Here is a 72089-nt window from a genome sequence, read left to right as displayed (position 1 = left end):
AAATTATTCATTGACAATTATTTGCTTGGTTCTACAGGATAGCTGCAGAAACAGGGCTTTCAGACGAAAACAGAAAATAAATCAATCCAAACCAGTTCCTATTTGCACATAGACACAGACAGAACAGCATCTTCTTACTTCTAATGCTCAGAACACTGGCTTGCTGGCTTGTCCAATCCTCCAGTGAAACCTTTATTAAAGTTGGCAACCCATCATGAGAAATAAAGATTTATTGTGGTGTCCTTTCCCTAGAGGGAGAGAGATTAGCGTTGAGAAAACAGCAACTTGGATCTTGGGTTTTTGTTTTCTTTAAATCTTTGAAGGATCCTACGGCCTCTGAGTGGCACTGATATCACAGGGAGCTGCCGTCCGTCCAAAAAGGGATCGGTGCTACGATCATCAAACACCAACCTAGCCAATGGAGATGGAAGTCATCTCTTTAGTGCCTCCCTCTGTCTGACCCAGGTGTGACACTGACAGATTCTAGATGGGACTGGGACTGACTTCCTCCTATCATTAGAGGAGGGCGATTCATAGCAGGGACTCTGAAAGGCAGTGGGATTTTTACAGTGTTGCCAACTCTCACGATTTTGTCATGAATCTCATGATAGTTATTGTTTTCCTTAAAGCCCCAGCTTCTGGAGTCAAGAGGATGTGTAATGATTTCAGCTTTCATTCTTACTTTTTCTTTAAGTTTGTAGCCCGCGTGGATGTGGAGAAAGCTTCAAACTGTGACCCCAATGCAGAAGGCAAATAAAAAGAACACCAAAGCTATTATTTTTATATAATCTTATGATTTTTCGGTGAGTTCTGACTCATGATTTTTGCATATTTGGGATGAGTAATACTAAAGCGCCGCATGGCCATAGAATTCTCTTTTGCTTTGTCTCTCATGTGCCCAGAGCTCCCCATCTTCCCTGCCTTTGGGAACCCCAAGCATTGCTGTCCCAGACAATAAATCAGAGGTGAGTACATTCACCTTCATCTCAGTTCTGTGCATCATTCACAGCTGTTTGTTTAGCAGCGCAGTGCTTCTGCCTCCTGTACCAAGCAATGCATCCATATGCAGCTGCTGCTGTGTGGTGAACATTCATTCCTTTAGGGGGTACCAGAAGCAACAGCAGCAGAAGCAATAGGAATTTAGGGAGGCATCTGCTCTTCCTTAACGAGAGAACACAGAGGGTGCAGATTCACTGCTCAAGCTGCCAAAATCCCACCCCACCTCCTTGCAGCAGGGCTATAGTTGGTCCATTACACTCATGTCCTTCTGTGGTCACATAAGGAGGGAAAGGGGGCAAAGATTTGACCTTAATTAAGGAGGACATAAGCAGCTGGGACAAGTGAGACACAGAAACCCTTTGGCAAATGGTCCCCTGTTCTTTGCAAGTAACTCACATGAGACCTGAAAAACTCACTACACCAAACACATCTTACAGCATATTTATCCATAAAGGTATCTGCAGAAAGTTCATAATTTGTCAAGATTCATAAGCATTGCTAGATGTATGTACAGGTAATATTTGAGGAATAATGTATGTATATTAAAAGTATGCTTTGTGGAGGTGAAGTAGAAATTAGTCATCCAGAGATCATGTGGCTCTGTAATGGCCCATTTGGGCAAGGGGGAGTTGTCCTGTCCTGTTTGGCCAGTGATGCAATACTAGGCTCAATTTCTTAGCCCTGCACAATCCTATGACTTGCAATTGAAGTCAATTGCATTAGAGGCAACAACAAACAATCAAAACTACTTAATGGTAAAAAAGAAACTTTATAACTAGCCAAGGGCTTGCCTGTCTGTGAAAAGTCTGTTTTCAGTATAACCCAGAGGAGGGAGCAGTTCTCTGTAGCCATGCGCTGAGGAAAACCCCTGGAGAAGTGGGGTGCTATCAGAAACATTTGAATCCTGGGTCTTGAGAAACCAGCAAGCTCTGGAATAGAGTGAACTTTGAGGGGGACAGAAAATCTATTTTATTAGACAGGAAAGGTAACTATTGATAAGTCTGGGAACAGGTTCACCCTTTATGATTTTGCTTTGTATTGCAACCATTTGTTCCCACAACTTTCCCTTGTTTCTGGTTACATCTTTATTCTTTCTTAAATTAACCTACTTTTGTTTTATCATAGGTGCTCACAAGTGCTGTGCGTTATACACCAGTGGTGGCTTCAGGTAAAATTGATAAACTGGGGTATGCTGCTCCTTTGGGTGCAGAGGATCTGGGATATCTGTGAGTGCCCAGTGTCAGTGGCTGGATATCACAGAGGAACTCGGGGGGCGGGGGGCACTCCTTGTTAACCTGCAAGACAAAGTCAGGGCTGTTGTAGCCCAGAGAAGAACGCCTAGGGAGCTGACCTCCAGCTACCACAAGAGAGACTCCTGCTTGCTGAGGAGGGGGGTAACGAGGTGCCCCACGCCTTGGGTGCCCCGAGAACCGGCACAACTAGTAACAGTGCCCCACCAGAATTCCTGGCATCGTGCTGTCACTCTCCTCCTCTCCAGTGGGTAGCAGACCCTCTCCTTGCCATCTAGGGGAGTGTCACTGCAGCAGCTCCTGCTACAGCAGAAACTAAACTAATGTACTAATGAAACTTTATCTGCGGCTGCCAGCATTTGTGTGTATCTGTTTTATGTCCTTTTATGGTACCAAAATTCAATACGAATGGCACCTTTTATAGTTTCCCAGCTTTATGAAATGCCATAAATCAGGCAGCTACTACAACAGCTCAGACAGCACGTTACACTCGCACAGGAAAGGTTGAAGTTAATCAGATTGTTGGAGTCATGCACATGCCTCATCCCTATAAATCTCGGATCAGGTTCAAAGCCCCTTGCTGATGAGTTTTTCCACTTTGAAAAGCCTTTGGCCCATCTCACCTCTGCCTCCTCGCAAAAGCCCTCCCCCACCCCAGACCTCAGTCCGATCTCAGGCATCAGAAACAGTTATGATGAAAGTTGAGCCTTGGTTTCCTTGCTGCTGAATCAGCACAGATTGCAGGGGGTCTGAGCACTGACTTGGGGATAGCGCGTTCCAGCTGACTGATCACACCCACTCCTAGTTACCTGCGGAGGCCTTACAGTGGAGCTATCGTTCCGCTCTCCCCATATTGCTAGTATAATGTTTGCTAAGAGCTGAGCTACCGTGTAACTAACTGATACAGCGCATATCAGTAGCAGCATGACTGGTTTGGAATCGAGAGCTCAACCAAGACAGGTTTTGTGTTTCCTGCGGTGGGTCAGGCTTTCAGAGGGCTTCCAAAAATGTGCCCACCGTGGCCAAAATTTTCCATAGTCACCCCTGATTTGGGGTGTCCAACTAGAAACAGCTAAGACCTGATTTCTAGAAGTGCTCAGCACCCAGAATATCAAAAGAAGTCAATGTGGGGAGAGGAAGGGAACAGATGGAGGCATTCAGCACCTCTGAAAATCAGGGTCTTGCACTTTGGGCTGGACCCCCAGGATCTGAGGCAACCAAAGTGTTGTAGTCACTTTGAAAAAAATGGTCTGCATGCCTGAAGGCACAGTAGTCTGCAGGAACAAAACCCTGGGCAATTCTGCATCCCCCAGGCCTGTTTGCCATAAATACAGGGGCTTCCCCCACCACAAATTTTCACTGAATTTTTGTGGCGGAAAAAATATCTGAAAATGCTGACACAGTTCGGTTCAATATTTTCAAAATGAAAATTTTTGTTCCGAAACATTTTTTGTTCAGAAATTTCCTTCAATTTTTTATGAAGAAACAGTTAAAAGAAATGTACAATGTTCAAAATCAAAATGAAATGTTTTGTCTGGGTCAAACAAAATGTCAGGTTTGACCTGAAACATTTTTTTTCACCTTTTCAATTTGTTGAAATTTGTTTTTAAATGGGTTCATTTTGACCCAGTATGATTTCCCCCCAATTTTTCAGAATTGCCAGTGAACCAGAAAAATCCCTTATTCATGCTACTTTGCTCCCAGCACCCATGAATGAGAACACCACAGTGTGAAATATTTCCTTAACCACATTATCGCTGGGGAATGATTTATGGTTTACCTGAGAAGATGCATCCACCTTTTCTTTGAAAGCATCCCATTGAGAAATGCTCTGTGCTTTCATGTGATTATCTCACAGAGCAGAGTCAAATCCCACAATAAAAACCTACAGGCAGAGTGATGTGCTAAACTACATCCCAACTACAATCCAACCAGGAAGTCTAGTGGAAACCATCTATTACTGTGACCATGAACCTTCATCACAGCTTTCTCTGTATTCCCATATTAATAAAGTAGCAGCTACACAGAGCTGAGTGCTGGACATGTTCCTGCTCCCCTACTTAGCTCTTAAAAGACATTTGTTTCCATAAAGGCCTCTCATTGAACACTACTGTGTTCTTTCCCAGCGTTTGTAGGACAATAACAAATGTCTGGCATCCGTTAAGAAGAATTATGCATGTTCTAAATGGCCCATAATTCTTGGAATAGCAACAGGTTGCAGGGGATGTGCAATGAATAGAACATTTCAGAGACAGGGACGTTTGATTTTTTAAAACATTTTTTGCCCATTATTCAGCGAAAAATCTCTCATGCCAGAACAGCAACTAATTCCAGAAAATGTACAAACAGCGAGATCTACCCATGGCAGCCTTCTTGGGACATACTGGGGCGTGCTGGGCAATAGGGAAGGAATTATCTGTGCCAGGCACTGAGGCTGTGATTAGAGTAGGAGCACAGCAAATGGCACATGGAAGTCAAGGAATACATCCCCCCACCTTTGAGTTGAAGCAACATCGTGGTGTGCATCCTTCCACTTTCCCGATGCTGAAAAAGAAGACATAGTTCTGTCTAAAGTCAATTCAAAATGCCTTCCTGGCATGACCCCTTCTCCCAACACTGTAGTTGAAGTGAAGATTGGCAAATGTTGGGGATGCTTTTTGCAAACCAGCTGTCGTTTTGGGAATGGCATGTGGAAAGATTGTTTCTCACAAATAAATGCATCCAGTTTTGTCCCGTCTCTAGTTCAGACTTCCCGCTAAATATCTCTGGGCGGTGCTATTAACGTGGACCTTTCAGAAGGGGACAAACATATCCCTCGTTGGAGACGAGGGACGGAAAATATTTCTAGTTCCTGTGGCATCCGTCTTTCCACGTATGGGCACCCAGAACACAAGCAACTAAGGATCCCACCATGATTCTTTTTTACCAACAGAATCTCCTCAGCAGACTAGGGCCACTAGCTGGTCAAAAGCTTTTCACTGATTTTTTGTTATGACAAATGTTTTTTTCATACAATAAGAACAGTTCCATATTGTTCTACATTTTTCATTGGGCTTTTTTTGTCTTCCTCCCCACCCTTTTTGCTTTTCCCTCACTCCTCATTTTCAGTGGGGAAAACACTAGGAACCCCACCAAAAAAACCAGAAAACTTTGTATTATTGGGGGGCGAGGAATCTTCTTTTGAAATACTTCACTGGGAAATATTTTGCCCGGCCCCAGGACGTACTGTCTCTGAGAAGTGGCAGAATACTTGGAAGAATGGTTTTTCTGCCGTAGAAGCGCTATTCCTACCAGAAACACAGCATCTTGGAGGTAGAGCCTTCAACTTTAACCTCTCAGAAGAGAGGTCTCCGTATGCTGTGGTATTCAAATATGTTAAGGGCGGTTGTAAAGATGAACATGATCAATTGTTCTCCAAGTCCACTGAAGGTAGGACTAGAAGCAATGGGCTTAATCGGCAGCAAGGGAGATTTATGTTAGCTATTAGGAAAGACTTTTTAACTATAAGGGTCGTTAAGCTCTGGAACAGGCTTGGAGAGGAGATTGTGGAATTCTCATCATTGGAGGTTTTTATGAGTAGGTGGGACAAAACTATCTGTCAGGGATGGTTTAGGTGTACTTGGCCCTGCCTCAGCACAGGGGGCTGGATTTCATATCTTCTTCAGGTCTCTTCCAGCCCTACATGTCTATGATTCTATTCATGCTCACCTTACCTCTGCTTTCACTAATAACTGCCACCTCCATTCTGAACACTTATTTTTTTTCGAAGATGATAAATTTTGGTCTTTCAAAAAAACATATGGCTCTGTAGCCTACTGAGAGGGATGTTCCATGCATCACAGGAATGGCAGCATTTTGCATTATACATAATCAAGAACTGTTATGCTGATGATATACTGTACAACACCAACTCCAAGCACTGTCGCTCTCGTGATCTATTTTAGTGTGGGAACAGACCTGTGCTAAAATAATTCAGCATGAATTAGTGCGGTATGTTTCCAGCATGGCAGAGCTAGGATGATACAGAGAGCGAGCCCATGCTTTATGGAATTTGAGCAGCTACAAGTATTCGAAAGGAAAAATGAAACATGACCCTCAGATTTTAAATCTCTACACAACGGCAGTGAAGGTCCTTTGGAAACTTCCAGAAAGGAAAGCTCTCTGAGGGATGTAGGGCGAATATCAGAGGCAGAGGACTCATTTGGATCTCACAGAGACAGCCTACCTTGTGCGGGACAGTTACTGACCCTCACGCTGCTGAGTCTAGCTCAGTGTGGCTAGTCTGGTAGTTAAAGCTGCTACTCAGAACACTGCCTATGCCATTAGCACTGGTATGTTCCCTATTATTTTATGAGGTTCAAGGTTTTCAAGTGATGTTGAAATCACGTTCAAGGGCATGTTGGGTAAAACACCAAGGTTGGGACAGAAGCCAGGTAGCCCTCTGAAAATAAAGAATTAGGAACTTGCAGGTCTCCGGAAATGAGCTCTAGGAAATGAAGTGGACCACACAGATTCTCTGGGGTCAAGATGTACTTTGGTAACGTTGCCAGAAACAAGTCCTGGATGACACAGGGAAGGTGGAAGGGTGGCACTGAAGTCACTAGCATTGCTGCGTGGAATCATGATTATCTGGCTTTTATTAAAATTTAAATTATGGAATTGAAGAGTTCAGCACTACCCATAAAAGTTGCTCTTGAATGTTTTACTTATCAACAAATGAGTTAATTTAAAAAAAAAGTTTTGTTCTGTATAATCTGCTTTGTATCTTTCAAAGGAAGGGAGAGAAGGTGCAGTGCTTACAGTAAGAAACTGGAAATCAGGACTCCTGGGTTCTATCCCTGACCCTGTTATTGCAGACTCTCTGTGCCATCTTGGGCAAATTGCTGTGCCTTTCTATCTGCACTTATAAAATGAGATGCCTGGTTATACTCACAGCAAACCACTCTGGAGTCTCTCACAACGAAAGTCGTTTATTCAAACTCTTGATGAGAACTGGCTGAAAGGTTGTGACTGTTCGTTGACAATGTTCAGATCTTTGATCAGCTCTACTCTTAGCAGGGTCTTCTGTGTCCTACCTACAGTCACCAGCTTCCTCACTGAGCATCCCCTGCTCCCACTGGGTTGCTAGGGTTGGGATTTTCTGAAGCATCTAAGCAACGCGGGAGCATTTTTTTTTTTTTTGACAATCCCACTCTGAATGCCTCCCCTTTCCTTCCTCGTCTCTCCCTTCCTTTCCCATCCTATGCACCTCTCTCCACTTTTGTCCTTCAGCCCTGCTCAGGTAAAATTCCCCTGGTTTCACTGGGAATGTTACACCTTGAATCTCTGCAAAAGAAATGGGCCACAGCCATTGGTCTGTAGTTTGACCATTGTTATATCAATGTGTCTAGGGCCTGGTCTACACTAAAAAGTTAGGTTGACCCAACAATGTCACTTAGGAGTGTGAAAAATCCCTCCCTGGAGCGACATAATTAAGCCGACCTAACCCCTGGTGTAGACAGAACTAGGTCAATGGAAGAATTCTGTCAACCTAGTTCCCGCCTCTTGGGGAGGAGGATTAGCTACACTGATGGCAGAACCCCACCTGTGGAGGTAGGTAATGTCTACACTGAAGCAGTACGGTGGTGCAGCTGCAGTTATGTTACTGTAGCATTTCAAGTGTAGATGAGCTCTAAGCCCTGCATCCTGCAAACCCTTGCTTTTGTGATGCTTCCTTGTTCATAAGGGTCTTAACAAGAAAAATGTTTGCAGGGCCAGGCCCCGCATTTGTGGTATGAAAGACTCTCTTTGCAAACCACTTCTGGGTGAATATATTCCTTCGTGATAGTGAAATATTATAAGCAATCCTTTTTGCAGCAACAATGCTAAAACAATACTAATGTATAAGAGATGAGGGGGCGAGGAAAATGAAATATGTAAGAGAAGGGAGTTGGATATTAAACTGGTTTGTTATTTATTTTTAGGGAGAAAAAGTTAAACCGTGGCCTCAGAAAACAAGTAAGTGTCGTACATTGTAAGCAAAGGGCTTTCAGCAAAAGCCCACTATTATATTATTATTCATGTACATGTTTCCTAAGAGGAGTGAGTATTTGTAATGCATATTTCAACTTAGGCTAGAAAACTTCCATCATTATCATTTCAATTAAAATTGCTCTTTGAAGCAGTTTGTCTTCAGGCTCAGCCACATGAATCTTTGCTTTCATGAACATGTGAAAATTGAAAAATAAAGATGACCCTATTTTATCCAATGCTGTTTTTTCTCTTTGAGCCCTGTGTGGTTTTTATTGCATGGCTCTTGTCAGTGAATGTTGGAAGTATTCTCCTTGGAAATGGATCACAGGATGAAAGGTCAAGTCCTGACATGGATTAAAAACTAGCTAAGAGAAGAGGAGAAATTTAACATAGAAATGGACCATTTCCAGAGTGCAAAGCAGCTAATATCTGGGATGCAGGACGGGTCAGCTGCATTTCATAACAACTTGGAAGAGGGGTGAATAGTGAGTTCTCATGAAATAAGAACAGATCAAAACCTCCCTTCAAACAGGTGATAGAACCTCATTTAGCTTCTTTTCCCTACTCTAGAGTATTTAATTTTCACTCTTCTCCACACTTCTTGGTTCTGGCCAGAATGGAAGTGGAAAATCCTGAAAATCTTTGAGTGAGCCTGTTCTTTCCAGCCTAGTTCTCCAGACCTAGCAGGGTCTGGTTGTTTTGATAAAAGATCTGACTTGGGTGACTATACGGAACAAATGTCTAAACTCTCTGACTTCATCAGGGCTTTTGATAAATGTCACTTTCCACAGGACCCTCTCACTTGGATATTGCCAGCGACTGGCAGGCATGCTTGTTTCCAAATTCTCAAAAACGGTCACTGATTTTTAGTGGCTGCTTTGTGTCTCAGCTTGAGGCACCTACAGCATCTGCAGAGGGACACCCAGAAACTGAGGTTCCCCAAAACCAGGCTAATTTTTGCAAATTACAACTAGCTGTCCCTGTGTGGTAAGGAAGTAAAGTGTATCTGCCAATCTTGTGCAGTACGGGGAACATATACTTCCAAGATGGAGTCCTCATTTAATTAATGTGAATCAGGTCTCTAAGGCCCTTACAAATCTCAGCCCCGTCTTACAGCAGCAAATTGCATTATCATAACTGAATGAGTGGGGCTGTCTATATCATCTAGGCATGGAAGCTCTTGACATGTGTCAGATGGGTTTGAGCCACAAACTTTGAATCTGGATCCAGATTGCAGCTACTAGGAGTATGGTTCAGTTTAGTTTGGGTCTCGCTTCCATTGCAGACAATGGCACAGCTCCCATGGATTTCAGAGAGAACAGGATTAGGCCCTTATTCATGACACAGAAGGTAGCGGTTGATTTGCATCTAAGTGAATACATTGGGTAAGTATGTGTTCCTTGGAGCCCTTCAAAGAGATTGGAATAAAAATGCATTATTCAATATGTATGTATTTGTAAGGGTTTTGGCATAAATATATATTTTAGGTGATGCAGAGAGACAATGGAAATCTGTTTTATTAAAATGGGACGTGACACTGCATAGGCTTTAGGCAGGTGAGAGAAATCACATCTATTGCCATGAATAAAACAAACCTAATGTCCTGCCTAAGCTTTGATTCCTCATGCCGTTTCTGAGCGAGCCCCAGAAGCCCGGTGGTATATCCATGCTGTGAATAACCCACCGTTCCAGGCTGGATAGACAGACTCAGAATAACATGGCATTACGATTTTGTACCTAGAGAGTTCCAAGAGCAGGCATTCCCATTGGCTTGGAAGAGCTTTGATCATGCACTCACAAGGTCCCATTCACTGTGAGTTTTCTCCTTGTCCATCCTTCTGATTTTACACCAAAGCTTAAAAAGGCCCTGAACGACTGTTTTCACTTGCTGGTAACTGCATCCAGGGTATAGCTAGCAAAGGTGATCATGAATCCACCCCAAAGCCCTCGGAGAAACCCAGGAAGGTGGAAATTATAAGGCATAGCACATCTCCTCTCCACCTATCATGCAGATGAGTTCCTTCACCTTCTCCAGCTTCACTCTCAGCTGCTCAGACTACTCAGAATTTATTAAAAAGCAAAAATTTTGCATCTGTAAATTGTTTTTTATGGACACCTTAACCTTCTGTAAACAGCCCAGAGAAAGAGAACAAGTTAATCAACATGCTTTGCTCATGCAGGAGAAAATCTGATAGTAAACTCAAGCAGGTAAGAAAAATCTCATTAGTCTAGGGTGACAGCTCAACACAGTTCCAAGCACAATCACAAAGTACAATAGATAACACAGAGCAAACTGCTGAAAATCAGCTGGCAGGAGACTCCTTGGCACCTATTAGATTTGTTAAGTCAGTTTTCCTGCCAACGGCCCCGAGACGATTTACATAATGTTGTGAGTGCTTAAAAAACAACAACATTCTGGCATAAAGAACAACACTGTAAAAAGTTTGACTATAACACACTGCAGCAGCAGATGCAAAGTGCTTCCATAAACCCTTGGAAGGAGGCAGTTTTACAACACCTCTGTCCTGTGGTGCAGCAACTGAGAGACAACAGGAACTGCTGTAGGTTTTGTAGCTGGAGTGACTGTTTAAGCTTCTAAAGGGAAGTTACCTGCCTGGTAGATTTGACAAACTCTGTAATTTCATAGGCCACCCTTCCTGTCCCAGGCGAAAAACGTAACCAGAATAGCATGTACTGCAATACAGAATACAGATACTGGCTACCGAATAGAGTGTTCGTGTCTGACATGATACAATCTAATTTTACCTTGACTTTGCTCAGGGGAGGGCCAGTACAAGGCTGCTGCATCACTTACGGCCCACTTAAGCCTTCAGAACAGGAGGTGAACAGACAACTAGGCAGAGGTCAGCAGAGGCAAAAGGAAAGGGGCAGCCTCAGTGAATGAGAATTCATGTAACAGTTCAGCTAAACATCTGCGGACTGTGTGTCTTGCCGTATTTCCTAGCTCTAGCATTGCTATAGGTTGTGGTGTAAAAAGTCATGCTTACTATTTGTTTTTTTATTTTACACCTAAGTAGAGGTAGCTGCCACTTTCTTAGGGTGGCTTATGTTATTTCTGCATTGGATTTTGACTGAATGGAAAAGGCCCAGGGAATTCAGACATGAGCTAATATGGATAAATCTACTGGTATCGGTGTTAGGTTTGTTCAAAGACTTTGAGCTGGTGCAGAGCGGAGGGGAGAAGGGCAGATTTACTTGATTTAACATTGATTTGTCTCAGTGTAGATTCAATTATTGTGTTGTCTCCAAGGGACTGAGGCTTAAAAAGGTGAAGGATTGGGAGTTTCTCTTCAAATCATTGTTAGTCAAGAATGTATTAAGAATATGGAAATTAAAACAGCATGCCAGAGGGTTATAGAAAGGAACAGGAGGAAACTGGGAAAGGGCCAAGCAATGATTGCAGTTTGTGCTTGGAAGACAGCTGATAATAGTGACGTGCAGAGTGAATTGTTGCAATGAGCTTTATGACAAGGGTGCTGCAGCCTATAATGGGTTAACAGGTCCCGGCTGGTCCTATGGTGCTGGGCCAAAGAATAAAAGGAAGGGGAAGTGGGATCTAGAAGGGAATGGAGGTTTTTCTTTCCTCTTGGCTGACAAGGGAAAGCCTGTAGGGGTTATTGTCAGTTGGTTTGCTTTCGTTTTGTGAGTATTTTGTGGACAATGAAACAAGCCCTGAGGAAAGGGCCTTGAAAAGACTAATGCTTGGAGCGCTCACTCCCTTTCCTGGATGGTGGAACTGCCCACAGCTCCCAGCTCGACCATTCAAAAGAGTTTCTGAACAGGAGCATGATGAGTAGCTAGAGCTAATCTCAGAAAAGCAGGAGTAGAACTCACTCCACAGAGCTTCAAACATCCAGTTCTCCTGCTGCCTTGCATACAAGCAGCAGGGGCAGAGTAAAATAATGCAAGTTTTGTTCCTCCATCTTCTGGTTAAGCAAAGGTCAGTCCTGTACCATGACAGCTACAAATACTATACGTATCCAGAACATATGGATTATTATTCTGCTCCAGAGGCCTCATTTGGGCATAGAGCCCATTGTAGTGTTGCAGACTCTCATGGTTTTATTGCAAATCTTGCAATATTTGGTGTTTTACTGAAAACCCCAGATCCTGCAGTCACGTCAGTGTGAGAAGCTCAGCTTCCATTTAATAAGAAGTATGTTTCTAGTTCTTGTGGTTGTAGAGAAGAGCTTGCAAATGTTACCCAAGGATCAAAACCAGAAGGCAAATAAAAATAACTCCATTAAAGAAAACAACCAAATTTTTAAGCCAATGTCATGATTTTGGGGGACTGACTCACTAGTTTTGAACATCTGAGGTTGGCAGTTGTGTATTGCACTAGATACTGTACAAACACCAAAGGCAGTCCTTCCCAAACAGCTTACAACCTAAATTGGGACAAGACACAATTGACGGGTGTAGAACACAGCGAAGTGGGGGGAGGAGCTACCAACACCATATTGCATCTGCTAGCTAAGGATCAGATGCTCAGCTAATGCAAATGGGTTTAGCTTCACTGAAGTTAATGGAGCTATGCGGATTTACACCAGCTGAGGAGTTGGCTGCCTCACGTGTTTTTTAAAAGTGAACAAGAGGCAGTGATGAGATGCCAACATTTCACCAGACGTTTCAGATGGGCTGGGGTCTTTATTCTGAAGAGGATTAGAAACCACATGGTGTAATTGGGTATGTCTGATGTTACAGGGTGCGCATCTCTTCTTCCCACATTAGGAAATCTCTTATTTTTTTTCAGTAACTTATAACAGCAGAGATGCTCTCTGTTTCTCCCCGCCCTTCTCCCTGGGAGGTTGGTATGACCACCCACACCTGTTGCAAAGCCAGCAATGGGCTCGTAGAATGTCCGCTGACTTTGAACAGTAAAATGGCATTCGTTCAATTCCCTAATGCTGTACATGGCTGTTTCCAGGGTTCCGATCTCCAGGCAGGTGCCAGACCCGAACAATGATCTTTACCAGCAATATCTTGTCATGCAGCAAGCTCTGACTGTGTAATTGTCTGGCCCCAGAGTATGGCAGTCCCCCGGGCAGGGGTTCCACGGGTCTCGAGGGCTTACTTAGTGCAGGCTGGACATATCAAACAAGAAGGCTGCGAGCGAGAAATGGTGAGATTGCAGAACGCATGGTGAGGCACTTCTAGAATGGCAGGTATATTAAAGCCATTAATGATCACAGGCCTGACTTTCCAAAGTGTTGATCCCCCGCAGCAACCATCAACTTCAGCGGGAATTTTGGACTCTCAGCGCCTCTGAAAATCTCTGACACTGCGCCTGACAACGCTGGACATGAAGAGAGTCATTGCCACAGAGTTAGTAGGAAATAAGGTTTGAGGGTGGAAAAAAATCAAAATATATGACTGCAGTTCAACAACAGCCAGTAAAAGGAAAGCGCATAGCAAAAAGAATCAGACTCTGGGGATAAATCATTGTTGCCTCACTTGTGTCCAATGCAAACAACTTCTTGTGAAACATTCTTCCTTGCATCTCATCCACATTTTCAAATCTATTTCCCTTAACGGAAGATGCCCTTCTGTTTGAAGTAGTCTCTTCTCATCGTGGAATGCTAATTCAAATATTTCAGCAATCAGTGAGACTAGAATCTCCCCAAAATAAAAATAGTTCTCACTAAAACTCTCCACTGGGTTTTCTCAGAGCCAGTGGTGCAGTAGCTCTGTTAAAATTCTTAGAATGTGGGCTTGGAGTCAGTGGAACACAAACAAGGTGTTGGATTTTGACCTTTTTCCAGGTATGGAAGCCAGAAGTTTGGATAGACATTTGAGAATTGTTGCACAAAGAAATCCATCCTGAACCACTTTAGCCAGAGCAAAGGCCGCAGCAAGACATTCACTTGGCCATTAGGATGGTCAAAACCCCAACCCCATGGAATGGAACATGTCAATAAAAGGGACAGGTAAATTCCCCGAGCATCCAGGCAGTGATACAGGCCCACTGGGAAATCTATAGACCGAAAAGCAATGCAGTTATCTCAAACATGGAGCTGTTAAACCCAATGGCATGTGGATACCTCTGCTCATAAATTCCTTCAACAGGAAGAAAAAAAAAATTACAGAGTCCAGGGCAGCCTTCTTCTTTTTGCGGATACAGACTAACACGGCTGTTACTCTGAAACAGGGCAGCCTTGTAATGTAAGAACTGGAAAGTCATGCCTGTCTCTCCCATACCAGGGACAAAGCACAGTGTATTACACCCACCAGACACCAATGTAAATGACCTCCATAGGGTGCAAGGTACTGGAGAACCAAGGTCTTTCTGTGAACATGAGAGCAAACAACGTGCACCTTTGCTTGGCAAATCCGGAATGCATTGGAAAGAACATGATGGAGAAGTTATTTAGCACTTGTACATAACATTTAAGACAAGCTATTGCTCACCAATAATTTATGGATATACCGAGAGGAAAAAATGAACAAGGCGCCTGATAATTTATGCTTCTGTGGGCTCCCTTCTGTCCTCAGGAACATGAATACAACTAACTGCCATCCGTCCTTGATAATTGCTGCAATGTCATCTATTTAATGAAAATTAAGTGCTTTGGTCGCACTAAATACAGGCTATGTGGACACATTTAATTGCAGTACTGGGAGACAGTAACCTCGTTTGAAAGGAAGGAAGTCCTTGGAAAATTCAGCGTGGACACTTCAGAAACAACAGGTACCATTAACTTTAAAGCACTAAAATGTTATTCTTGCATCCTCATTGGCCATTTCATTCTCTCTTCTCATGTTCTCTTCTTTTTCTTTGATACAATTTAAAGTGACACAACGTGTTCTAATTATAATCACATCTGTCTGCTCCTTCTGAGTTCCAGATGACATTTGCATTGCATCTTGGGTAGGGGGAAGGGAGAAAAGAAAGGCAATCAATTCATCGAGCAAAACTATTTGCCAGGCAGATAGCTTGAGTTAGCAGCTATGAGCTGCTAGAACTCTCTGGGCCAGATCCTGAGCCTAAAACAAGGACTTAGGTGCCTAGTGCCTTGTCAGCACTCAGCCTTCTGGGTCTAAAAGTTATCAGGGAGCGCCTCCTCCTCCCACCCCACCCCCCACCAGCTGTTCTTGCAGCGGAGGTCGCATCCAGTCAGTGGCTTGTGAGCACACCTACCGGATTGGGACCCGCCATGAGTTAGGAAGTCAAACCCATCTTCCCTTGGTTTGTGAATCACTCTGGGATTTAGGTGGGAGAGAGGTGTGAGGATGCCCCTAGGGAGGCAGCCGTGTGCACAACCAGAGGTACTGAGGGAGCTTCTACGGCAAAAACTTCAGTGCTGAGCAAGTTTAGACACCTGCCGAATTTCAGCAGGAGTTTTCTGCATTGTAGCTGTCCCCAAACTGGGACTTAGGCACCTAAAACAAGGACTTAGGCCTGGTCTGCACTGGGGGGGCGGGGGGGAGGGATCGATCTAAGTTATGCAACTTCAGCTACATGAATATCATAGCTGAAGTCGACGTACTTAGACCTACTCACCGCAGTGTCTTCCCTACGGTGAGTCGACTGCAGCCGCTCCCCCATCGACTCTGCCTGCGCCTCTCACAGCGCTGGAGTACAGGAGTCGACAGGAGAGCGCTCGGGGGTCAATTTATCACGTCTAGACTAGTCGCGATAAATCGATCCCCGCTGGATTGATCGTTGCCCACCGATCTAGCGGGTAGTGTAGACATACCCTTAGGTACCTAGTACTTTGTCAGCACTCAGCCCTCTGGGTCTCAAACGAGGCGCCTACGGCCATATTTATGCGTGTAAGTAGCTGAGTTTTCAAAGATGCTGAGTGAGCTTCCACTGAGTTAGCCGGGAGCTGCTGCATGCTCAGCATTTTTCTGAAAACAGCCACTTATCCAGGTGCTTAAATATGGACGCAAGCGTATAACTTCAGGCAGTCACCTAACAAAACACTGGCCATGGTGACGCCTTGTAGCGTGTGCTCAGACACCACGGTGGTGGGCTACATAAGCATTCTTTTCATCAAATGAAATCCAAACATGAGATAAAGTTATTTCTTATAAATAATTAGAACAGACAGTGGCATCAAATTGGCGTGCCGGGGCTGCCACTAATGGCCAACATTTGGTAGCAGTTGGCACACAGCCTAGGTATCTCAGACAGCATAGTGAGCCCCAGGGGCTGCTGGGTGGGAACTGTTGGTACATGTTGGCTTTTTAATGGCAGCCGCTGCAGCCGAAATAGTTTTGAAAAACTGATAACAAGGTTCAGATTTTAAGAGTCAATCGTGCTACTCTCCAATTCACTGTATCACCTCTTGTGAACCTTTTAATCAGTCTCTTCACCCAAAGGCAAAGCCCTCTCAAGGTGTGTCTATACACGTGCAGGAAGAGGTTTACCTAGCAGGCCCTCCACAATTACAAACTTTGTTTTCTCTTAGATGGAGAAGCAGAACCCCCAAGCGAAGCAAGAAAAAAGAGAAGGCGTATTTGCGGTGTCCTTCTCTCAATAAAGTTAATAGGCATTTTGCACACTACTATCTCTTTGGTGGTGCATAAGCTCGATGCGGCTGGGGTGTCCTTTCTTGCACATTTTACCTGTGAGACCTGGGTCGTGGGCTCTCCTCCAAGCAGGCTGGCATGTGGAAACATGACAGGTAAAGGACCAGCTGCCAGATGTTGTTGCCATTGCAGCACTTGCCTCTCTGTGAGGTGACACAGGTGAGCTGAATGTTTTCAAGCCTCATCTGTAGAAAAGAGATTTTTTTTCTTCCTGTTTTCCAGTGCTCCCTCCACAAGGACTTGTCACCCTGGGACTATCCTGAACAGCAATAAGAGCTTCCAGACAGGAACCAGGGCAATTACACACAGGAGACTGCCCTGGTTTTGTGGAGTGTTTTGCTACTTACTCTTAGTTAGCAGCAATGCTCCACTTGCAAACAGAGGAGCAGATCTGCAGCTGGTGTAAATGCATATAGCACCCCGGACTTCAGTGGATCTGCACCAGCTCAGAGTGGAAACACTTACTGACAAGTCCGTTCACTTAGAGTTGGCCCCTTTCCCAATTCCGTCAGACCGCACCCCTGTCCGCTACTCAGAGATATGAAGGAGATCAGGTTTTGCTTCCCTAGATGTGAGGTGAGGAGTTTTCACTGGTGCAACGAGGGGTAGGTGTGCTGGTATTTAGACGGGGTGCTCGCCCACCCACAGCCCCGAGCACCAGTCTGATCTGTCCAGGCACATGGGGATGGAGTCAGAAAGAATAAGAGCTTGATTGAATGCCAATGCCAAAGCCAGATCATGGGGAATCTTTCCATTGAATGGAATAAGCATTGGGTTGGGTCTTCGATACTACAATGATTAACACCATAAAGAGATGGGATAGTAGGACATGTCTGAGATTGGTTTTATCAATACATTGTGGTTTGGCATCTACGTACTGTAGGGCTTTCTGCATGAATGAGACAAGACCACATTGTCTTAGAATCCAGCCAGAGCCCTCGCACACCGCAGTGCCTGCATCCTCAGGAGACATCCGCCAAAAGACACTTTCTCTCTGTGTCTGCCTGATTAGGGATTGACTCAATCCCTGAGCAAGAACAACTGCGTGTGGCCTCTTTACTAACTGATTTCTACAAATGTGTGACTAGTCTCTCACTCACTAGCTTCTTCTCTAGCTCCCACGCTAAAGCAAGGCCATATTTACACTTTAAACCTTCTCTTTCTCTTGTATCCAGATGTGTTGCAACATGCTGCTCTGATCCTCAAATTCTACACTTCAGAAAGTGGCAATGCCTCATCTCCAGCTCTGAGGTCCAGATGAGACAGTGCTAATTTAATTTCTAATTATTTCTATTAATTGGATCCACATCTCTTTATTGTTACCAAAACCATTAGACCCAGGTTTCTAATACACATTATTCAGTGGTCCCAGTTACACTGTGCAAATACACAGAATAGCCTACAGTCTAAAGGCAGAAAAGCTAGACCCAGAAGGCATCCAGGTGACAGTTGCTCAAATTGCTTCCTTACTGTGTGTGGTTCCAGTAATTTTGCAAACTCAAGTACAGTTCATAGCAGAGCTGATCTCCTTCTCTCTTAGTCTAATCACTTCCGAACATTCCCCAAGGCCCAGGGAGTTTTTAATCTTTGCCCTTGGTGCTCTTTTTCCCTTAAATATGTTGCTCTTCTCACATAAAATCTGACATTTCATTTCCTCGGTTCTGAAGTCACGTGTAAAGCATCATAGAATCAGAGGGTTTTATAGAGAGAAAAGACCCGTTTGACTATTGATTCCATAATCTTCCCCTGAATTGTCTCCACAGACTATTGCTGACTTCTCTGTCTATGCTAAGTTTGAACAACTCCAGAGAAGGGTTATAAAAATCAATATTGATGGAGAGGTAGGAAGTGCGTGATTTGGACCCAGGGATTTCATGTCTGTCTGCGGAAGCCACGTCTTGATTTGGATGAGTTTGTTTTGCCTCTTTTCAGTGATCCCTTCCCTGCATTGGAACCTGTGAACGCCTTGGTGCACTGCGATACTCTCGCACTCCTATGTTGGTTTGGATCCAAAGAACAGGAAGAAGACCAGGCTGATTGCCACAGCAGGTGCTCCCTGCCTCAGCAGAATGAGTGCGTATTCAGAATACAAAAGGATACCGAGGGATATTGTAAAGGACAAAAACTCTGCGAAGCATCTTCAGTGTGCCTAGAGCAGTGTTCTACAATACACAGCTACATCAGGAAACCGCCACACAGCTACGGGCCACCGCTAGCAGAGAATAACAAATCTGCACTAACCATCAGGTGGCTGGCGTCAGCAAAGTCTCTAAAGACTCCTTCACTGCTGAAGGATGTGTAAAGGGAAAGCGCCTCCTCTGTCTCATTGCCCCCTCTAGAAACGAGTGTACGTGGGACGGAAGCGGTGCTTGGTCTGCCCCCTTGCATAGGGTGGTGTTTCCTCCTTTCAGCACAGCGACCCGCTAAGGAGGGGCTGCATTGCTCTGCTGTTGAAAATAATCTCAGCAAGGTCTCCAACGTCTGGGGGATTTGTTCCTTGACCTGTCAGTCAGGACTGACATTGTTAATCTCTTGCTCCTCCATCAGCAACAATGGCACTGTCCTCTCTTGCATCTCCTCTGACCTCTCAGAGGCCTTTCCAGCACCTCCTTTGGCTTAGTCAATATGTAATCTGTCCACGCTCTGACTCACACACATGAATAATAGCAGTTCTCTGAAGTGACACCTTCCATTTGGTTTTTTGATGTTTCCCTGCTAGATAGTAAAACTCTCCAGGACACTGATTCACTGGGAGCCCCTTGGGGCAGGGACTGTCTTTTTGTTCTGTGTTTAGGCAGCACTTGGCTCCTGGGCCCATGCCTAGGGCTCCTCGGTGCTATCACAATACCAAGAAATAATAATGGGTGTGTTCTGAATAATGCCAAATGCATTGTTATTATTCAGTTATTTGCTAGGAATCAGCAAACAAACCATAATCATTTGACTCACAAATCAGAATGCCAGAAAATATCAGCTATTGGACTTTGGAGGAAGGAAAAACATGCTGAAGACGCTCGATAGCACTGGGGACAAGAAAGACAAACACACACATGCACATATGTGTGGCTTTCATATCCCATAGGGTAGGACAGGACAGACAGTCACTCTTAGTTGGATGAGCTGATCACGTGATTCTTGATTCTCCTCCCCCCCTTGCCTGCTGTCTCAAGATACCTCTGTGAAACCTCTTCTAGGGCAGGCCACCACCTACTGAGTGTCTCTGATGAACTGCATGTAGGAGAGCAGCCATTGTGTTTTCTGTAATGGCCAACAGAAAAATGATAAAAGACAAAAACACCATCTCACCCGGGGCGAACATTTCTCACAAAGCGATCGCTCTAGGTCTCACTTGTCAGTCTTCGATCTGAAAGGAAACCTGCACAGCACGCCTGGGAACTTAAGTTCATAATTTGTCTAGACACTAAAAATAATGGACTGAATAGAGCCACTGGATTTATGGCTTATTACAACAATCTATAACCCACTAAACACCCCCAAGGTTTTTCCCCTCCTCCCTTCCATGACTGGAGGGGTGTTAATGGGCTACTTCACCTTGAATGGTCCCTTGAAATGTATTAACTACTTATGCTAAACAATCTGTCCCAGCTTGTATTTAGCTGTGACATTTCCCTGACCTGAAGAAGAGCTCTGTGTGAGCTCAAAAGCTTGTCTCTCTCACCAACAGAACTGGGTCCAATAAAAGATATTACCTCCTGCACCTTGTCTCTTTAATATCCTGGGACCAGCATGGCTACAACAACACTGAATTTGGGCATTTGTCAGCATGTTCCCTGTTATTTCCTTTATCTTTCCTCTCTGCAGCTTTGCACATTTATTCTAGGTTTACCAATTGCCTACATCAGGGGAGCATATATTTGGCATTAGCTTGCTCTAATAGTTTTAGACAAATAACATTTATTGACATTTTGATTGCCATCTAGTGGTAATCTTTCAGAGGTGCATTTTATCGTTCACTATATTTTGCGAACTCAACACCATATAATAAGTCATAGTATGAGAATGTTTTGAGGTAATCAACATATTTCAATATCTGACACTCAATAAACATGACTAACATAATCTTTTCCTCCAATCCACACATCAGTCTCCTTGATGGTCCAGGCTCCACTGTGCAGTGTTTTGGGGAATATAAATCAAAAGCAGCATTTGCCTCGTAGTCTGTACAAATCAGTTAAACATTTCTGAAGATAATTTTTTTCAGGCCACAGCTATGTTCATTACAATTTCTTATTGTATTGACTATTTTTATTTTACAAAACACGGTCTACATTCCATGCCCAGTGCGTATTCTCAGAGCTCTGGGTTTGGTCCCACTGACATTTAAGACAGTGGTAAAATTCCCATAAACTTGAATGGGACTAAAACTGAGTTCATTGTGACGGTGAGTATTAGCAACAGTAGAGGTACGGAGTTATTTTGTTTTCTGGCATATATGTGTGCTCTCAAATACTTGGTTAATACTAGAGATTGGTCTGAGCTGCAAAGTTTGAATTTGGATCCTGGCTTCCCCCAAGTGCAGCCCTTTCCCCACTCCAGAGGGCAACACAAACAGCAGTACAGAACAATGGAGTCAGCTGCTGGTGATGCAATGCTGTTCGAATGGCCACAAGACCATAGGAAGAGCAGGAATGGATGAGCAGGCTCAACATGCCAATTTTCTTTGTGGTCTAAATCCCAGCTCCTTGCTTGTTTTTATTATAATCCCTGTTTATTTCCTCCTCCAGAGACAAACGTGGATTCAGTTCTACTAGACCTGCGTGATTATTATTATTATTTTGTTAATTTTGATGAAATTTCAAATTTTGAAATGAAAGAGGGAAAACGTTACAAAATGTCCATGAAAACGTCTCCGCATTTTTAAAAAAATCACTGCAATAACCACCTGCCGGTGAGTTATTTCCCGGTGGACATTTGTTCATCCTGCACATGAAGTAGACCTTCCCTATTTACTTCTCATTTCCTTACCTTATGATCACCTGCTCTGGATTTTAGCTCCTTCTTGGCAGGCAACACATAATGATTATAATTAATAAAAAATCATGAGTGATGTGGAGAAAGTGGATAAGGAAAAGTTATTTACTTATTTCCATAATACAAGAACTAGGGGTCACCAAATTAAATTAATAGGCAGCAGGTTTAAAACAAATAAAAGGAAGTTCTTCTTCACACAGTGCACAGTCAACCTGTGGAACTCCTTGCCTGAGGAGGTTGTGAAGGCTAGGACTATAACAGCATTTAAAAGAGAACTGGATAAATTCATGGAAGTTAAGTCCATTAATGGCTGTTAGCCACGATGGGTAAGGAATGATGTCCCTAGCCTCTGTTTGTCAGATGGTGGAGATGGATGGCAGGAGAGAGATCACTTGATCATTACCTGTTAGGTTCATTCCCTCTGGGGCACCTGGCATTGGCCACTGTCAGTAGACAGGATACTGGGCTAGATGGACCTTTGGTCTGACCCAGTATGGCCGTTCTTATATAATAATTTAATCTGAAGCACTCACACTCCAAATCTCCAAGGGCTAACAGGACACATACACCGAGCTAAGGAGGTCCTCAAAGGGCAGCGCATACACAAACCCACAACCCACGAGGGAAAGCAGCAAATGTTGTCAGTAAAGATGTATGCACAGAATGACTCATTTCACCTCAGAGAGCTTTAATCCCCCATCAGCAGGAGAGCCCAGCCTCAGAGGCAGCTGTCACTCTGTAAAATACTCACCACCGCATTTTCAAATGAAACCATAGCCAATTCTACCTTATATTACCTTGGCAATGAGAACAAAATGCATCAGTGTATATTGTAGGTGAAAATTATCCTGTGGAAAGTCAGCTTGCAGGCAAAATGGAGTTATCCATTATTTAGTGGGAAACTTTCCCATTAGTTAAGAAGATTTAGACATTGCGTGAAAAAAAGGGAGATGGATATTTTCATGCCCCAAATATTCTTTCTTCAATAAATGCAATATTATAAATAAGCTCCTTGTGCGATTCAGACACCAGACACACTACATTGCCTTCTGGGAGATGGAGAGCTTCTTCAGAACGACAGTATCTACTATTCCTTCTCTCCCCACCTACCGACTGTCTCTGGGCATTCAGAGGAAATATGGCTTTCTGAGTTGTTCAAAGCTCCCTTTAAATTATATTCATCTACCTAACAAGAGGAGTTTGCCCTCGGGGTTTCACCAAGAGAATGGGATCGTTAATGAGAACAGAGTCAGGCTGATAAAAGTCAACAGGTCTCTGGATCCCTCTTAATTTTGAAGCCAGAGTCACATGGAAGAAAACAGAAATCTATTTGAATCTTTATTGCCATTTTGCTTGCTCTAATAGTTTTAGACAAATAACTGCTGCTAGAACATAGGAAAATTCCCATCAAAACAAAAGGTCAGTTCCCAGCCAGGTATGCCTTCTCCTGATTTTTTATTACCTGGGACATTTGCATGAAAGTCTAGTACCTTAGTTGCTTAGGTCTCTCCTTGCCCCTCCTGCTCAGTGGCTACCTGCAGCTCCTATCGCATGTGGCGGCCTGTTCTCCTGCAGCAGCCAGCTGTAACGGTCCAAGGATAAGGTAGAGAGCAGGAGGCAACAGAATCCTAATCAACACATATTTTATTCTCCTGCAATAGGAAAAGAGGAGGAAAGAGAAATCCCACCTCTGGCGCCTACTCTCTCCCCAGCGGGTGCACTTACTTTATTAGTTTTAATCCAAAAGAACACTCTCAAACCGCTGGTGAAAGTTAACCAGACAATAATAATGCAGGAGCATAAATGACCAAATGCGGGAGCTCTTTGAAGAGAATTTGAATTAGGCCTTTCATGGCCGTGGGTTTGCAATCTCTGAGAGATAAGGGGACAAGTAGGCAAAAAGCAAACCAAACAGAAGACAGCTTAAAGAACGAGGAGTACTTGTGGCACCTTAGAGACTAACAAATTTATTTGGGCATAAGCTTTCGTGGGCTAAAACCCACTTCATGGGATGCATACAGTGGAAAATACAGTAGGAAGCTATATAGACACAGAGAACATGACAAAATGGGTGTTGCCATACCAACACCTGCAACACCCATTTTGTCATGTTCTCTGTATATATCTTCCTACTGTATTTTCCACTGCATGCATCCCAGGAAGTGGGTTTTAACCCACGAAAGCTTATGCCCAAATAAATTTGTTAGTCTCTAAGGTGCCACAAGTACTCCTGTTCTTTTTGCTGATACAGACTAACACGGCTGCTACTCTGAAAGAAGACAGCTTATTATTCCATTCAATTGCTGATGAGATCCAGCAACCCATGTAGGCCTGGTGTTTTTAATCCATTTGCAATAAACCTCAAAGTTGTAAATATTTTAGAAACTAACCATTTACATATGGCTGCTGCATGTGGCACTCACCAAGATGTGAGTAATTCAAACTCCCAATATTTGTCTTTATTTATTTTGCTTGGAAGGCTGAAAGCTGAAAGCTTGCCTCGAGCCTCAACTCTGAGTAAATTAATTAACTAAATGGACAGACAACTCGATACAAGATCTGCTCCCCAAAAAGGGGTGTTGGCTCTGGACAGGTTGTGGGAGGGCCAGCCATGGCCTTTCCGGGCATCAACACAAATCTGCTTTTCAGACTCTCATACCCATTTCATCCCTGTGCTGCTGAAGCAAAGCTCTTCAACCCTGATGGCTGCTGAGAATGCTTCATCCTGATCAATAGTGACCCCTCTGCTCAACTGAGAAACAATTTCCCCTCCAGGAGTGAGAAGTCTTATGTGAGATCTGGGATAAAAGAGCTGTAGGGGGAGGGCTGACGGGAGAAAGATATCAAAGAGATCTCCCAGGGCTTCCTCTCCTTCCCTGCAAACACACCTGCTTATCTGTCAGGAAGTGTGAAGCACCATTGGCACTGTGATGGCTGGTGTGTGTTTAGTGGTGCAGGCCTATCACATCACATGACCCCCAGGCCTCATCAGTTGTGTCACAGAGAGGTGATAAAAGTCACAGTGCCTTTAAAGAAAGGGAGGTCAGAGGGGGAGGTCAGGAAGAGGAGCAGACAAATGCAGGGTGACTAGGCCAGGAGGTGTGGATGCTGGAGAAGGATCATGGCAGTGAGAAACAGAACTGTCGTCCCCAAATGTATCATTAAACACTGGGTGCTAATTTGCTTTAGTTCACTGGGTCAGTTTCTTCTGAGCAGACAGACTTGAGAACGACAGAAACTTTCACACTGCAAACCTGGGCTTACATATGAAAGAAGGAAAGTGTAGGATTTATGCATTCTCCATACTCCAGCAGCTGGGTGTCTCTCATTGGCGCTGCAATTAGACTGCGTGCACAAAGCTAGAAAAAGTTTTTAAAAACACGACTCAGCATTCCATCTGCAGCCTGTAATCTTGCTGCAATGGAGATGCCAGCTAGTCCTAGCACAGATAGCAAAGCATGAAGAAGGATGTTTGTCTCCCGATGCCTAGTGAGCGTGGCAGACTCAAGCCAACGTTACTGGAGACAAGAGGAAAGAAGGAAGAAGAGCCAGCCAGCTCCAGAAAGAAGCGCACTGTGAGACTGAAAGTAACAAAGTGAAGCAATTGAATAGAGCCAAACTAGCAAAAGCAATTCAGTCTCTTCAGGGAGAGGCCTCCTCAGCTGGTTCTGGAAACTCAACAGGAGATGTGTCATTGTGTCGCTCAGTACAGTCATGTTCCTAGTAAAAACCAGCATCTTCCTCTTCTAATAAGAGAAGATAAAGGGCTTGGATTCTGATCTGCCTTTCATCAATTTTCACCCAGTGTTACTGCATTGGTTCCAGGGGGGCTAGTCCTGATTTACACCAGAGTCGGTCAGATCAGAGTCAAGCCCGAAGGCTGCTGCCTTGGCAAGGGGCTGCATTTCATCAAAGCAGCATCTCAGGAAACAGTGGGAATTAGGGCAATTTAAAGGAAAACTGTACCCTTAAGGCTGAGCAAAGCAGCAGCACAGCTCATGTGGGTGAGAACAAAGCACTTCGCACTGGGATTAAACTGTGGAAAAACTCTCTCTATATTGGAAAAGGAGCGTTTCCAATTACAAAAGGCATTTGAGCGCCTCCTGCTGGGAGCGTCCACATTGCTGAGAGAAGCAACATCGTTTCTTACTCCGGGAGCGAGGGACAGATTCAGCGGAAGAGCCTGTCACCTAATCTCCCCTCCTGCCTGCTTTAGTCCTGGGCTCGGTTTTAAAATTAAACGCGTTTAAATAGGTCAGTGGCGCTGCATGCAGCTTGTGGGAACAGTCAAAATAGGAAGCAGCAAAGGACAGGCTGGCCCTGGGATGCCGTCACACGTCCATGCACTTGTGGACTTGGAGAGCATGCACCAGCCTATGCCACCATGGTCAGTATTAGCTGCCTAAAGAGTGTGGGTGGAGGGAGATTCTCTGCCCCCTTTCTCCAAAGCATCCAGCAGTGAGTGGTGGTGGTGGTGTGGGGGGGTACATGCTGCATTTGTTTCAGTGGTGATGGTGTTTCGGCTGGAGCCCAGGGAGGGGCTGGGGGTGTGACACGGCTCTGTGGCACAACCACTCTGCATTGCCCCAGCGCAGGGCTGCCTGCAGAATCCTGACAGTGCATAACCATATTTTAGTGCTAGCTGGAAGCTCTCGGTGTTTATAATGACCCTAAAATCACTTTTACTCCTACTTTTTCTTTTTCTTTGGAAACTGATCAAGCTGCTCAGATTTGATTCATGACAGTTGTGGATTGCTGCACCTTAGCTAAAGAGGAGACTGGAAACTATGGGAGAAGGAGGCTTCTAGGAATAAATCCAAAGAAAGCAAAGGGGGGAGGAGGAGGGAGAGAAAGGCTGCACTTAATCACACCTTCTACCTAATTTGTAACTGAAAGCCAGATCTGATTTGTGGCATGTTAGTGCAGATCACGGTACGCTATATTAAACTGTGCATTTGTGTACCTCATAATTTTCACAGGACTTCTGCAATTTCTACCATAAATAAGCAAAGTCTAAAAAGCTGTTAACATAAGTTCATATCTGGTATTTGCGTTCATATTTCAAATATGGCTGAGTTCAGGCAGCTGGGCTTGGATCAAACTATAGCTGAATAGATTCAGGCTATCTGCTTTCTCCCAAATGAATGCTGCGCCTTCACTTTGTCTTCCATACCCTTCTACAAATCATAATAATGCAGGGCCTGACTCTGCTAGCCTCACTCAGATTGAGTTTGGTAACTTACCCATCAAACAATCCTGCTGATTTCAGGGGCAGTACAGTTGGAACGACATGCGGTAGTACTCCATGTGGGCTCAGAATTAATAATATTCATAATAAATAATCCATTTTCCTTACAGAATGAAGAGTCGCCTGGAAGGTGAAGACCTCAGGGTACTTACAAGCTGTATGTACAGGAAGCATTTCATCCACCAAACCCCGTTTGAGTGGAAGTTGACCGAAGTTTACAAGCACAGAACAGCATTACATAAGAGTTTGCGATGGGGCATAAGGAGGAAGTATAGTGGGACTTAACTAAGGCAGTGTGTAGTTACCCACACTCAAATTCAGCAGGACACAGAGACTAACACCGCCAGTTCACCAGCTGTTGAATGATGACATGCAATTAAAACTTCAGTTCTGTATCTCATCGAGACAGATCCCTGGATGGTGCAAATGGGCACTGCTCCATCCGTCTGGCCCATTGTCAGTACCCTCTTACCAATACCACACCTTGTGTTGATTTCTCCATGTACTGATTTGGCCCAGATCTGCTGAAGTTATGCAACATGGCAGAGTCACAGTCCAGATGGGTCCAATCTGCTGCATAGATGATAAATAAGGGGATTTCTGAAGAGAAGCTGGGGCCATGCAGCAGACATGCTTGGGAAGGACTATCCAATGTGGCTGGCTGGGGTGTGTGTCAGAGCTCACAGAATGGGGTAGCTGTAAGGTACCAATTATGCTGCAAAGAGTGAAATATTTTATAAGATTAGCTGTTAGAAAAGCGAGGCAGAAGTCTGAGGAGTGAAAACGAGCAATATTCAAAAAAAAACCCCAAGGTAATAAAGGTGAGGGAGGAAGCTGGGGCTGAAGCTATGAAAGCCCCAGTGAGGAGTGAAAAGTGGTTGGAATTAGGAGAGCCTTGCCCTCAAATGTCAAATATCAAGTCAGTTTGACAGAGGAAAAATGGCTGGGCGAGCCATCCGAGCCTTCTCCCTGGAAACATGCCCAAGCTTCAGACGCAGCTCTTTAATCACACAAGTAAGGCACCCATGATGTGCAAGCAATGAAGGCCTTCCCCCACCCCTTCAAAATCAATAATGTCCTGTACATGCCCAGGCTTGTATTCTGGAAGACTGCAAATCTCTTTGTTGTGAGGCTGACATCAAAGGAGATAAAAGAGCCATGTTGTCTGTGGGTGTAATTATATTGACCCAAACGGAGTTACACCAGGCAAAAAATAGGCAGGGTCCATTATGGAGTGCTGGGCAGAAATGCAACCTTTTTTTGTAATTAGAAATTGTTGTATAGCCGATATCGGACGTGTGAATACAGCTCTAATATGCACATGTAAGTGCTGCTTTCTCCACTGCTGCCATATGCATTACCAAAAATACATATCACCCTGGAAAGGAGCCCAATAAGCACTTTTTTACGAGAGAGTTCTATTTTGCACAGCATCCTACAATAGAATTAGTACATATCAGTTAAAGCCAACAATATGAGAAATAGAAATCAGAAACGCAGCCAATGAAGTGGGAAATTAGAAAGACCCAGCCAATGCAAGTGCTTTCTAGATATAGCCATTGCTGCAAAATTATGTCACAAAATAACTCGTACTCGAAAAATAGGACCTAAAATCTTAGTGGAAGCACTGGACATATAAATATGGCAAATGACAAGGAATGAAATAGCAAGCAATATATAACTTGTATTAATACTGCCAAAGCTCTCAAAGCAGTTTAGAAACCAAAAGAGCTAATTAGATCCATGGATGCATAAACAGGGGAATCTTGAATAGGAGTAGAGAGGTTATTTTACCTCTGTATTTGGTGCTGGAATACTGTGTCCAGTTCTTATAAATTGCAGAGGGTTCAGAGAAGAGCCATGAGAATGATTAAAGAAAACCTGCCTTATGGTGACAGACTCAAGAAGCTCAATCTACTCGGCTTAAAAGAAACCAAAGGGTTAAGGGGTGACTTGATTACAGTCTACAAGAACCTACAGGGGGAACAAATATTTAATAATGGGCTCTTCAATCTAGCAGAGAAAGGTCTAACATCATCCAATGGCTGGACATTGCAGATAGACAAATTCAGACTGGAAATAAGGTATAAATGTTTAACAGTGACAGTAATTAACCATTGGAACTGCTTACCTAGGGTCGTGGTAGTCACCATTCCCCCTGGGGCAGTTCTATGGTCCATGGTATACAGGATGATCACAATGCTCCCTTCTGGCCTTGGAATCTATGAACCTATGAAACAATGACTACGTGTCCCAACAGCTATGTGAAGCAGGGCAAGCAGTACTAGTGCTATGCTACACACCGAAAATGACTGTAAAAGAGCCAGGAATAGAACCCTGGAAGGCGGACTTCAAGTCCCCTTTCTAGCCACCAGCCGAATCCCCCAGAGAGAACGGAATGATGCTGACACTTGTGGATTTATTGCGGAAAATTAAGCAAGACACAATGAAAATTGAAAAAGTTTAGTTAACATATTTCTTATGTTTGCTTCAATTTCCCTTCAGCCCCTGTACTTCCTAGACCCACTGTTGGAAAACGTCCAGTCTTGGGTGGCAGAAATGCTATATCTGACCCAGCCATGGTCGTTAATAGGCTCTCTGACAAGAAAGCTCCAGTTCAGGAGTTTTTCCAACCTGTTTCCAGACACAAGAGACTCAATATTTGTTTCAGAGTGGTAGCCGTGTTAGTCTGAATCAGCAAAAAGAACGAGGAGTCATTGTGGGACCTTAGAGACTAACACATTTATTTGGCATAGGCTTAAGTGGGCTAAAACCCACTTCAACAGATGCATGCAGTGGAAAATACAGTTGGCAGATATATATATATATATATATACAGAGAACATGAAAAAATGGGGGTTGCAATACCAACTCTAATGAGGCTAATCAATTAAGGTGGCCTATTATCAGCAGGAGGAAAAAAACTTTTGTAGTGATAATCAGGATGGCCCATTTCAAACAGTTGACAAGAAGGTGTGAGTAACAGTAGGGGAAAAATTAGCATGGGGAAATAGTTTCTACTTTGTGCAATGACCGATCCACTCCCAGTCTTTATTCAAGCCTAATTTAATGGTGTCCAGTTTGCAAATTAATTCCAGTTCTGCAGTTTCTCGTTGGAGTCTGTTTTTGAAGTTTTTTTGTTGAAGAACTGCGACTTTTAGATATTTTCTGTATTTGTTCTGAATCGCCAGCCCTTTTATGATTAACACTTTAGAAGGAATTTCCCCATTTTAATATTTGTTTCTTCCAAGCATCATGTTTGCTTTTTTTTCCTGTTTAATTTCTTCTAGACTGGGATGAATGAGGTGAAATTCAGTCTGTGCAGAGTATCATGTGATGCATAGGCCACATGCTAAATCCTGCCTAAGCAGATCTTCAAGGTATATATACGTAACCACGAGGCCATGCAGAAATTGACATCGCCAGAGGAGAGAAAGCAACTTGGCCCATTTTTTTTTTATTCACTGATAATATGTCAAAGTGGTAATTTTTACACAAATTCATTTGTTTGCTTTGGGACTATTTGGGGGGTTGACTTTAATTTAATTTGTTGAGATTTGACTCAATTAAAAGGTATTGATTGGGGGGAGGAGGGGTTGAGAGGCTAAAATTGCAGCCATTTGTCAATAGCAGGTGGCTTGTAAAATCTCATTGTTAATAAATCAAGTCCGGCGCTGTTCAATATGTAGTTATTACAGTTAGGAAGCAGAGACAAACTGTTCCCCCTCTGGCACATGGTGACAGATTAATGCCATTAAAAGCTGCAAACTCTCTTCACAAAGAGCTACCCATGGGGGGCTGGAGAGAAAAGTGTAGGAGACAGAGAATGAGAAATAGGTTTGTGTTTGCTGATATGCTGCCATGATCCTCTTGTCATCCTAATCCTACTCAGAGAGGCAATATCACCTGGGTGAGGTGAGGGAGGAACTTCTAGCAGCAGAACTTCCCTACAGAAGTGTCCTCCCCATGAAAGCCCATTTCCTAATGTTGCCCTGATTGACCTAATGTGCAGTGGTGGGGAGGACAGCTGGAGACACATGCCTTTCCCCTTCCTTATTATATGGGTAGAGGGAATTCCTAGTCCCGTGCATTCTGCCATCTTTGAAAGATTTGAGGACGGAGCCCCTGGGTTATGATTCGACCCTGTGCAAGGATCCAGTACATAGCCAATGCCCCAACGCAAGAGCCTCCAAATAGAGCCTAACTCGGGATTAAAGAGTGGTACGCAGATCTTTTGCTGGGGTGCATTTCCTCTTCCCAAGAAGAGTGACTGTTTGGCTCCAGCTCTGATTAGCATCCTTACCATGGGTCAAATTCCCTGCTTTCACATTCTTCATGAACGTGACAACAAGGGTGTTGCATAATTACTGTTCTGGATTTCTACCACTTTGCAAGCAACTGTCTGGACAGAAGTCGTGCTCACAGCTGAGTGTAGGGCCTCTTAGTCTTGGTCTCCCAGAAATGATTCAAAATCCTGCTGGGGATGCCTGGTCTCCATGCTCTCAGGTTCCTGGTGGTTGAAATGCTACTTCAGATATAGACATGACTGTTGTTTTGATTTAAATGCACTGTCCACAGGCAGATAGTTTAACAGCTGCAATGTCTAGAAAAATTACTCCGAAACACTTGTTAGCTGTTAGCAGAATGTTGAGACAACTAAAACAAAATAGGATGGGAATGAATAGCCTTTACACCAGTGAATGCACTTTTGTTCATTCTTAACATATTTTCCTGCCTTAGCGCCCTGAATGTGTGTGTAAAAATGGCTCTTTCTAGGTGCTGTGCAATTGCTATTAAAAAAACAAACAAGACGACTTTTCTGCTGCCTGACATGTAATGGTTGATACATGTGTAAAAGTGCCACTTCATGCTCTGATATGTGGTTACAGCAAATCAATCCTATTTTCCTACCTATAAACTGCAGCTTTCATTGCAAATATTCTGTCAGGGCTATTTGAGCATTTAAGGATTGTGGCAATAGGATACCAGAAAGCCGTTAGGCGCTGTTTGCAATGCATAGGAATCTGACTGGGATAGTTTTCCAGTACAGTTCACCTTGTTCATTTATTCAGCAGACTGTATTTGAAAGCCTAGTAAATGACATTACCAATGTAGCATTAAGCAGGGACAGCTAGGCTGCTCACTCCCCTTACATGCCATACTACATTCGGAAGGTGAAAGCAAACAACTTACAAGCCGATTGCTTTATGAGCACGTTGGGGAAAATGTCAAACTCAGTATTTTAATCTAAAAAAAAAATGAAGGAAACTTTACAGTGGCAGAAATTAACAGGTCTGAGAAATAAATCTGCCTGCTTGGGAGTTATGGGTATGAGGGAAGGGACTTACATGCTATCCTTCTCCCAGTGTCCAGGGCACAACAGAGTAAGGATGTGTGCCTGGCTGTGGGACATAGGGGGGCTTCTGTTGTTTGCTGATCAGTGAATTAAGTTCTGCTGCAGACGGACAGCCCTGGAGACTGGAGTAGCGCTGGTACAGCATGGGCAGTGGCAGGACAAAACTCGCATGCACGCCTTCATAGTTCCTTAACCAGAGCTTCTCCTGGGGGTATCCACAGCCAGTTCAGTCTCCATATCTCAGCCACTCTTTAATCTCTCTGAAACTACCCATGGAGTGAGTCATGTATTACTGCTTTTGATGTTTTGCTTAGTGATTGGATGCAGACATGTGTCCACTCTGGCAACTGGGCTGAGATCATCACATCACTTCACCCGGTCCGTCACAGAGCCTCGGAGAGGAATGATTTGTGACCATTGCCAAACTGGGCTGGATTTCAACATGTGATGTAAAGATGAAAATCCCATGGCCCATCCCTAATCCCTGCTCTCCTCAGTCTCTTTTACCATTTAAAAAACAAAATCTACAATAATCCAAGATTTGGAGCCCTGAAGTTACAGAAATGTGTGCAGAGCTCTCCTCAGACACAGTAATAGCTATAAGAGAAACCAAACAGTGCTGAATCCTATGAAGCTTAGTTATAACGGTGCTGGTGAGGGGTCTTCATTGACTATAGGAAAATAGGAATTGACAGAGTGGATCAGACCTGAGGTCATAGAATCATGGAAGAGTAGGGTTAGAAGAGACCTCAGGAGGTCATCTAGTCCAATCCCCTGCTCAAAGCAGAACCAACCCCAACTAAATCATCCCAGCCAGGGCTTTGTCAAGCCAGGCCTTAAAAACTCCAAGGATGGAGATTTCACCACCTCCCTAGGTAACCCATTCCAGTGCTTCACCACCCTCCTGGTGAAAAAGTTTTTCCTAATATCCAACCTAGACCTCCCCCACTGCAACTTGAGACCATTGCTCCTTGTTCTGTCATCTGCCACCACTGAGAACAGCCGAGCTCCATCCTCTTTGGAACCCCCCTTCAGGTAGGCTGCTATCAAATCCCCCCTCACTCATCTCTTCTGCAGACTAAATAAGCCCAATTCCATCAGCTTCTCCTCATAAGTCATGTGCTCCAGCCCCCTAATCATTTTCGTTGCCCTCCGCTGGATTCTCTCCAATTTGTCCACATCATTTCTGTAGTGGGGGGCCCAAAACTGGACACAATACTCCAGATGTGGCCTTACCAGTGTTGAATAGAGGGGAATAATTACTTCCCTCAATCTGCTGGCAGTGCTCCTACTAATGCAGCCCAATATGCTGTTAGCCTTCTTGGAAACAAGGGCACACTGTTGACTCATATCCAGCTTCTCATCCACTGTAATGCCCAGGTCCTTTTCTGCAGAACTGCCGCTTAGCCAGTTGGTCCCCAGCCTGTAGCAGTGCATGGGATTCTTCCGTCCTAAGTGCAGGAATCTGCACTTGTCCTTGATGAACCTCATCAGATTTATTTTGGACCAATCCTCCAATTGTTTAGATCACTCTGGATCCTATCCCCACCCTCCAGCATATATGCCTCTCCCCCCAGTTTAGTGTCATCCACGAACTTGCTGAGGGTGCAATTCATCTCATCATCCAGATAATTGATGAAGATGTTGAACAAAACTGGCCCCAGGACTGACCCCTGGGGCACTCTGCTTGATACCGGCTGCCAACTAGACATTGGACCTTTTGAGCCTGACGATCTAGCCAGCTTTCTATCCACCTTATATCCATTCATCCAATCCATACGTCTTTAACTTGCTGGCAGGAATACTATGGGAGACCGTAACAAAAGCTTTGCTAAAGACAAGATATATCACGTCCACCACTTTCTCCATATCCACAGAGCCAGTTTGCCTTCTATGATAAGATATCAGGTTGGTCAGGCATGACTTGCCCTTGGTGAAGCCATGTTGACTGTTCCTGATCACCTTTCTCTCCTCCAAGTGCTATAAAATGGATTCCTTGAGGACCTGCTCCATGATTTTTCCAGGGACTGAGGTGAGACTGACTGGTCTGTAGTTCCCTGGATTCTCCTTCCCTTTTTTAAAGATGGGCACTATATTTGCCTTTTCGCAATCATCTGGGACCTCCCCCAATCACCATGAGTTTTCAAAGATAATGCCAATGGCTCTGCAATCACATCAGCCAACTCCCGTAGCACCCTGGGATGCATTAGATCCAGACCCAAGGACTTGTGCATACCCAGATTTTCTAAATAGTCCTTAACCTGTTCTTTCACCACTGAGGGCTTCTCACCTCTTCCCCATACTGTGCTGCCCCATGCAGCAGTCTGGGATCTGACCTTGTCTGTGAAGACCAAGGCAAAAAAAGCATTGAGTACTTCATATTTTTCCACATCATCTGTCAATAGGTTGCCTCCCCCATTCAGTAAGGGTCCCACACTTTCCCTGACCTTCTTCTTGTTGCTCACATACCTGTAGAAACCCTTCTTGTTACCCTTCACATCCCTTGCTAGCAGCAACTCCAATTCTGCTTTGGCCTTCCTGATTACACCTCTGCATGCTCTAGCAATATTTTTATACTCCTCCATAGTCATCTGTCCAAGTTTCCACTTCTTGTAAGCTTCCTTTCTGTGTTTAAGCTCACCGAAGATTTCTCTATTAAGCCAAGCTGGTCACCTGCTAAATTTGCTATTCTTTCTGCACATCGGGATGGTTTGTTCCTGTGCCCTCAATAAGGCTTCTTTAAAATACAGCCAGCTCTCCTGGACTCCTTTCCCCCTCATATGAGCCTCCCCAGGGATCCTGCCCATCAGTTCTCTGTGGGAGTCAAAGTCTGCTTTTCTGAAGTCCAGGGTCCATATTCTGCTGCTCTCCTTTCTTTCTTTTGTCCTGATCCTGAACTCGACCATCTCATGGTCATTGCTGCCCAGGTTGCCACCCACTTCTACTTCCCCTCCCAATTCTTCCTTGTCTGTGAGCACCTGGTCAAGAGGAGCACAGCCCCTAGCTGGTTCCTCCAGCACTTTCACCAAGAAGTTGTCCCCAATATTCTCCAAATACTTCCTGGATTGTCTGTGCACTGCTGTATTGCTCTCCAAGCAGATGTCAGGTCCATCTAACCTGGTATCCTGTCTCAGAGTGAGGCCAGCACCAGATACTTTAAAGGAAGGTATAAAAACTTTGCAGTAGCAGATGTGGGATAATGTGTCCCCCACCTTAAGTCTCTTCCTGGTCCCAAATAGTTTTAGATAGCTTTAACCCCGGCTATGAGATTTAATATCCTTTCCTAAATATTAATCACGATAACACTGCATGTTCTTCTTATTCATATAAATGTCCTATCCACATTTTCATTAAGTTCTTGGCCTCAACATCCTCCTTTGGTGGTGAGTTTCACAGTCCAATCGTCTATTGTGTAAAAAAGCATTTGATCGGTTTTGAATTTGCCAACTTTTCATTTAACTAGATGTCCCCTTGTTCTCGTGTTGCAAAATAGGGAGAACAGAAGGACATGATCTCCCATCTCTATCCCATTCAGTTTTTATATACTTTGATTACCCCCAGCCTACCCCTTACTCATCTTCTTTCTAAGATACCCATCCCAATATTTTCAATCTGTATTCTCAGGAGATTTTCAGTTCCCTGTATCATTCTTCGAACCCCTTGAATTCTGCCCAGTCAGCAGTCAGAGGGCATTAGCCATGTGGGCAAAGGTGTGTAACCCTACTTATGGGCCAGATTCTCAGCTGGTATAAATCAATGTAGCACCATTGAAGTCAATGAAATTATGCCAATTTACACCAGCTGAGGATCTAGTTTTACGTTTCTCAACCCTAGCAATAACACAGATGGTGTAATCCACAACTGAGAGTAACAGAGTGCGTAGCCTTCTCATGTGAATCACCTGCCCCCATCCGCTCCCCAACTGTGGTCTCTTGTAACACCCAGGTGCAGTTATCTGCTACACTGTGTGGGCTTCTGTGGTGCCCAAGGAAAGCTGTCTTTATATATCTTTTCTAAGCCTTTTGGAACAGCTTAGATGCAGCTGGGAAAGCTTCATAGTTTGACTGGGTATTAAAATGATCTATTAAAAATAAAATAAAAGGGAAGGGGAAAAAAGAGAGATTTCATCTTCTTACAAAAGAGACATCTAAAGGAATCAGATGGGGAATGATAAAAGAGCCCTGTGGATAGTGCCAGGCAGACACACAATTTATCTGTAGAGGAAAACAAAAGAGAAAAGTTTCCAAATTTGGGCTTTTTTTTCTTTTTTTAATGTAGTTGATACAATCAGCAAGTTTAAAGCTTCCAAAGGCATAATATTTATATTGGAATGTCAAATAAGGATGCGGGGGTGGGTGGGTGTAGGTGTGGAGGATGATATGTGTGTGTACACACTGAGTGTCTAACATCCAGCTTTCTTTTATAACATAATACTTGCTGAGAAAAAATGATGCCAGCAATCAAAGATCTCAATAAAAGGCTCTAAAAGTGACACCAAAGCCCAGCTCTGTTTAGCATGCCACTGTGGAGCAAACAGAAAAAAACATCTGGTCCTCTTGAACCAGGTCTGTCTTGCTCAGCAAGTGTTAGGTCTGCCTGGTTTTAGAAATGGAAATTTTAGCCTTACAGCGCAAAAGCTCTGAAGCTGGATGGTGCCTTCTTGTTTATGTTACACTGTGATACACACTTATCCGCCCCCTCCTCCTCCTCCCCACTGCTCCCCCACAGACTCTATTGATACAGAAAGGTCTGCTCTGTAGTGACATTTCAGCTGATAGGCGTCAGGTTAAAGAAGCTGTGGGATGCTTGTCTTTATCTATTCATTATAATGACGGGGTTTGTTCTGTTGGAATCATTCCAGTTTGTTTATTTGGGGGTGGGGAGGGGGTCTTTTTTACACTCTCTGTTAAACCCAGCTCCTGCTGTTACTCTGTTCAAAACTGTAAGTCAAACAGAACTTTTAATTTTATGGTGAGCTCGTTAAAAGCTGTGACATAAAAAGCAACACTGGTTCATGTGTAACTTCTTACCAGTTCCATTTGTGTTGCAAAATTCCGATTTATCCTCATTTTTTTTTCAACAGTTCATTGATTCATGCTCACAAGCGGAACCCTGGTTTGTGATTTTACTGCCTGCCCCCGTGCAATCACAGCTTACTTCAATCAAGACCATCAGAACCAAACGACAGACTGAAAATAACCCAGATCCTGCCAGTTGCTTTTTCCACAACAGTGACAATGGTGAATGGTTAGTAACGGAGCAGTGTGGGGATGTGGCTACACTCAGCAGTGTCTCAGATGTGGGGGAAGTGATCCCTGTGCATTGCTTACACCTCGGTTTGTGCTTGAGATGAAATACATCGCTGAAATGCAAGTTGTCCTTTCCCCCATCTCTCCTGGGAACTAGTGAGCCCCAAGCAATGAGATGAACCCTCTGCCCCTTTTCTGTATAAGGCTGTTCCCAACACATAAAACACAGTTACAAAGTTCTGCATTTGCTTCATCACTCACTTGCCCCCAGCCAGAACAGATTCAGAGTGAAGGAAGAAGTTCATACACAGCGAACAGGAGGAATCTAGCCAAACGTTGTGACCTCTCCAAGGTGCTGAGAGCTGGACTGCAGTTTGGAGCGAAGGATCTAGGAGGGTTGGTTCACACGCAGGGCATTTCTGAAGAGCCTCCGGCCGCTCCGCTCCCATTACCTCATGTGGAAATAGAGTGAAAGTAGGTCAATGCCTTAAGAGTTCAGGTCTAGTGTGGGGCCTGTGTGGGGCTCCCTGTTATGTGGCCAGAGGGGACTGGGAGTGCTCCAGAGGTTGAAAACTGCCTGGAATGAAGACACCCTCTCCTAGAGGGTACAGGGGGATGTAGGGTTGGAAACAGCCTGCCTACAAGGGATGGAGCGCCCTCCAGATCCAGGGCTTTGGGAATGGGCATGAGAAGAATTCAGGGATCCTGGAGGACCTTCTACCTTGCAACTCTCCCCACAATGCCTGTGTCATAGTAACACGCTGAAAGATGGTGTTTTGTGTAGGCCCTACATAATCCTGTTAGTAAGGTCCTGGCCCACTACAGGTACAAAAGAATATGCTGGCCAGGCTATGAGTGGCATGTGGACACTTCAGCCTATTTTTCCTAGAAACCTGTGGCTGGAGTGTCACATAGGCTTGCTTAATAGATTGAAAATGTGCCTAATGTAAGCTTAATCAAAGTTGACCATAAGCTGTACCATGATAATGGATACCCTGGCATTTTACTACTTGCTAACCTTCAATTTCACTTGGTGACCTTTCACTGTAAAATATTTCAATATAAATAATGTATTTTGCAAACATATTGCCCTGATTATTTTCCACAGCTCTGATTCTCCATGTGTGAAAGTCTCTGAAGTAAGTAGTAATTTGTTCCCTTTTCTGGTAATTGCAGTTTTAGAAATAGCTTCTTCAGATGTCTGTCACAAATTGGTGTCTCTCTTAGGAACTTTTTTTTCCCTGCTAAAGGTTGCTGCCTGCATCTTATAAAAAATCACCGCAATAAAAACCCAGCAAATCACAGAGTTCAGGGAAAGGATCATTCCTAGAAAGGCAATGCTCTTCAGTACAATACGTCCTTGGGTGAGACGGGTTTCTCACGTCCTGAATTAGTAGAAGCTGTTTGTAGCTCAAGTGTGATCATTTCCCGCTGACAGGAGCTCTGGAAGTTTCCCTACTTTGTCAGTTCTTTTCAGCCTCAGTTTCCCAAGCCTCAACCTTGGCTTCGGCATTATAGGAATTCTCCTTACTGTGTCCTGTTTTCTTTCTAGTCCAGTCCTCTGCGTGAAACCCTCAGTACACACTGGGGAGTTCTCCCATATTGAACACAGCTGGTGACTCAGCCCTCACACACTCTGGTCCTTTGATCAAACACTAGTCCGGTGCATTGTTGATGGAGTTGTAGTGGTTCCTTCTTAAGACTCTCATGTGAAAGACATGGAGTCGGGAGGCGGGCAGCTGTTGGGGACTGTGTGACAGGGTGGCTGGCTGGATGACCTGTGACATATGGAGGCTCAATTGCCCAGGGAAGGTGCCATATAATCAGGACCTATTCACAGCAGAGAGTAAAGTTGGCATCATACCCGACTCAAAGGATTACTCTGCCTTCCCTGAGAAACAGCCTCTGGTTTGTCAATACTGATGCATAGACTAGCTGCAGCCATATCTGTGCCAGCCCCGGGAAAGATGGCGCAGCACAATTCGGCTCATAGTTTTTCGCCACAGACTGATGATGGTTTGGGCGGGGAAGCGCTGGGTATTGGACATCTCTGTGCTCGCTGCTGTTTGACTTAGGGATGAGTTCCTCAGCATCCCCATCCCTTTTTGTTCACTCCAAATATCCTGTGTAGCTTTGAGCCTGTTGTGATGGGAGCCATGCAGTGCTGCTGTACTGCAGCTAGGTAGAGAGATGATAACCCACATTGTTATGGGAGAAATCTCGAGCTATGGATAGTTAAAATAAAGAGCACCATCTACTGTCTCACAAGCATATGTAACACTGTTCATAAGCTACCAGATTCAGTGCTGCTGTGCTCTGCCAATGGCTACCAGAGGCCAAATATTAATGGAGTTCAGAATAGTTTTCCAGAGCTGCTCGGCTTTGCTGTCTGGAATTACGCCCTACCCCAAAGGACACTCCTTGCAAAGGGGAATTGGCTCTTGTTTGCCTAGGACGCAATCCAGTGAGTGAGAGAGAGAAGCCCCCTGGGTCAGAAGGCACTGCCACGCCAGGCAAACCTTGGATTCACCTGCAGCCAATACAAAAAATAAAATAAAATAAAAACCCCAACAACTCTGTGTTCAGAGCAATTAGGGGATTTGTTTTTTGCATGAAATGGCTTTGTGAGCACAGATGTTACCCACTTGGCTCATTCCTCACAGGCAAATATCAAGGGAGGGCTGTGTTTAAGTCTCTGCTCCATGGGATGGAGTTTCACAGCACTTCATCTTTCTTTCTGCCCCCTTCCTCAATTTGGTTTTGAGGTAAGGGTTTCATTTAGCCAATGCATTAGCCACCGAGCTCTGATCTTTTATAGCCAGCTCTGAGAAATGTTTGGTGATTAATTTCAGCTGAAGGTTAAGCTCCAACATAAGCTGGAAAGTCAATGACTAATCTATTAAGCTCCCCAGTAACTTAATTTACATGTTTTTAACGATTACTTCCTACCTGGGCACTCTGAAAACTAATTGGACTTGAATTGCTAAATGCATTCAGAGGTGGACTCAAATTAATAAGTACCACTCATGTCTGCTTTTAACTGGAAAAGAAAATCAACTTTGGTTCTCGAGACCAGTGGAATGCCTCATTGCTATGCAAATACAGCAGCCTCCTCTCCATTCACGGGATATTTGCTCTCAAATAACAAGCCCTGGCTTTAAGAGCAAAGTTCTGCTATACCTGCAATCATTTAGGGATTAAAATCCCAATGAAGGTCCTGACGTATGTCTTTGATTGTCATTCCTTCCTGTATTGTAACAACCATGAACCAAGATTTCCTCCCTGCCCCCTTATCTGGGGCTGTGTCTCGGGTGTAATAGCTATAGCCAGGTGATACCTTCTAGAGCTTTGCTTCTCCACCTGACTGCCCGAGTGGAAGTCTAATATTATATGGGAAGTTTAGAGCACCTAACCATACTCTGGGGGCACATGTGATTTTGGCTCTCTGGCGAATGGATAACAGCGGAAGTCAATACGAAAATCTGACAATCTTCTATTTCAAAGGCGAGATTCTTTGTTCTGTCTTCATGGAGATGAAAGTTAGTCAGAGAAGAGGAATGGAGAATTCACCAGCTGTGGCAAATGCTGGTCTCATGCCTAATGCTTTGCTAGAAGGGGCTCTGACACCATGGCTATGGGCACAGTATAAGAACCTGAATAGAAAAAGGATTTAAGTGCTCTTTCTTTGCTTTTAATATAAAGAACCCAAATGATTTAATGGGTGGTAGAGTGTTGTATGCTGAGCTTCATAGAGAATACCTGATCAAATTAAAGGTGGACAAGAACCACTGACTTCAGATCTGGATCTCAGCTTGCACAAAGCCTGGCATTGTTTGGGCCTGGGTTTTGGCTTAGAGAAAAGGCATAGTCGTGGAATTTGGATCTGAATTTCCCTAAAGTTTTGGGGTGTTCAGAACTGGGTTTTGGGCCAATACTTAGAGCAAAGCCAGAACAAAATGCAGGGACCTAAATGAAGCAACAGAGCACACACCATTTGGGAGAAACAAGAGTTGCTGATGGAGAAAGAGAGCAAGACAAAAAAAGCAGGGGGACAGCAGTGAGAGCACATACATGTGAGCATGTGTGTGTGATCGTGAGCATGAGTGATGTCTTCTGGGCAATGTTACAGATGCTCTGACTGAATTGTATATCTGTGTAGAATCCAAGTAAGAATAGCTCTCCCGGATATGAACTGGGGCTTTCTGTAAAGTTTTATTCTGAGCCCAGTCAGAGAATCCCAACAATATTTTTTCCAACCCGATCCAAAGATAAACCAGAAAAGTGTCGTCTTTCTTTTTTTTTGGGAAAAAGGAAAATTTCAAACTGGTACCAAGCTGCGAAAATTCACAATTTTGCCTGGCTGGCTTTTTGTCCTGATTCAGGATCAGAATGTTTCTGAAACCCTTTGAATTCCGTTTTCTGGCTGGCTCAAGTGGTAATACACGAATCTCATTTGTGACTCAGAACTAGCCCTTGTCCACCTAACCCTCTGCTCCTTGTTTGATCCAGTGCGTCCCTGGCCCAGTCAGAGGGGCTCTGAGCATATTCCAATGGCATTTTCTTGGCAATTCCTTAAATTCAATTGAGCAGAAATAGATTTATCTGAGTGACTTAGCTTGGAAGAGCTGTGAATGATCACAAGTTACCGAGTGACACACAGACAACAGCTAATTTATTAACCGTCCCGTCACTCTGAATGGCTCTTAATAAAATTTGTTGGTGCATTTGCAAGCACATAATAAGAGAACAAATACATGTGACATTTCAAACAGAGTTAAAATTTCAGTTTCTATTACACTGTTTCTCTGTGATTCCAGTGAATAGTACCAAAGGGGACTAGGGGACTGCGGGCTTAATATGAATGTCATGTCACACCTACATCTTCCGGCAGCAATTCCCTCCTCGGGAGCAAGCATTTTCTACACAGTTTCAGAGTTGCATGAGGATTATGCTGAACTCTGACACATGAAACAGAAAATGATGTGAGAGAAAATAAAAATAAGGGACATTAGAGAGCATCAAAACACTGTGAAGGGCCCTTCTGGAAGAAGGGAAAGCCCATGGGAATTCAGAGTGAGGCCTCAACTCTATCGTTAATATAGCTTGTCAGGTTCCGAGTGGAGTCATTTACTGCACGGATTCCTGTACCCTGCTACAAGGGTGCAGTGTCAGCCTTGTCTCTGAATTTCCTTCTCTCTGAATCCTCTGGGGTTTCCCCTTAAAAGCCTCTCTGGGCACATTCCCCCCTTCCAAAACTGCCCCTTTCAAAACTGCTAGAGGGGTTACTCAAGACCACCTGAGTACAGAGCAAGCCTAAAAACCGGATTCAAGACCTACAAATTCAGAGCCGATGTGTGTATGCACAAACATGGGGGTGAAGGCGTGTGAAGGTCAGTTAATACCATAGGCATACTTTGAGGGGGCAGCTCCAGTCAGGCCAATGGGGCTGTATGGGAGAAGGGGAAATTCCATGCCTGCCCGAGGCTTGCAGTTTGGGGTGGGGCAATGCCCCCCTACTCCCCAAACTACGCTCACAGTGCATATGGGGGGAGGCATAGCTCAGTGGTTTGAGCATTGGCCTGCTAAACCCAGGGTTGTGAGTTCAATCCTTGAGGGGGCCACTTAGGGATCTTGGGCAAAAATCAGTACTTGGTCCTGCTTGTGAAGGCAGGGGGCTGGACTCGACTCGATGACCTGTCAGGGTCCCTTCCAGTTCTATGAGATAGGTATATCTCCATATATTATTCACACAGGTGGTGTTATGTGCAAGTCACATGCAGCATGAGTATGTTTGTGTTGTCCGCCATATCAACAACATGCCTGCCCTCCCACAGAAGCATCACAATGCACCAGACTTTGTCAGAGGAGCCAGCTGCTCCTCTCTCAGTCCTGCTCCACAGACCCTTCCTTGCAGATTGTCATAACTATAAAGGGAAGGGTAACAGCCCTCCTGTGTACAATACTGTAAAATCCCTCCTGGCCAGAGACTCCAAAATCCTTTTACCTGTAAAGGGTTAAGAAGCTCAGGTAACCTGGCTGGCATCTGACCCAAAGGACCAATAAGGGGACAAGATACTTTCAAATCTTGGTGGGGGGAAGGCTTTTGTTTGTGCTCTTTGTTTTGGTGGTTGTTCACTCTTGGGACTGAGAGGGACCAGACATCAATCCAGGCTCTGCAAATCTTTCTGAACAAGTCTCTCATATTTCAAACTTGTAAGTAAACAGCCAGGCAAGGCGTGTTAGTTTTTATCTTTGTTTTCTCAACTTGTAAATGTACCTTTTTGCTAGAGTGTTTATCTCTGTTTGCTGTAACTTTGAACCTAAGGCTAGAGGGGATTCCTCTGGGCTCTTTAAGTTTGATTACCCTGTAAAGTTATTTTCCCTCCTGATTTTACAGAGATGATTTTTACCTTTTTCTTTAATTAAAAGCCTTCTTTTTAAGAACCTGATTGATTTTTTCCTTGTTTTTAGATCCAAGGGGGTTGGTGGGAGAAAGGAGGGAGATGGTTAATTTCTCCTTGTTTTAAGATCCAAGGGGTTTGGATCTGTATTCACCAGGGAATTGGTGAAGAGTCTCTCAAGGTTACCCAGGGAAGGGAATTAGCATTTTGGGAGTGGTGGCAGTGGACCAGATCTAAGCTGGTAGTTAAGCTTAGAAGTTTTCATGCCGGCCCCCACATTTGTACCCTAAAGTTCAAAGTGGGGAAGCAGCCTTGACACAGATGCAATGTTTTCTTTATACACACAACTTCGCAGTGCAGCAAACTGGCCACCAGCCCGCTCTATTTCCTGGGATTTGGCCACATTGCCAGATGAATTTAATTAGCACATTTTAATCATTTATTCCTAAACTGATGAATATTTGCTGCCGAAATCCAAACACTCTAACACTCCATGAATTATTCCTATTCAGTTTCTCTGACAGACAGAGTCTGATGTCAATCGCTTAAGGAACAAATGACTCAAACGACTGATGTTCAGCACAGGTAGGAGCCAGTGTCCTTGATGTTTAGGGCACTGGGCTCAATACAGCATGAAGAAAGGACAGAGCGATGTGAGGCTGAGGGAGGAGTCCTCCTGGGAGTGCTGGAGTGAGCATCCACACCCCTCTGCCACGGACACAGGGTCTGATGTCCAAGGCTGTGCATGCGATTGCTTTCTATACAACATCTGTAGCACACCGCCAGGGTCTCTACACCGCCAGGGTCTGACTCTCCGCTCCTTTGAACCAGGACAGTCATGCTGGCTCCAGCCGAGCGAAGAGACAGAAGGAAAGGCCCACACGTGACAGATGCTAGTCACATCACTTCGTGGACCCTGCAAGGAGGCATGCAGACACCACCGAGATGGGGGTGGTGAAGACCATGAGGACAACAGAATTCTTGTCCTGGGAGCTCAGTACAGCTTTCCCAGTTCACCTCACCTCATTCCTGACCTGCACCCCCATTTCTATGCCAGCTGTGGGCATCACTCAAGGAGACCTTGCCAGTTACATGAACTTGCATGGTAGCTCTGTGATGTGCCAAACTGGAGCCATCATACTCATTTTCTTCTGTGACCAACGACAAGAGGTAAGGCCCCAGGTTCTGACAGGAGAAAAGATTTCTGCCTTGTTGCAACATGTTACATTTACACTAAACCCCACGGGAGGATACAGGTGGTAATGTCCAACTCCTCTCATTCCCCGCCCTGCCAGGGAAAGGGCTAATGTCGGGAAGGCGGCAGAGGGGGAGATGCAGACAAAGAGTGGGAACACCCTATCATTTCGGAGGTGTTTGCACGGATGTGGAGGAGATTGGGGTGGGAATGGGAAGATGGGGGGCACATAATGATTGCAGTCCATTCTAGTCTGAGCACTGCCATCCCTTTGGAATCACAACACCACACTGTCCTTCATTCGCAGCACTGCCCACTCCAAGCGGAGGCCGAGCTGAGGCCATTTCTCTCTGCCCTCAGCTCCTCCAGCGGGCTCCTTGGCTGTCTCAGCAGCATCGCTTTTCTCAGGGAACCTCAGAGTAGTAGTTGACCTCAGCTCCCATTCTAAACGATCTGGAAGGCTGAAGCACAGCAGGGAGACTCCAGGGTAGAGAGAAAGACTTAACCCTGAGAATTCCCTTGCTTTAGAGAATTTAAATCAGTGCTACCAAGCTAAATCAGTCAGCTGAGTCTGTGAAACGCTGTCCTTTTGCTGCTCAGAAAGCGAATCTCATAAACACACCACAAGAAGTTCTAGAAGCCACTGACAATATATTTCCCCTGGAACATCTTCTGGTGCAGCATCATGGATCAGCTATTACATATTGCTTACTATGCAAAGTCCCTTTGCAATCCATTTTTGCAAGCATGCTGTTCGTGTCCATCGTTCTCTGCAAGGAAATTCTGTATGTGACTTCAATGCAGGATCGAGCAGGAGGGGAGAATGGGCTGAGAGGGCAAAGAGGCATAAATAACAAGGGGGTCACATGATTTGAAGTGATGGTGAAGCTGTTCTGTGAAGAACAGAATATGAGGGAGGAGGCTAATTACCACACACATAAGCTGGGGAAAAGGAAGTGCTTAGTGCACTGGGATGGGATTCTGGAGAACTGGGTTCAATTCCCAGCTCTGCCACAGACTCTATGTGTGACCTTGGGCAAGTCATTTAGGCTGAAATTTCCAAAGTTGACCAAGGGCTGTAGCCACATGGCTTCCATGGAAACCACCTTGTTGCTGGACTTCTCATCTGAATCTCCCTGCAGTTGTTTCCCCATCTGCAAAATTCCTACTTCACAAGGGTTTAGTGAGGCAAAAATCAAAAGTGTCTGTGAGGTGCCCCAACACCATAATAATGGGCGAGGAGGGAGAAACCCTGGAAAAGCCTAAAAATAAATCAGCAAATGAAATGCACCTTTCTGTTCTGTGGGGACAAGGGCAGGGACACAATGCCAATGGAAACCCTGGGAAAGGCAATCAATGCAGGCTTGATTACATGCAAGGCAAGTGGGAGCTGTGAGCAGAACAGACATCATTCAAACATTGCAGCATGGCACCCAACTGCTCCCCAGAGACAGTGGGCAAGTGTCTTACTCCACTGATGGTGTAGCCAATGCAGGACTGGACAAGAGCAGGACCATGGAGCAGAAGGGAGAGGCAGCTGGTGATGCAGAAGGTTAGGTGAAGAGACCTAATCCAGAGAGTATTTCCAAGGCTGTTCGAGCTGGGAATTCACATGCCGATTTGATTACATTGGATGTTCTCTTACAGGAGAGGAGACTGGATTCCAGAAAGCAGCAACTCTGAAAGGGACTTATGGGTCGCAGTGGAAAACAACAGAACATAAGCTTTCAGTACAATGCAGTGACTAAGAAGAGCTAACGTGATCCTTAATTTAAATCAAAATTCTTTAATGTGTCCAGTCAAATCCAACTGTTGGTATTTCAGTGAGGTGAGTGAGTGACTGACTACTGAAGAAGCAAGTCCTTAGGGAGATTTATCTGAATGAAGAGTAGATGGGGGCATAGCACAGTGGGACCTGGGGGTCCTTCCACTGTACTTGATTTAACGCCGCAGTGAAGTCAGAGCCTACACTGCTTTATCTACACTGGCTTTAGCTCCACTCGAGTGAGAGCCGCCACACTGTGAAACAATGCCGGAAATGCACAGCATGGTCGTGTTAGCAGCTGACCTAACTCCAGCTACAGCCTGTACCCCTGGACAGGCCAGACCACTCACATTAAAAGCACCATCACACTCCAGGTAAGTGACTGTGTGTGTGGATGGGAGTTGAATTATGGGCAACACCAGGTGTGACGCAAGTTAATTCTGCAGTAAGACAAGCAAGCCCTCGGAGCCACACTCTGCCCTATACATGTGCACAGCTCTCCTGGAAGAAAGTCACAGTCATACAGAACTTAGTTTCATCAGGAGATATGTGAGTAAAGCCTAACAGCATTCGGGCTGTACAAAAAGAAAAATGAATTCGCCCAGCATTCTTTTCTTTTCTTTTTTTTTAGCAATTTCCTTTTGGTGCACTGGAAATTCATCCTTAAAATGTTTTCAGGTATCATTTAAATGACTCCCTATTCCTAAAGCTGTTTTGGTTGGATGTGTGGATCATATTCTTTCAGCAAGCTTGTTCCTTTAAATGGAAATCTTGTAGGCAGCTTTTCCATACTTGGGCTTAATAATGTCTCTTTCCTTCCAATTTCAAAAACCAAAGAAAGAAATCTGTAGAGTTCTAAATACTTTACTTGCTTATTTATTTACTAGACTGCCTGGCTGAGCTATCAGATTGTGCCCTGATAGAGGAAGACTTTGCTTATTTCCTTATTGCACAACTGTGACTGGGTTAATGCATGCTAAAAAGGAATGTGTGTGGGGCTAAATGGGCAAAGAAATGACTTCAAAAGCAGAACAAGCAAATGATATGGTCAGTGTAACTGGTCTGAGATTCTCTTTTGCTGCTTGAATTCCTTACTCCGCTTACAGTATCATTATTTTACTTTGCAAACTGTGCCCAGTTGGAAAGGAAGAGGATATTTGAGATTTCAATTCTGATTTCGTGCACCCCAAGTTTGCTGACAGAATTTTCTGCCAAATGAAAAGGAATATCTGCTGCTTATGGATCCTAAAGACATCCCCATCAAAAAAAGAACTGGATCTGCAAGTCATTGGCTCATGCCAGGTTCTTCTTTCTCACATTCCCCAGTGGAAGGGAGAGCAGAAGGGTAGGTACCCATTGACATCCATTGGCAAGTGTGAGTGTAGTGTGTTTCCCTGATTGTTAAGGGAAAGGCAACTGCAGTGCCTTGTGTTAGCAAACCCAGCGACTGGGTGAGGGGATAACTATTTTCTCTGTGGCTGGCAGGGTGCATTACCCGCACAAGATCTGCACAAGACCATGAAGAATGGTGAAAATATGCGTGCGTATGTGCAGCATTTGGCTGGACGTGCTCTTAACAGACCATATGCCTGAGTGCTCTGCGAAGGGCTGTGATAGTCAGGAGTGATGCAGAAACTGTTTACACTCTTAGCTCTCTGCACGACATAAGGAACTCTCTAAAATCTCAGGAAAACAAGCAATTAATTAGTGTCTGGTCCAAGGGGCTGCTGAGTCCAGAACGCTGACTCAGCCAATCAGAGGAGTCCCCCACAACGCTGTGACATGAGTGAGCATGTCAATATACCTAGGATAAGATTCACACTGGGCCCCTCATGTGCCCAGGGCAGCGCCCAGCGGGGTGACTAGTAAGCACAGAGCTGAGCTTCCCTCTGCTGCCAGTAGTTCTCTTTCATCACACCTTCCTCCTAAGAGTTACCTCTAAGAGTTACCAGAGGGAGCCAATTCATGCTGTACTGTCCGTCTCTATAGCCGCGGTCACACACAAGGCAATTGCTAGACTTGACACTTCCCTGCTTGAACAGCCGATTTTGCCTGACATCACGTCAATAGACAGCCAGACCCCCTGAAGCCTTAGTCTTTTTGGTTACAGCGTCACACTACGGATGTTTGGGGATGGACAGGACAGTCTCGCTGTATAAGCTCTTTCTCCCACAAAAATCCTCTTCCTCCTTATCTGAACCATGAGCCCCCCGATCTGAACGTCAAGCTCAGTTCAGATTCTTCTCAGTTTGAAATAAATCTACCCAATTCAGTCCTAAACTTCTGCTTCTGTGGCTGTCCCCTACCTTCCCCCTTTTTAAAATGCAGTTCCCTGCAGGCCTAGACTCTGGTGGGATGCTCACCATGTTCACACTCTGGGACATCCTGCTGATGTACACTCCAGAGTGTAGGGAAGGGTGAGGGGGGAAGGACCTCAAGAGATTCAGATGATGGGATGACGTTTTGGGTACTTTTCCCCACAAAACCTGCACAATCTGTCTACCCCTGTGAGTACTGCTGGTGTCCCAGGCCCATAATCAATATACAGAAGGATGATCTTGAGTTAAGGCAACAACCTAGGACTCAGGAGATTGGGGTTCTGTTTCTGGGGATGCCACAGACTTGCTTCATATTTCTGGCTCCCAGTCTGTAAAATAGAGAGAACATTCCTTTCTCCCATCCTTTAGTCTGTTTAGAGTATAAGCTTTTTAGGGGATGGCCTGTCTTTGGCTGTACGGCTGTAGAGTGCCCTGCCCAACAGGGTTCAAACTGCACTGCGGGCTCTGGGCCCTATCACAAACAATCGAATGGTAAGAGACAGCTTAACAACATAACCAGAAATCACAGCGAAGTCCTGTAAGGAAACTCCATCACCTGGGGATGGTATTTTAAAAGCATAACATTACACGAAGCACACTTCTTTTAAAAGACCTTTAGCATCAGAGAAATTGGTAAGCTGCCAGAGAAACAGGGCGTTTTCTAAAGAGGTAATTGCTGATAACTTAAAAGAATAAGTGTGCAATTCACATGCCTGTCTCTGTAACTAGACTAATGGTCCTGAAAACTGTAATGGAAAATGTACATCTCCTCAGAGTAATTGAAAACTTTGCAGCACCGTTCCAGACAAGTTGGCTTTTGCCCATCACTGAAACTCTTTTTATTCATAGAAAGTGGAGGAATTCAAAAGCAAACAGCTTTTGGTATAGTCATCCGTTAATGGCAAGTGACATTTTTATTCACAAGATTTTGGGTTATTTTTGTGTCATTCAGATGAGTCTATAAATAACATCCTGTCAAGTTTAAAGGTGTTTAAGATCAGTACAATGGAAATAACGGAATGGCTTTCCATCACCAGGCAGACAAGGAAGGAGTTTGCTTCTTGGAGAGCAGGATCTGGTGATAAAGGAGGAAGTGTGGCTGGAATAAAAAGCACCCACTTAAGAGATAACATGAAAGCCCTTTTAATATAATTTAATGGCAAATGGCAAAAGGAGGTTTTCGAAATGCAGTGCTGGTTCTATTTAAGGAGAGGATGAAAAACTGTATTGGATCAATCCACGAGGATAAAAATAGTATCTTCTTGATATTTATTTCTCTCAAAAATCTGGCAGCATTGCTGGAGACGTCTGAAGCTAAATTTATGCTTTCTACATCAAATGCACACTGCTGTCCTCTTAACAGTGAGTGCTCATGACACTGAAGCCAGGAAACTCACTAAATAAAACAGGAACTTAAACTGTGCTGGATTCAATTCCATTGTATTCTAATAATAAGCATGGGCTGAAAACCAGCTCCTTCCCTAAACATTTCTCTCCTGTTTATCAGAGTGGAGGTAGTTGCTGCTTTCTTGTCGGTAAAGGAATACTATTAAACTCGCACAGTTCCCCCTTATAATGATGTGCAGACCAGAGAATTGCAGGGGTCTAAAAGTAGTCAAAGCCCTGCAGAACATTTGTAAACAGACAGCTATGTTTAATAAAAACATTGAATAAAAGGTTAAATAAGCTTCCTGCCCAGCTCCAGTAGGTGATGCAGTGAATTCTAGTCATCCCTATCCATTATAGAACACCAACAACCCCAGAATGGCCAACTGTTGGGAAAATACAAATGGGACTTGGAGAGAGATGTTTGTTTGAAGGAAGCCTACATTGACCCACACATTTTCAGAGTTGCATAGCACTACTGTAAAACTCCAACTACAATGAGTGGCTGTGTAAACTCAGAAACTGTAGGGGGAAGTCAAAGCAATAAAGGTATCATTCATTAAACCGTGGAAAAATCTGTGGGGGATTTATAAGTGTGTCTAATCATTTCTCTGACTTTAGCCATTGTATGCAATTGCAAACCACTGAATACAGTTTCTTAGGGAGTTAGAGATGTCAGAGACAGGTTGGGAAATTCATTTCTTCAGTAGTATTATAAGCACATGCCCCAGAACCCATTGTGTCTATCTGGCTATTTATAAAGCCCTTATCAATGAAGTATCTTGGCACCTCCCACATATTTAAAAGCAGAAATGACAGTCATAGAATCATAGAATATCAGGGTTGGAAGGGACCTCAAGAGGTCATCTAGTCCAACCCCCTGCTCAAAGCAGGACCAATTCCCAACTAAATCATCCCAGCCAGGGCTTTGTCAAGCCGGGCCTTAAAAACCTCCAAGGAAGGAGACTCCACCACCTCCCTAGGTAACGCATTCCAGAGCTTCACCACGCTCCTAGTGAAATAGTGTTTCCTAATATCCAACCTGGACCTCCCCCACTGCAACTTGAGACCATTGCTCCTTGTTCTGTCATCTGCCACCACTGAGAACAGCTGAGCTCCATCCTCTTTGGAACCCCACTTCAGGTAGCTGAAGGCTGCTATCAAATCCCCCCTCATTCTTCTCTTCTGGAGACTAAACAATCCCAGTTCCCACAGCCTCTCCTCATAAGTCATGTGCTCCAGACCCCTGATCATTTTTGTTGCCCTCCGCTGGACTCTTTCCAATTTTTCCACATCCTTCTTGTAGTGTGGGGCCCAAAACTGGACACAGTATTCCAGATGAGGCCTCACGAATGAGAATAAAGGGGAATGATCACGTTCCTCGATCTGCTGGCAATGCCCCTACTTATACAGCTCAAAATGCCGTTAGCCTTCTTGGCAACAAGAGCACATTGTTGACTCATATCCAGCTTCTCGTCCACTGTGACCCCTAGGTCCTTTTCTGCAGAACTGCTACCTAGCCATTCGGTCCCTAGTCTGTAGCAGTGCATGGGATTCTTCCGTCCTAAGTGCAGGACTCTGCACTTGTCCTTGTTGAACCTCATCAGGTTTTTTTGGACTCAATCCTCTAATTTGTCTAGGTCCCTCTGTATCCTATACCTACCCTCCAGCGTATCTACCACTCCTCCTAGTTTAGTGTCATCTGCAAACTTGCTGAGAGTGCAGTCCACACCATCCTCCAGATCATTAATAAAGATATTAAACAAAACCGGCCCCAGGACTGACTCTTGGGGCACTCCGCTTGAAACCGGCTGCCAACTAGACATGGAGCCATTGATCACTACCCATTGAGCCCGACGATCTAGCCAGCTTTCTATCCACCTTACAGTCCATTCATCCAGCCCATACTTCTTTAACTTGGCGGCAAGAATACTGTGGGAGACCGTATCAAAAGCTTTGCTAAAGTCAAGGAATAACACATCCACTGCTTTCCCCTCATCCACAGAGCCAGTTATGTCATCATAGAAGGCAATTAGGTTAGTCAGGCACGACTTCCCCTTGGTGAATCCATGCTGACTGTTCCTGATCACTTTCGTCTCCACTAAGTGTTTCATAATTGATTCCTTGAGGACCTGCTCCATGATTTTTCCAGGGACTGAGGTGACTGTCTCTGTCTTTTCCTTTGCAGGAAGAGAGGCGGTTCGATTAAATTATAGACTGCGTGGGTCACATCCCTTGGGATGTGAGATCCCATAGTAGGGATTCTTCTCTTACAAAAGTGCATTCTCTCTCTTGCACTCATCATGAGAGAGCTACCTTCCTATTGATTAGCATCCTAATTATGGAGCGTAAGGCACTCTCTCAGGAAGTTTAGGCCAACTCCACGGAGGACTTGGAATTGTCTCTGAGGAGCCAGCGCACAGATTGGAACACCAGGTTGATGTGCTCATGATGACGTGTTACTCCACAAGCGTGCAGCTGCATGTTGCACCAGTGGGAACATTTCAGGGCGTACAAAATATATAACTGGGATGTTGCACTATCGAGGACATCAGTTCCCAGCTGACACTCTGTGCTGCTGAAAGCACAACTCCCCACTGGGCATTACTCCAGATGATTGCTTCTCTTTTTTAACACTTACATTAGGAAAGGAACAACAACAAGCAATTTACAGACTTCACAAGTTAATCATCATGAAATTGTGAATTTTCAAGTTTGCCACCACTTAATAGCAGAGCAAAACAGAACACTGTGGTTGTACTGGGTGAAGCTGTTTCATAGGATGTTTCCCCCCTAAAAGAGAGTTCTTTTAATGAGATTCACAATCAAGACTCATTAGTAGGTGTATATCTGAATTTTCAGATTTGTAAATGAGAAACAAAATTGCTTTGTATTATGGTTTGAGTTGCATAAACAACAGTTTTCATGTTCTTTCTAAGACTCTTGTGGTTAAATGAAGACAGCTTGCTGATAAAAACCAAAACCAGCCACCACCCAGCTGGGGGTTGACACACAAATGCAAAACTGGTACAAGAAAAGTAACTTTGGTGATGTTTACTGGAGCTCGTCCTCATTTACCTTAGGGCAAGAGAGAGGGGAATCAGGGCTATGGTCTAGAAACCAGGCCTTTGTCTATCCAAGAAACCGATCGTTTCCAAACCATTGGCAATGCATTGCATTGGCCTTCGAAGTATGATTCCAAGTAACAGTTAAAAATGAAACAAAAACACCTCTTCCTGCTGCTGCCTCTGTTTGTTGAGTCACCTGTTGTCTCCTCTCACTCTGAGATTGAAAGCTTTCTGCCACAGGGCACATTGTCGATTATGCCTGTGTGTCCTGTGCCCAGCAGAATGCGACCCTGACTGGGATCCCTAGAGGCTACTGCAATAACAATTGTGATGGAGGAAAACCAGAATTGTTTCTCTCATTTCTGGTAGGATGGATGGATTCATACAGGTTTTGATGGCTAGAACCATGATTTTTTTTCATAAGCAAATCCTATATTGTAATCTCTTATGAAGTCTGTTGTCCTCTTCACACTAATGGGAGCTATGTACACAACTTAAGAAGAAAGCAAGCTCTTCAGAAAGGGCAAACTGATCCCAAACACACAAGAATCTACAACAGAACTGTAAGAGTTTTTCTGTCACACGTAGCACAACCCTTTCTCTACTCGCTGGGCAGCTGCCTCAACCTCCAGGCAGGAAAGGTGGTGGTGGTGGTGGTAGGGGGGGCTCTAAATCACATTTTGGTGGCTGCCGGGCTCCTGGGGCAATGCAACTATGTACTGCCCCATGTTCAGGGATGATTGTAAGGTATGAATCTAGACCACAGAGGTCCTCCAGCCCTGGATCTTGGAGAAGCTGGAGGGACTGGTTCCTCTTTCCTTCTTTGTGCATGCATTTTCTGTCCTGTGTATTTAGAGTATTAGGTGTCAAATTATTGCAGATTGGTTGCTTAGTGGGTTTTAGATGGAGAAAGAACAGATGTGAGCATCACATAAAACCCGAGTGTGATTTTTCAACACATTTGAATTTTAAATGTATTTTTGTTACATAGTTGAAAGACTCAAAAATGGATTATAGACGTACAGAATAATGGATTAAATTAAACTTCTTATCAAATATATATAGAATACTAATATGAAATGTATTCTTGTGCATATATAGATATATATAAATCAACAAGTATCCAGAAGAAATGGAAATAGGAGATGTGTCTTTTTTCAGTTCTTGTCTAGGGGATTTAGAAAAAAAAAAAGTTTTTTGGAACTCCTTAGTGGATTTTGTTTTATTTCTTTCAATCTACCTTCTGGGAGGACAGAAATAATCTCTCATTTTCTTTCCTCTGTTCAAAGTCCTAAAGCAATTAAATCCTAAAAGGAGGGTCTAAGTTTTCTGTGTGTTCCTACATAATATTATTTTCTCTGCAGATAGACAATGCAATAGTGGCTATGATATTCCCTTTGGAAATGGAGGCTTCCTTAGCTCATTCATGTAATGGACCCATGTTAATATAGACTTGCAATGCATAGTTGTAATCGATTGTCTGGATGATTTAGGGTACAATTGATTTCTCTCTGATAGAAGCTTTGCATGTAATGAAATATGGAGATGTTCTTGAAAATGCATTTGATACAGCTTGCAGCAGGATTACGGGCAAGGACATTTACGCTCTTTTTCACAGCTTTTGGTAGCATGAAGAAAGGGAAAAAACCACACAACATTTGGGCTAACAAGGGGAAGGATACTAGAAAGTGCATGGCGTGTAATTTCACAGACTGCAGCACCTTCGGGAAAGGACAGCGATAGAAGAGGTTATCTTGGAGCCAGTGGGGGGAGACTCTAAAGATGTTGACATTTGAAAAGTAGGTGGGTAATGCCACTCTGCTGTCTGGACAAAAAAAAGTATCTAAAACTAATCAGAAAGCCGTAGAGTTCAGGATAGATTAATTGGGTTTATGGCATTCCTTCCTGCCTCAGGCATACCCCAATGGGAAAACAGTGATAAACACCTGGTTTGCCAGAAGCTGGGAATGGGCGACAGGGGATGGATCACTTGATGATTCCCTGTTCTGTTCATTTCCTCTGGGGCACCTGGCATTGGCCGCTGTCGGAAGACAGGATACTGGGCTAGATGGACCTTTGGTCTGACCCAGTCTGGCCATTCTTATAAAGAGCTGTAGAGTGTCCCATCCCACTTCTCTTTCCATCTAGCAGCCTGGCCTGCACCACCTTTCAGCACCAACTTCAGCTGCTGTTTAGTTTGAAGGAACTTGTTTAGAATGGTGTTCCAAGACCAATCCATCCTGATCAAATCCAGACCAAGACAGGCTGGGATGCTAAACGGCACTGATTCCAGGTGATGTTCTTTCACCAAAGCCCTGCAGAGGAACTACCTCTAGTCTGTTTTTTCCACACTTAACATCTTGTTCATTGGGCCTCATCCTCCCTTGCATTCCACTTGACATAGATGGAAATTGAAGGTGCTCAGAACTCCTTTCAAGAAATATCTTGGAATCACATCCATTTCCTACACACAACTCCATTAGGAAGTTGCGTTAAAAGGCAGAATTCCATCAGCAGTGAATAACCAAAATGCTCAACTGTTACTAAGGATGTAAGCAGATTGCTTATTTTCTATCACAAAAGAAATTGAATCCAGGAGCATTTCTTCCTATTTCAGAGGACCCTCAGCCATTGGGCGGTTTTATGTTTTTGTTTGGTTTTTAAAGTTGATGCAACAGGAGAGTGTTGACAAAGGGAAACATTATTAATGTTACCAAGACATATCCCCTTCTCCTTCACATTTGAAATTCATTAACAGAATAGCTAAATTTCCCCTTGCATTTAAATTACTTTTAAGAATTTTAGGGCTTTAAATACTATGCTTCAGAACCATCAGAATTACGTGAATAAGTAAAGCTGGTTAATTTAAAAAAGAAAACCCAGGACATACATGCACATCTAGCAATTTCCTCCTCCTGGAAATGTTTGAGTGCTGCCGTTTCATACAGAGTTGTGTCCCTCCTCTCCTTTCCTTTTGAGTCCAGGGCTCCCCCAGCGCAGAAACAGTCCCTGAATGTGGCTTGTTGAAGCAGGACTCCACGGAATTGTGGGAGTCTCGCTAGAAGATTGGAGCTCTGGGGTCAGTTTGCTGGTCTGCTTCGGTTATCCTATCCGTGTGTCCCTCTCCTCACCCCATTTACTAAAGCTCACTCAGCAGCTGGGTTCGTGGAACCTGGCTAGCATGCGAAGAGCCAGCAGACCAGGCCCTGCAGTTCGGCTAATGAGCTTCTCCACACTCCTGTGGATGTTTGTGATCGTCAGACCACAGGTTATTCTGGTCTGTTCTCCTGCCCTGAACATCAGCTCCCACCTGCTGGGATAGCAGGTCTCCTACCGTCAGTACAGGAAAGATGGTCCTGTGATTAGGGTACAAGCATAGCACTTGTGAGATCTCTGCTCTGCCACAGAATCCTCTTGTGACCTCTGGTGAGTCCCTGCGCTCAGTTCCCCATCTGTCTGATGGGGACAATCACCCGCCCTTTCGTGAGGGTAAATACATTCAAGATTGTCAAGTGCTCAGACAGTCCAATAATGGGGACTCACAAGTATCTAAGATAGACAGAGACCATCCTAACCCAGGGAAATCCAAGGATCTCCCCAAGGGTTTGTGCTCTTTGCCTTAGCTTCTTTAACTCTTGCTATTGATGATGAACAGCATCACGGGTGCCAACGAAAGCCGTGGAGGTTTGCAGCAGGGCAGGCTGTCAGTACCAGCAATCAGCTCTCCTGTGCTGTGCCTCTCCATGCCGTTAGCCTTTCTACGCATTATTCTTCTAACCAGTAACCGACCCCTGCTTGTGTGCTGAGAAGAGAGGCCACCATGATCTAAGGCCAGACTGACAGAGAGCCTGCCACAGGCCAGCCAGAACAGAAAAGGGGTCTAGATGGCTAGGAGCAGTTTAAATCCCTATGGTGCAGGCCTATCACTTCTACGAAGCAGGGAATCCCTCACTCCAAAAACACAGGCCAAGTACTCCAACCCCCTTTCCCAGCAGAGAGCCTTCCTCCCTAGCTAGCCCTAGCCCGGCAGCACATCTCAGTTATAGCCTGCTGGCTGGGGATTGATTAATTCCCCACACCTGCCCCTGCCTCACCCTGTCCTCTCTGCACTCACAGCAGGCAGCTGTGGGCCTCATCTGGTCAGAGGGAAAGGATTAACCCTTTCCCTGCCAGCCAACCTCTAAACACTATCACAGAACCGCAGCTGCTCCGGGGGAAGAGGGACTGACTGCAGAGACTCCCCAGATCTAGCATTATAGGTAACATGCTACAATCTGGATGCCCCTCTTCCTCTATTATTGCACAGGGATTTCTTTATGCTTCTCAACAGCAATTAATTTTCAGTCCTTTATTAATTTCCATTTACTTTTATTTATGAAAAATTATTATAATCTAAAATATCAGTTTTGATTTCCAAATCCACCTGGCCTGGTTAGTAAAAGCGCAAGGCACACATCTTCCCCTGTGTTTGTACAGGATCCTTGGTCCTGACAGTGGCCAAACACATAGAACAGTGGTTCCCAAACTTGTTCCGCCGCTTGTTCAGGGAAAGCCCCTGGCGGGCTGGGCCGGTTTGTGTACCTGCCACGTTCGCAGGTTTGGCCGATCGCAGCTCCCAGTGGCCGCGGTTCATTGCTTCAGGCCAATGGGGGCTGCTGGAAGTGGTGTGAGCCGAGCCACTGACATAAAAAAATAGACTGTAAACTCTTTAAGACATGGACTCTGGCCCATTGATTTCAGTGGGACTTAGGTACCTAAATAACTTTGAGGATCAGGGCCTCTGTGTTTAAGACCAGATGCAGCAAATGGGTGGAACAAACCAATGGGATCAACTCTGCTATCAGTTGCTCAGCACAACTGATCGTGCTGGGGCTGAGAGAGGGGAATGATTTCAGGATCTTCAGTGGTTAAAACATGAGCTGCTACTACATCAGCGAACTGGCTAAGGGCCCGATTTTACACAGCTTCTATAAGATGCCTAAATACCTTTGAAAACCTGGCCTCTCGCAGTCCTATGCGTGGCAGCTGGAGAAAGCTCAGAGGTGCACACAGACAGATGTGCACCATGTTAATTAAACTAGTGTTAGCTCCTGTGTGGACACTTATTTCATCTGAATAGTGGCTTATTTTAGTTTAAATTAAATCTCTTCCTAATCAATTTAATCCAAATCAAAATAAACCTGATTTAAAATGAAACAAGAGCATCCACATAGCCTTCTGAATTAGTTTAACTAAACTGGCTTAAAACCATGCTTAGTACAAATCAGACTGGTGCAACTCTGTGTGTAGACAAGCCCTCATAAAACTCCTATGTGAACCAACCACCAGAGAACTACAAAGGGGCACCAATCACTGAGTGCGGAGTACACAGGGAGTAATTCCGAAAGCAGCCTCCCAGAGGCTTTACTGAAGAATTTCTGTGTCTTTACTGAAGAATTAACTCAGGTGATCAGCACCTGGGTGGAGCAGCCTCACTGCAAAATTACACCTGAATTACTATGTCCTCACTGGTGCTGCACTCACCTGTGTGCATCACCAGGCCTGCTAGGGCACAGCCCACGGCTTTGTGCGCGGCTCCAAGCTGAGCGCTGTGATTCTGTTCTGGTGAATTGGCAGAAGTTTATCAACATCGCCTCTTAGCCATAGGTCCCAGTGAATTGTGGGAGATCTTGTCTGTCCTTCTGGGCACAAGGGGGAAATTATGGGGAAGCACTGGTGTCCTAGCAGCACTCACTTAGCCTGTCCTCACTGCAAAGTGGGTGGGTTATCAGCCAATCAGGCTTTAGCCTATAGCCCAGAACAGGCAAGATGGGTGACCAGCAACAGCCAAGTAAGAGCCCAAGTTAACTCTGCAGTGAAGACATCCCCTTTGTGTGAACAGCTCTGAATGCACACAGTGCAATGTTGTCTTATGTCACTGAGGAAATAACAGCAAGCGCTAACACATCTGGCAATTTTCACTTAACCTTGGAAAATCTCCACTCCAGGCAACAAGCGTCTAACAGGTGGAGATAGGCCAATATAAATAATATGCTGTAATGAATAGAGCCATGCAGAAAAACCAATGGGGGATAGGTTCCTTATTTGTCACATATTCCTGGCTTAACGCTTGCTAGGATTTAATTAATTGAGATTTTGATTTCTCTTTGCGTAACCAATTTCCAATGTCTCACTTTTCTCCGCAGGTGCAGGAATATTTTCAAAATGGTTATAAAGACACCTAGTTACAGTGACATATGCTGTGTATGTTCGCTTTGTGTATTCTAACTGATGTCTGAGTTTGTATACTGTAGGTCCTTAAAACGTGAAGCACAAGGATACAATGGCATTTTGAACACTGCTGAGTGCTTTCAAGTAGATTACACCCACTGGAGCAATAATTAATGTTTGTTTTATTATGTTCCGGGGAATGATTGTCCAACAAGATAATTCAAATAAAGTAGAACATGTTCAGGCTGAATACTGTTTAAATACAGATTTGTTACAAAGTGCCCCACACAAAGGGCTAATAATTAAGAGAAAATGAACAGCTAGGTGTATGCTTGCTGTTTATCAGCAATTCCATTTATTTAAATTATTGCTATTGCAGGCATAGTTACTAGGAATGGGGTGTGACGTGGGGAATTTTACCTTGTGTCATGTTTTCTTATCCACTGGAAACTCTAAGCACACACTGCACAATGTTCACTGAGGTTTGGGAACATCTCTCATCCTAGTGTCAAATGAACCTGGGCCAGTTTTGAGGTTTCACATGGTAGTTCTGCGTGGGTTTGATGTGAAACTTGGATGTTTCAGGTGACTTTTTGGTTTTGAAACTTTTGGCTTTGATTGGCATCTGAAGCTCAGTGTCCAGCCCATGTGGAATGGAACCAAGAGGAAATGTTCTTCTGAATCCCTGACATGGAAACTGCCATGTTTTACCCAATGCCCACAATGGGTGACCCTCAGAAAAAAGATCTTCAAGTTCAGTTCAGGGAAACGGTCCAGAGTTTATCTGTATCATAAATGATCCAACCTTCTGAGCTCTGGAATTTTTGCAGGGATTTCCAGGAGAGGACTTCCTCAGTTTGTACAGGATGAAAATGCCCAGGGACAGCCTGTTACACAGAGCTGGATTCTCCTCTCACTTAGACCTCTCTTACACTGGCATCACTGCAGTGCTTCCCATGGAGCTAGTCTTGATTTACACCTGGGTAAGTGAGAGCAGATTCAAACCCAGAGTGTTTCTGGCTCTAGACCTTCCCAGGCCTCCTGAAAATACAGTGTTAGAAAGAAAGTGAACCAAGATTTTTTAAACCTCAGGATTGGTCCTGGATCAGGAACCTCAGAAGATTTCCCAAACCAGTTCAAAAAGAAGAACAGGAGTACTTGTGGCACCTTAGAGACTAACAAATTTATTAGAGCATAAGCTTTCGTGGACTACAGCCCACTTCTTCGGATGCATATGCACTAACTAAATTTGTTAGTCTCTAAGGTGCCACAAGTACTCCTGTTCTTCTTTTTGCGGATACAGACTAACACGGCTGCTACTCTGAAACAAACCAGTTCAGTTCAGGGTCAGTTCTTATCAGAACTGGATCACCTGACTCCAGAAACACCAGGTTTAAAACAGTGTGTGAGCTTCTAGCTACACTCAGGAGAAGTAGCTGAGCACAAGTGCAATGCATTTTCCATTGATTAATTCTTTACTAATGTCTCATTAAATTATATACAGAAAAATTATTGTGTTTCATTATTTGGTAAATAAAGCTCAGCAGGGCACAAATGCTTAATATCCAATAGACTCAAACCCAGCCAAATTTATCTTGTACCATTGGTACTTGGCAAGCTCCCTGTTCCTGCCTCCTTCCCCAACTTAATTTAACCACCATCACACTGATATTGGACAGAAAAAGACGGTTTATTTGCATAAGGCTAAACTGTCATTAATCCCTATCATTGCATCAGATCACCCTAGAGGCCAACTTCTCTTCCTGCCAAGGAGTGAGCTGCTCAAACCAGCAAAAACATCATCTTGTTCCAAAGGCAGTGACCTTCTCATTCAACAGAAAGGACAAAGTGCTCCTGTTCAGGGGTGATACCTGTGCTAAGACCCTCCCTCTCTTAGTAAAACATCCTGTTGCTACAGAGTGGTTACCAAACACCTCCCCTGGGATGGGGGAGAAGGACAGTGACCCTTTCTAGCTGAGCATCTGGTTCTCCCTCCGAGGCCATGGCACTAATCCTATCTGGAAACATTTTCAGTGTTAGGAAATGTTCCATCAATGGGAAATCACATGCTCCTAAGATCTATGAAGCACCTGAAACATAGTGCTTTTGCAGGGGGGAATTGTTTTGTGTTATATTCTGTCCATGATGCTGAAAAGTGGCACCTGATATCATGTCCATCAAAGTCAATGCAAGGACTTCAGTGAGTTTTGGATTGGGCCCATAGTTCTGGTGAATTAGACTGACTGGTAGATAAAGGCTACAACATTTCTCAAAGTCAGAGGTGATGCACTTCAGCGATGGGAGATGAGGTCCTGTTGTGAGGGTTAGGCCCTGATTCAAAAGAAAGCATGCGCTTAATTTGAAGATGATGGATCTACTCATATGCTTAAAGTTAACAATGTGCTTTAATGCTTTGCTGCAATGGGGCCTTAATGAGTTAATAGTTGTGGAGTGCTTGAATTGCAAGTTACTCAACAGTAATAATACTGCATAGTATTATCTACTGTTGGTTATTACACCAAATCCTGACTAGTAGGCCAATTACTTTTGATGAGCATTTACAGCAAAGCAGACCTGGATGCTGAGTGTTGCAGCCTCAGTGGTGTATCTGAGGAGCTGATTCCCTCTAACCGCAGCCAGGCGTTTGCACGTCACTATTTTGGAACAGCAATGTGTTTGCTGAGTTTAACGTCCCCTAAAGAGAAAAAGATAAATCCTTCCTGAAGCAACAGGTGCAGGCCCACACGCCTGCTCTCTATATACATTCTTTGCTGTACAGGGGCATTGGCAAACCAAGGTGTCCATTAAGTGGCTACGAGAGAATTGCTCTCCATCTGTCGAAATAAATTCCACCACATTTATTTTTCATGTAACCTGTATTACTATTAACATGTATTCTAACCATGACGGTGCTCTAGGGGACAAGGGGACAGCCCTGTGTGCACACACATGCACACACACACGTATGCACAAACACACCCCCAACAACAGCCAACCTTCACAAGCAGATCCAACCACTCCAAAAGAGCCCTCAGCATTGGCCAGTGTCATAGTCAGACTTCTGTCTCCATAGCGAACGGGTGTTTACTGTCTCTGGCATCAGAAGGCACCTTCTCCAATACATCCACCTTGCCATAGTGCTTCAGGTGATGACTGTGGCCACAAGGTGGAGCATGTAGGCAGACAATGTGCACTTGCACTGGTGGAGAGAGCAGAGCAGGCAAGGTGATGCGACCCCGACACCAGGGGCCTGTCTGGAAGACCAGAGCTCCGTTACAGATACAAGAGAGCAGCTATTCGGTTGTTTCTAGCCAACCTGCTGTCATGCATAGAGGCAGAAAGGGAGTAAGCCTGTGTTAAAAGGAGCTAGGAGAGGCTCTGAATTGTTCTTAAACAACAGAAAGCCTTGGGGTTGTGCTTTGACAGAGTTCCAGAGCTTTCTCCACCTTTGCCATCCTGCGATCTGATAGTGATCAAACACACCTTTTCTGAGAACAAAACACAAGGATGGGACCGAAAATTACCCCGGTCCCTGGACCGGGACGGGGAATTTGCTTGGAGCGCCATCTCTAACACTGTCTAGGCTGTGATCCTTTAACTCCTGAAGATTCATATGATCTGTTCCAGGTTAGGAGGAGTCTTTATACTTAGACTGCATATAACAGTAAAGAGCAAGCAAGGTACTAGATATGTCAATCTACACCCAAACCCTCCTGTCCCTCCTGTCCCTGCATTCACAGTGTCTTGTGTAGAGCAGAGAGAGTTGGAAAGAAAGCCCTACTGCAGTACTAGATAAATTGGGTGAATCAAACATTTAAAAAGGGGTTCTGCTCTGTCTTGATGAAAATACTATGATTGAATCAAACCAGCACCGCTTCCTTTAAGGAAAATCCTGATTCTCTAATTGAGTAGAACTCCATGAATAGGTCAGCAAAGCAGGGGATAAAAGAGAACCAGCAAATGTAATTGGATTTTCAAAAAGCCTTTGACAAAGTCCCTCACACGAGGCTATTAAACAAACTAATTAAAGGGTCATAAACCCTCCTGTTTCAGGGCATAAGACAATACCTAAGACATGGAGAGGAGGAGGGAACATCCCTCATGTAGGTTATTCCAGAAGGGGATTCTAACACCTGACTCTGAAGTATCTGGTGCTGCCCACCACTGGAGGCACCATACTGCAGTTGATGAAGCACCAGGTTGGCAATTCCTCCGTTCCTGAGGCTTTGGTGCATGTGAGAAAAGCCCTCTCCTCTGCTTATGGAGTTGCTGTTGCATTTGGTTGTTTATATATTTACGCATATTGGAATGGCTGTTTCTGGCATGCTATTTACTTAACAACATAACAGTAATTATAAGATAATTGTGCTGCAATGAAATAACAGTTGGGGTCTGTGCAGAGAGTGGATAATAAAAAACACAACAACGGGGTTTATAGCTTCCGCTACTGGGAAGATTTATAGTCTTAATACTACATGATGTAACCCATAATTTACTGTTCAAAATGGCCTTCAAATTTCACTCAAGGCTAAACAATAACTCGTTTAATAATAATCAGCGAGGAGACTAGCTGCAATGTGAGCCCCAGGCCAGTGGAAGGAGCAGAGCTGGGCAGTCATTTCAGCTGGGCTCTCCATCCCGGGGTACCCCTAGCCATGGCGAAGGAAGGAAGGAGAGTAAGCGCAAGGCCTTTCACTTCAGCTTGGCTTGTCTCACTTTGTGTTACAAGTCCATAAAAGAGCAGCAGAGAGCGTGTGTGTGTCCTTGAGCAGTGAGCACTGGAAATGAATTGCTCCCAGCTGGACTTGGGAGCTTAACTGATAATGAGTCAAGGGATGCTGTTTCAAGGTAAACCAATATCAGACATTTCATTTAACCACAGGCAATTTGTAACAGGGCCCCAGAGGTATCAAGAGAGGGTGCACAGCTATGTTCTCTCTTCTGTGTCCAGTGCACCCTACACCTGTGCGCTACTCAGCAACCTCAGTCCCTAGGGCTTTCTGCATGTTCTAACAAACCATTTTCTTCTGGTTTCAAACTCTAAGTGTTGGGTTTGAATCAGCCCCAAATCTCAGAATGAGACTCAGTTGAAACCACCATGCTTGGGGCTAAAGCAACGCAAAACAAACTAGTGTTACATGGGGACACAAAATTACTCAAGAGGATTGTCAAAAGCAGACTGTGAAGAGTTACAAAGGGATCTCACAAAACTGGGTGATGGGGCAGGACAATGGCAGATGACATTCAGTGTTGATAAATGCAGAGCAATGCACATTGGAAAACATAATCCCAACTCTACATTAAATAAATTAAACTAAATTAGCTGTTGCCACAAGAAAGAGATCTTGGAGTCATGGATAGTTCTCTGAAAACATCCACTGAATGTGCAGTGGCAGTCAAAAAAGTGAACAGAATGTTAGGAACCATTAGGAAAGGGAGAGATAATAGGAAAGAAAATATCATAATGTCATTATATAAACCCATGGTACGCCCACAACTTGAATACTGCATGCAGTTCTGGTCACCACATCCCAAAAAAGATATATTAGAATTGGAAAAAGTACCAAGAAAGGCAACAAAAATGATTGGGGGAACAGCTTCAATATGAGGAGAGATTAAAAAGACTGGAACTATTCAGCTTGGAAAAGAGACAACTAAGGGGGAATATGATAAAGGGCTATACAATTCTGAATGGTGTGGAGAAAGTGACTAGGGAAGTGTTATTTACTCATTCATATAACACATAAACCAGAGGTCACCCAATGAAATTAACAGGCAGCAGGTTTAAAGCAAACATAAGGAAGTACTTTGTCACACAAAGCACAGTCAACCTGTGGAACTAGTTGCCAGGGAAAGTTGTGAAGGCCAAAAGTATAAATAGGTTAAAAAAAGAACTAGGTAAGTTCATGGAGAATAGGTCCATCAAAAGTTGTTGGCCACGGTGGTGAGGAATGCAACTCGTGCTCTGGGTGTCCCTAGCCCGTGACTGCTAGAAGCTGGGACTGTATCACAGGGGATGGAGCACTCGATAAATTACTCTGCTCTGTTCATTCCCTCTGAAGCACCTGGCATTGGTCACTGTGAGGTGACAGGACACTGGGTAAATGGACCATTGGTCTATCCCAGTATGGCCGTTCTTATGTTCTTACACTTAGGATGGTTGTACGCACTTCGGAACTAACTCTAGAAAGAAATGTTGCAGTACCCACTGACCTCCACTGTCATTTCTGGGATTGAAAAGAAAGGCTGTTCACTTCTGGATGATACAGTCTGTCATACTAGGACTGCTTAGTTGTTTTAAATGTATTCCCTCTGCTGTGGTCACTTCATGATAGCTAATCATACCTCCTTGGCAGCTGCATGCTGTCAGCTCATCAGGGCTTTCACAACAGATGCCTTTAATGACATGGAGTTTAATCAAGATTCATATTATTTCAAGGCTTTTAAAAAAAGAGGCAGTTGGTTATTCGAATATCATCCCCTCCAACAACAGCACAGCTAATTGTTTTCTTCCTCTGTGTTTCATTAGAAGATGGAGTTTAGCAATTGTGAACGGGGGTGAGCTGACAAGCCTGGGAGAGGAAGCCTCATTATCGTGAGAACAAGCACAACCTGGCCCACAGCAGCTGGATGGCCCCTGCCAATACACCCTCACCCTGACCTGGAAGGATGTGGCTAGGCTGGGGGAAGCCGGAGATGCTGTGATAATAGAGGCATCAAAAGTGGGAAGGCAAAAATATATAGTTAGCCTGATCCAAACACTCCCCTTAACATTGGTCAGGAAAGGAAGGGTGGCTTAGTGGTTAAGGTAGTAAGCTAGAACTCAAGATACCTGGGTTCAGTTCTTTGCTCTGTTACAGCCTTCCTGCATGACCTTGGGCAAATCATTCAATCTCTCTGTGCCCTGATTCCCCCGGTGTAAAATAGGAATAATGCATTGTGGTAATGGGAAAGTTTTGCCTGTACCACTTTTGAATGGTGGATGATTTTATGAAATGGTACAAAACTACCATGTCATGGAAAGCCTGCCTGTATATGGCTCCACCATGAGTTAGTGCGGTTGTCATGTCTTTGCCAGGCCCGAGACAATGGTAAGTGATCTTCAGACTGTTACAAGTAAAACACCTTGAGACAATGGATTTGTTGGGAGAAGATGCTTCCTCCTTTTGTCTGAAGAGGGTGGAGGGGGTTTGAGAGGAATGGAAAGTTACCAGGAGGAGAATAAAAGCAGCAAGCGACCCTAGAAGGATTCTATAAAGGGATTTGGGGGTGGGGGGGGGAGAATTGGGGATAGTCATTTTGTACCAGATTGAGATGCGGGAGATGGAGGACCATCCCTGCCTGCTGGAACACCGATGCTCCCCCAAGGACTCCCACGTGAAGAGTGAGCTAGCGAGGGACATTGCTTTGAGGATGTTTCGTTGTTCTGTATGAGCTGTACTCTCCTGGGCCTTATTTGTTAAGCCAAGAGCATCGAGATGCTAGACTGGGCAATGTCTGTGTGTGCTGACTGCTTCCCAGGTGCTGCGTGCTCCTGAGAGTGCATCACACCCCGGGGGCGGAGTGCTGGGAGAGGGGGTGTTCAGCCACTGGGGAGGCTGAATGGCCAACACTGCACCTAGAGGGGCTAGGCAGCAGTCGGAGGGAGGTGCCCAATAGGAAGGCTCTGACCTGAGCATGCCTAAGGACCCTGAGACTGGGGAATTGGCTGGGCTTTGGTCAGGCTTCAGGGGCTTGAAACACGCTGAGAATCCAGAGCACAGATGCTTGGACTCCCCTCCTGGCAGCCTAGTGGGAGGCCAGTAAGACCACTCGATGGCATGCATTTCCCTGCCTTGCAGGGACTGGGGGGGGGGGGGCAAATCCAATGCAGATGGTGAGGAACTCAGATACTATGATGAGGGCCATATAAGTCCCGCAGACAGACACTCAGTGACCTTCAAGCCTTCAGTGAGGAAGGTCAGGCTTCCTTTCAGTCTTGGAATCTCCGCTGGGATTCCCACCAAGACTTACATCGTGCTAGTCGTTTTATGGCCCATCAGCACCTTGGATGAAATCCATCCCATTCAGAGCACTAGCGCCAAGCCTATTGTCGGGGTCACTTTAGATTATTGATACGGCATCAGATAACCCAGGCTCAAAGACCAAACAGCACAGCACAGAAAGGCCAATGCATTACCAACCAATTCGGGACACCGCACGTAATGTCAACCTGCGTCAGCATGATGGGCTCACTCCTGGCCACATTTATAGCGTCCTCATTTACAACCAAAAGAAGACCAGGATATTACCTAAGATTTATGCATCTTACCAGGTTCTTAACTTGTTTCCAGACACCAGCACAAACGTCCTACTCAGCGATACTTGTAATGACCGCAATAAGGCAAGTTACATACTTTGTCCAATACATCTGTTTTCCGAGGCCCAGTTTCTCGTACCTCAGTACAATTCCATAGTCTTATGTGGTTAAACTACCAGCATTGTAGCTATTCAGCCAGTAATTCTCCCTTTGCCTTTGGCCTAATCACAAAGCACTATGGGACTCTGGTTCAGTTTGGTTAACACTCTGCACCCCTTATGCCCTCAATACAGGGTGCACATTCCTTGTGCAGGGGTGAAGTTTATCCCCACTGGATAGTCTTTGGGTCGAAATAACTTCTGGATACTGCAAACCCTGGGGCAAATTCAAATCTCTGACCTGGGGTGAAAGTATCACAACTGGAGACCCATGAGCCATTTCATCTCTCCCCCCATTTTTTTGTTTCTAACTCCATCCTACTTTTCTTCTTCTGTAATCTTTGAAATTCCAGGGAGTTCCTTTTTTATCTTCATGTAGTTTGATTTCTCCAGTGGGGTTTTTATATTATTTATTATTAACATCTGTCAGGAATGGGGTAGGAATACTTAATGCTGCCTCCACACAGGGGCTGTCTCTGGCAGTCTCTTCTGACCCTACATTTCTATGAGTCTACAGTCTTATTATTATCATTACTTTTAAATGAATTAGAAACTGCTTGAGCCATCTAGTCCCTCCTATATATCCAATAATGCTATTGAATATAGTCTCAGTTTATAACAGTCTACACTCTATTAGATATACTACTAGATGTTGCATGCAGGTTCGACACATAACGGCAGAAGTAATTAATAAAAAACAAAAGGTAAGAAATAAGCAACAAATCTGGAATTTAAGACAGGGATCATTTTGATTTAAAATGATGAACTCAACAATATTCCCACTAAATAGGTTTATAAGATTTTCACAAAGCCTGTCTAAAACTGTCAAAACTTTCTACAAACCGACTGGTCTGATCAGAACACATGGGCCAAATCCCGATCTCACAGGAGTTTCACACCACTGTTCCTCCCTGGTCTTCAGTGGCGTTAACTCCCGAATTCCCTCAATGTCCGTGACAACAGATTCAGACCCTGCAGCTGCACTAGAGCAATAAAGCAATGGTGATGTCTCCTGTAAACAGCAGGGAATACATGATGGGGAGTTAATTCATGTTTGCCAGGGGAGAAATGACCACATAGGAATGTTTGCATTGTTCAAATCACACATCAGGCCAAATTCTGCTATCACTTGTATTCCCCCAGTTGCGGTGAAGTCAGGGGAGTTGCATGCATACACTGTGGCTGAAAGCAGAAACTTTTGCATTGTGCAGGTTAATCTTTATGAGCTAGCGTCTCATGTCTTTGTTTGTTAATCATGAAAGGTGAGTGTAAAACAAAAATGGATTGAAGTAAATAACAGAGCCTGTCGAGAAATGTCACCGACTCCACCAGAACTTCAGGGAGCCTGTGACAGCTGTTACCAAAGAACACTTGGAAAATAGGTCCTAATTTTATTGGCTGCAACTTGAAAGGCAGGTGACGTGATGGAATGTGACTGTGTGTCAGTCACACTTTCTGTAACAGCTGAAGTATAATATCTTCTGAGATGAGCTACACTGCGGGACTTGCAATTACTCTAGTCTGTGTCATGTACATAGGGGAGGGGAAGTCATCTCTCCTTAGTGCTGAGATCTCTCAAAGTGCAGAGAGGAGGGACATTTTGTGGTGCTTTAGGAATATCTGTTAATATTCAATAGAGAGGAGGAAGCAGTATTTCCCAAGAAATGTTTTGCTAACATCCCATTATTAGCATTGGGACATGTGCTAACAGCAGGAGGAAGAAGTTTTGATTACCAGCTAATTTCACACAGGCCCAGGAGAGAAATGTTTGACTATCGCTTGGCTCAGTAGTGTCGGGAAAAGTGGCAACAGACCTGAGAAAGTCTCATTATCCCTTTACTAATACCCTCAGCCACCCAGTCTCCTGGTTGCTGCTTTTATTTTAACTTTTCTTCTCCTCTGGTTAGAACCAGCTGCTGAATATGGATGCGCAGGGGGCAGGGCAGGGCAGGGCAGGGCAGGGTATTGCTTACATTGTTTCCACTGTATCCACCATATGAAAAAAGATAGCATTGTGCTTTGTATTATTTCCACATTATGCTAATGCACATCTGTTGAGTGTCTCCTTGCTTTTCTGAATTCCAGCAGGCCCTTTGCAGTAAGTAGGAATCACTTCTTTTTTATTATTATTTATTTACTAAGTGTTTAGTAAAATACATCATTTAGATCATTTGGTTCCTGATTCTCTAAGGTTTGTAATGTTTCGCACAAGTGGACTTTCGTGTGGATCCCTGCAGACTTTGAGCAGAATGAGCCCTCTAAAGAGGAACAGAACGCTGAGCCAATCTGATTGGGAGAGAAGCACATTTCCTCTGCATTTTCCAGTGCAGATGGCCAGTTCAAGGCCTGTGCACCACTCAAAACCTGAAGGACGAAAGTGGTGCACACACCTTGCACTGGCCCGCGGCATGGGGCTAAATTTCACCCAGATGAGGAGGCGCTCAAAGGAGATGAGCTGCAAACCCGATTTACAGCAAGATCCAAGCTTCAGCCCTTCCCCTGCTTTAGGAACCAAACTGTCGCTTGAAGAACGTCACACCAGAGCAACCCCTGAAAGATGGCAGGAGAAATTAAGGGAAATCAGAAAATAAATAATGAACTGAACCAGTTTATTGAAATCTGATCGCTAAAGATATATCTACACTGGAATAGAAGACCCACGGCATGGCTGCAGCTGGCCCAGGTCAGCTGACTCGGGCTCATGGGGCTCAGGCTGTGGGGCTAAAAATCACTGTGTAGACGTTCAGGCTTGGGCTGGAGCCCAGGATCTGGGACTCCCCCATCATGGGCTACTCATGCTAAACAATCTGTTCCACCTTGCATGTGGCCGTGATGCTGGGAGTTCCTTTCCCAGGCCCAAAGAAGAGCTCCGTGTGGCTCGAAAGCCTGTCTCGTTCACCAACAGAAGCTGACCAATAAAAGATATTGTCTCTCCTTGACAATGAAAGACACGGTGGGAGAGGTAAACACATCCCTGTGATAGCAGCGGTAGGATATGGAATGAGAATGCACAGTCCTGAATAGAAACATGGAATATTATCAAGAGCATTAGTGCTGGAGTCAGCCCTAGTTGGCATCTGTGCACAGATCTCTCTCTGAAATGTTCCAAAGGCGGGATGTGTAAATCCCGCGGCCAATGTTTCTGAAGGGGAGATGACTTTCCAGGCGATAACAAAATAAGGTTAATAGAGAATCACTGTAGACCAATACTTTTCTCATAGTCAGTCTCAGATTTCTAATCACTGCTGTCTTTATAAGGGATTAAGTATGGCTCCAGGTGAACAGTTATTCCATCTCATATGTGAGCAAGAAAGAGCTGTAATGCCAAGCGTAATAGTCTTGTAAAGATTGTATAGGATCAAAGCTTTGCTTCATGGTGTCTATAAAACTGTATGTACGCTGATTTCTAATGGGGCTTCAGGAGAAGGCAAGAGATGGAAAACATAAGCAAGAATCAAACGGAAATTGAGTACCATGGCAAGATATCCCCAGGGACTAACCTGACCTGCCAATCACCCCGACCAACTGATGGCCTTGTGTTAAGTGCTAGGCTAGTTAAAGGCTCTCTCCTGGCTTGAACAAGATCCACCAGCAAAGTGGCTACTGAAAGAAACAAATTGAAGAAAG

This window comes from Malaclemys terrapin, chromosome 19, assembly GCF_027887155.1.
Source record: "Malaclemys terrapin pileata isolate rMalTer1 chromosome 19, rMalTer1.hap1, whole genome shotgun sequence".
Taxonomy (NCBI): Eukaryota; Metazoa; Chordata; order Testudines; family Emydidae; genus Malaclemys; species Malaclemys terrapin.
The sequence above is the reverse complement of the archived record's forward strand: the minus strand, read 5'-3'. Positions refer to the sequence as shown.